The sequence below is a fragment of the Spinacia oleracea genome, chromosome 1, assembly GCF_020520425.1.
Source record: "Spinacia oleracea cultivar Varoflay chromosome 1, BTI_SOV_V1, whole genome shotgun sequence".
Lineage (NCBI taxonomy): Eukaryota > Viridiplantae > Streptophyta > Magnoliopsida > Caryophyllales > Amaranthaceae > Spinacia > Spinacia oleracea.
Window position 1 is genome coordinate 91,970,210 of NC_079487.1, and position 72,089 is coordinate 92,042,298.

Consider the following 72,089-nt stretch of genomic DNA (forward strand, 5'->3'; position numbering starts at 1 on the left):
GTGAGTTTTTGGGTTTCTCAATTTTTTTCCCATTTTCTTACAAAATGAATCGAATTCATATTTTATTTATTCTTTATGCTTAGTTTAAATTGGGGGTTCTCATATTTTGATCGTATTATCTGATCGGAAAATTGTGATTCCCTTTTTAGCTTTTTTTTTTGAACTACTGTTCTTGTTTTTTTGTTTGCAATTTTTATGGGGTTTGATTGATAACCATGGTGATAGCTTCTCGAATTAGGTACCCCATCCTCAATTGATAATTTAGGAAGATTTAACATGTTGGGAATAAGGATTGTCGTGGATTACAGACAACTTGCTGGATTCTCCTATTGTCAAAGTTATCACGTTCTCCAACTCAGCTAGCCACAACTGCTGCACCCAACGTCTTGGGCTTCTATACGACTATTCTCTTTAAACAAATGATTGTTCGCTTAAGCTCGTACCAAAAGCTTTTTGAGCTTTATCAAGTAAACTACCAAAAGCTTAATTTGCTTTTTACCGGCGAGTAATGGTGCTAATATAGGTAAGGGAAGAAGGCGTGAGGGGGTTGCCAAATTAGGTGATTTCCGGAGCTAATGGTTTCCGAAGGGAGGGGGAGACACGCTTCCGGAGGAAGGGGGAAGCCGAAGGGGGAGGGGAGGGGGAAAAGATGAAAATAGGGGGTTGTTTTTTTATAAGGGAAAAATCGAACTTTCACGTAATAAATGCGAACAATTTTAGCTAATGCGGGCGTCGAATAACAATATACTTTATCTATTTATGGAGTACAATTTATTTTGCAAAGTAGGAGTAAATTTATGGTAAAATATGATTTGTTTATTGTTAATTTTCTATAAGCTTGTCTATTGTAAAGCTTATTGAATGAGCACCTGATATGATGCACCTGAGCTGCAATAGATTGTTCCTCAACTTAAGATCATGTGCAGTCAGTTTGTCCTTTTGTTTGAGCTGGTTTTTATTGTACTTTCCTAGAAGTTTCCTATTTTCCAGGTTGTAGCATCCTAGGTATATTTTGGCTGCTATATAAGAGGCTTGTATTAGGTTGGAAGTCATACACAAAATTATGAGCTTGAGCTCCAAGAAATGATACGAAAGTTTATATTCAAAACACAAAAATGAAATAGAAAGCTACAATCTTTCTTAAATATTTATGTTTTAGTTCATTTTCTTCACATGGTATCAGAGCAAGTTAAGGCAACTTTATCTTGGTTTATTAGTTATGCTGAAACCTAGTTCAACAACAAAATTAAAACCATAAAAAGTGACAACGACACTGAAATTTTGCAGTCTTAATGTGGTAATATAATGAAAGAAAAGAGGATTTTTCATCAAACTAACATTGCAAGAATTCCTCAACAAAATGGGAGAGTGGAGAGAAAACACAGGTTTCTCTTAGAGACAGCCAAATCACTAAAGATTCATGAAGGGTTACCAAATTACTTGTGGGGAGAATGCATTCACTCTGCCACATACTTGATAAATCTCCTTCCAAGTAGTGTGTTAAACTGGAAGACTCCTTATGAGAAGTTAATGAAGAAGGAACCTATCTATGATCATTTGAGAATTGTAGAATGTTTATGCTATGCTAGTGGTAACAAGAAGAAAATGATAAGTTCTCTGAAAAGGGAATTCGGATTATCTTACTTGGCTATCCTAATGGCCAAAAAGGATACAAACTGCTTGATTTACAAACTAGAAATATATTCATGAGCAGAGATGTTGCATTTAAGGAGGATATTTTTCCCTTCCTTATAACACAAGATAATGATTTACAATATTTGCAAAATAGAATTGTCTTTGTTCCTGCAGATCCTGAAGAGCTAACAACTTTGCAGCATGTGGAAACACCTTTGCATAGAGAAGAGAATGAAGAAGTTCCTTTAATGGAACAACCTAAACCAGCTGAGCCTAATGATAACGATGAAAATGGCATTGCACATGAAGAAATTGTTCAAGCAACAGAAACAACAACAACATAACATGTTGTTGAAAGAAGATCACTAAGGGATAGAACTATCCCAATTAAACAAGTTCAAATAATACATTTATAAATTTCCAAATATGAGTCCTCGAGATGTAGACTAAGGAAATTGTTCTTACTCGATCAACTATGCAAGAAACATGGATCTCTATGATGCAAACTACATCGCTTCTCATTGCAACGTTATGAAGATTAATGAACTTGACAGTTATAAATAAGCAAAGGGAAACTCAGGTTGGCAAGATGCAATGGGCGATGAGTTAGATGCACAAATAGGAATAATACTTGGGATTTAGTTTAGTTACCTTCAAGACAAAAAGAGCAATAGATTGCAAATGGGTGTACAAGGTTAAATACAAGGCATCTGGTTCTGTTGAGAGATTGAAGGCAAGGGTGGTGGCTAGAGGTGATGGACAAATAAAAGGGATGGATTACAAACACACTTTTACCCCTGTAGCGACATAGTTATGTGATAATATTGATTGCACTAGCCACTGCCAAGAAATGAAAAACGAGGCATATTGACATCAACAATGCCCTTTTACATGTCTACCTTGAAGAGGATGTGTATATGAACTTATGAAGTCTCCTAAGGGTCATAAGAAATCAAAATAAGGGCAAGTATGAAAATTGAGAAAGTGCATATATGGCCTTAAACAAGCATCAAGGGCATGGAACATTGAACTGGGAATTATTTTTTACTGAAGCATGGATATTGGCAGTGTAAAAGAGATTACTCTTTGTTTTGCAAAATGAAAATGGGAAGAGGAGCATAGTGCTTGTCTATGTTGATGATTTATTCATCACAGGAGACCATGAAAAGGAAATGGAAGAATTGAAGGTTGCCCTTGAAAATGAATTCACTATCAAGGACCTTGGAGAGTTACGATACTTCGTTGGCATAGAAGTTGCCAGAAATTTAGTGGAACCTTGCTAAACCGAAGAAAATGCATTCTCGATCTAGTGAACAATATAGGGACGCAAGACTGTAAACCAGCAAAATGTCCTTTTCCTACGGGAATTAAATTGTCAAATGAAGAAGGAGAAGTACTACAAGACCCTGAGATTTATAGGAGACTAATTGGAAGGTTGTTGTACCTAAACTTGACCAGAGCTGACGTAGGCTACGCAGTACGACAGATGTGCCAATTTATGCATTTTCCTAAACAACCACACTTGCAGGCTGCATTACATGTGGCCAGATATTTGAAAGGGACTTTCCATTGGGGATTGCTTTATCCCCAACTGATCATGAGATGGATTTAAGCTGCTATTGTGATGCAGACTGGGGAACTTGTTCCTTCAGTAGAAGATCCTTGACAGGATATTTTACCTTTCTTGGTAATTATCTTGTTTCTTGGAAGACCAAGAAGAAAAAAACAGTCTACAAATCTTCAACAGAATCAGGATTCAGAAGCAAGTCTCAAACCACTAGTGAACCAAAATGGTTGGATGGTGTTATGTCTGACCTAAAGTTCATTTTCCCTAAGCATATCACCTTGTTATGTGACAACAAGTCTGCAGAATATATAGCTCAACACTCAGCTTTTCAGGAGAGAACAAAACATCTTGATGTAGATTGCTGCTATGTCAGAGAGAAATTGCAGGAAGGTTTTCTCACAACTCAACATGTAAGAACAACAATGCAGCTAGTAGACATCATGACAAAGGCTATAAGCTAACATCAACACAACTACTTATCCTTCAAGTTAGGATTGGTGTCTCATCCCCAGCTCAACTTGAGGAGGGGATGTAAAGCTTACTAAACGAGCACCTGATATTGCACCTGAGCTGCAGCGGATTGTTTCTCAACTTAGGATCATTTGCAGTCCGTTTGTCCTTTTGTTTGAGCTGATTTTATTGTGCTTTCCTAGAAGTTTCCTATTTCCTAGGGTTGTAGCATCCTAGAAAGATTGTGGATGCTATATAAGAGCCTTGTATTAGGTTAGCAGTTATGCACAAAAAATATGAGCTTAAGTTCCAAAAGATGAATACAAAAGTTTATTTTTAAAACACAAAAATGAAAGAGAAAATTGCAATCTTTATTGAATATTTATGTTTTAGTTCATTTTCTTCACATCTACTTTTTAAAAAATATATTGTACTTCAATCCGATTTTTAATACTCGCAACGTTTGTGTATTTTGCACTATTCACATATTCTATTTTGACTATTGTTGGTGATTTATACGTAAGATAAAACATAATCATGTAGGATCTTGTTAGACTCGTCTCAATTTGTATTTTCAAAATATTAACTTTTTATAATTTTTGCTTAAAGAGAATTAAATATATTAATAATCAAAGTTTTTCATGGACATACGTGAAAGTTACCAACATTGCAAGTATTAAAAATCGGAGTAAGTATGACATTTATAACATGTTTAGTGTGAACATAGTTCTTGTGGAAAAAGCAACATTTCCGAAATGATATGTTTTTCAAATTTAGAAGAGCATGCATGCATGTGCACTCCATGGAGTAGTATAGATTAAAGGGAAATAATAGTGCCAAAAAGAAATTATCCTTTCAGGAAAAAGAAGGAAAAAACAGTACTCAAAGAAATGGAGCAATGTAAAATAAAATAAATGGGTAACAAAGGAAGCATGATCTACCAATTACTCCGTACATTTATTCAACAAAGTGATACTGCTTAGGTCCTCCCAAAGTCTCAATCCTTAATATAAATTTTTTTTAAAAAAACTTGGATTAAGAGGCAGTAGCGGATTCAGAAATTCAAGATAGTGGGGTCACTATTTAAAAACTGATAAGATTTTCACTAAAATTATGTATTTTTTAAAAAAAAAATTGAAAAATTAACTATAAAAAAAGAAAAAAAAATCAAGTGGGGGCAAGGACCCCCTAAGAGGACCGTGACTCCGCCACTGTTAAGAGGGTAAAAAAAAAAAAAAAAGGACATGCATAGGAATGGGACAATGAGAACGTAAACCCTTAATCCATGATTAATTTAACAAAATATAATTGTTTAGGGTTTATGAGAAGAGAGTATGAGAGGATTCAACGAGAATAGTGATTTTTAGGGTTCGAATGAGGTGAGCCACTAGGGATTAGGGAATTACTCCGTATAAATCTATTCCTTGTTGTATTTAAAAAACAAAACCACATTTGATTAGATGACACATGTCATCACATTTAACTAGATTTAAAGCCCGTGCAATGCACGGGTTAATTTAAGTTTTTTGAGAGTTTTTTATTTATCTATTAAAAATTTAAATACTTTAAGCATCGGAAACATAATAGCGCGATGATCCGCACGAATTTAGTTTGCCAGAGAGTCGGATTAGATGTTTGTTTCTTTATTTATTTTTAGTTTTTATAGTTCTGTTTCTTCGTGTACCTTTTGTAATTGTAAAAAAAAGAAACAACTCTATCTATTTACTTTTTTATCTTAAATTATTATGAAGTGAATTTTATCTTTTAACCCTATTTATCTATTTAGTATTTAATTCACCACTTTAGTATTTTATTTTCTCAAAACTCTATCTATTTACTTTTTTATCTTAAAATATTATAGAGTGAATTTTATCTTTTTATCATATTTATCTATTTACTACTTTGTAAATAATTAATAATACCTATATTTATCTCGAATTTAATTGTATCTCATTATATATCATTTAACCATAAGTTTTCATGAGCAAAGTTTGCGAGCAAACTCAAATTGTTTATTTCTACTTTATTAAACATTTGGAAAGATTGACATAAATAGACTTAACTGTGGACCATTGTACAAAAATAAACTGAAGAATGAACACAAAACAAACCCAATACAAGTATACAACTGCTGACCTGCTGTTAACAAAAATCGGATTAATAAATCCAACTTGTGTTCGAATGATAATTTCATAAAGTAGTAATCTTTGTGGGATGTTTTGACTATTGCTTTATTTTCCCTCAAATTATACAGGGGACATCATTTAACCCATACACATTACCAAAAAAGAAAAGGATCATCGTATCTGCATTGTTTCGTACTTTCATTCGGGCATTTTAACAAACAGTTAGCGTGCAGTGCACTACCGTAATTCATACACGCGATATACAGTAAAAGGGATCATCGTGTTTCCATTGTTATACTTCATTGGAATGTTTAACAGAACGAAACCTTGATTACGTGTAGAATATACCTGTACAAAAAAATTTCATTAATGAGCAACAAATAAACTGTTAGGGAAAAAATCATGAAATCATACCCAATTATTAATCAAAAAAGTCCAAACAACAAAACTTGGCTAATAATAAAAACAAATAATTAATAAAGCAAAAAAAAAAAGCATTAAACGTATTTAAGGGGCAGGGGGGTTGGAGATTGGTATGTTTTTTTTTCTAAACTTCAAATCTACAAAAGATCTTGCGCGCACAAGGTGTACAATAAATTTATTGTACACCAAGATAACTTTAACCATTTTTTTTGTAACTTTAACTTAATTTTGATTAACTTTTATATTAGTAAAAAAAAAATTGATAGATAAATATTTTAAAGGGTTAAATTATTAATTTTATACATTATTAGTGATTTTGAAGAAATAAGTTTTACTAAAACGAAAAAATTTATCATTTAAAAATAGATAACTTTTACATATATATGCTTGACTTTTAAGCTTTTTCGATTAACTTTTACTCGGGTGTACAATATTTATTGTACACCCATTGTAAATAAGAATTTGTGTCAAATCTATATATACATACAAAAAGGTTAAAGAGAAGTAGCTAGGATAATTTTTATTGAAATCTATCTTTATCATATTTAATTATGGCGAGACTCTAATATTATTTATTTTTAAATAAACCCAAATTATTAGTTAATTATTAGCGATGACGTGAAAATCCTACGTGGACACTCTCGTTGCTCTCCAAAAAACTCCCCTTTATATATATATATATATATATATATATATATATATATATATATATATATATATATATATATATATATATATATATATATATATATATATATATATATATATATATATATATATATATATATATATATATATATATATATATATATATATATATATATATATATATATATATATATATATATATATATATATATATATATATATATATATATATACTAGACTTTAGCCCGTGCGATGCACGGTTTCTATTAAATTGTTCCGTTAAAATAAAACTCCTACATATATCAACTGCTATATTTTATATATTAGATTAAATTGATTTTTTTATTATTTTTAATTGAATTTCATTTTAGATTTTTTTAAAATTATTATAATGTTTGATTTTGGATGAAATTGTATATAAGAAATATTAATAATTATTTAATAAAAATATTTACGTGACACCTAATTATTTATCTACGTGGCATTCGATTTTTTAATTCAAAAATTTTTGAAGTCTTATTTTTCATTGGCTGAAACCATTAGATTTCCTACGTGGCGCTCTAATATTGGATTAATGTTTGATTTTGGATTGAATTTTATTTTAGATTAGTGTTTGATTTTGGATGAATTTTATTTTAGATTTATTTTTTAATGATTAGAGCGTTTGATTTTGGATGGAATTGTATATATTAGTAATTAATTAATTAATTTAAATATCTACGTGGCACCTAATTAATTATCTATGTGGCACTCGATTTTTTAATTCAAAAATAAATTATAAATCTTATTTTTCATTGGCCGAAACCATTAGTAATCCTAGGTGGCGCTCTAATAGTTCAGCAAATATGCTTCCTTTATATATGTATATTAGATTAGATAACACTTGTCATCCATTCTTTCCTCCATTAATTTGGTTTTTATTTTACTTTTTTTTTTTTTTGATATATTATACAACTCCAATCACCTCTTTCACTCCATCTTCCTCATACAACATCAATTCACCAATCTATTCATTTAACATCTTCTACTCCATCTTCCCGATTAGCACTCAATATTAAAACACTATTTGATTTTTGTATTCTTTCAACTTTTAAAAATTACCTCTATTTAAATCATATTTTCTCTCTAAAATCACAAGCTCAATAAAATCAGAACTGAAAAAAATAGACCAAATAATCATTATACAACCGTCCGTTCTTTGAACGGGCTCAAAAGCTAGTTATAAATTAAGGAGAGAGATCGAACATGTGACCTACCTTTGTATTACACATGTCCTCAATCTTTGTCATTATGCAAAGACGTAAGATATAGCGATTATTCCTACTAAATCAATTGCATCCGAAATAGAACATAAAAAAATAATGGATAAGTATGAAGAAAAACTAAATTTGTTCCCTTTATTTTACCCTTATTAAGTGGCTAAGAATCAGACAATTTCACAAATCTGTAGCTATTCTTAAAATATAACGAAAACAAAAAACTTTTTCACAAGGAAACTCGAAAGCCAATGTAAGGTTACAAAGTTCGATACCCGTTTTATTTTAAAAAAAAAACCTTAACCATTCTTGTGCTAGTTAGTAAAAGCATCACAACTTATATAAGGGTATTAATTAGGCAAATTGTTAGGGAGAAAATGATACCAAATGGTAAAAGGAAAGCTAGGATGAATAGGCTAGCCTTAAAAAGAAATAGCAAGTAGAAATGCGCATAAGCCCACTTAAAGAAATCGGTTAAATACCATATTTGAGAACAACTTGCTAAAGTTTCTGATTCCATTAATTATTTCCTAATTTGGGTTGATCTCTTGATATCAGGGATATATTGTAACCAAGTTTAGAAACTCCACTGAAATCACACTTTCCTCATCTACAAGTGGAGTATATTAAATAACCATATTTATACCTTTAAATAACTTTTAAATGGGGTTAATTGCTTTTTATGGAAGAGAATTTATGGCAAGACTTGTTACTAGTTTAATAGGTACTAGGCTACCAGTTAGGGTTGATAATAATTGGTACAGGGTCCTCCAATTTTTATACGGGGTAACAGTTTTGCATATATTTTTTTTTTTAATAGAGATGATAGAAATGGATATGCGTATCTTAGAGAGTATCTACTCTTACCATAATTTTTTTTCTAAAAATGAATTTCAAAGATTACCAAAGACGGAGTTGTATAATTTACAGGGGAGAGGGGTAATTAATCAGCACTAGAAAACGGATGTAAAAACCTAAATTAATAGCGATGCCGATGGCCTCGAGGACACTTCCTTAAAAACAAACACGCAATACATTGATTTACAGAGGTGACATTCATTCATGACAACTCTCTCTTTCATGTTGAAGGTTGCAGATTATGAGATTACAATCACAAATTTTTAACACAAAGATATCACATCATAAAAAAAGCATGTCAAAGCTTGAATGATTCAGAAATCCACACCACATAAGTTTCACATAACTAAGAAACAATATGCTAGTCCAATAGTCCAGCACTGTAGGTTGAATACTCCTTTTTCAGCTCTGAAAAATAGGCTGCACTTATTCCATTTATCTTCAACTCCTCCGCAGCAAGAATTATACACATCTAATGTTACAATGATTGATACATCAACAAAACCTAATGACTATGTATGTATGGGGAATGAAATTTGGTTAAACATTCTACCAGGTTCTGAAATTTGACTCCTCATTCATCTTTCAGAGGATTCTTTCTGCAGATATATATGAAGTGACAATCTGGATCTTTCAAGGCAAAGTCAGATGGAAGATCACCATTCTCAGACATAGGGATGGGTTCCAAGCTTGATTTAATGGAAGCGACAGCTGACCCTTCAAATCCGGGTCTTGCTGTAAAAACGAAGAATAAATAAATCAAACCATTTTCTGCAAGTACAGAACAAGAGCAATCAAACTCAAAATGTCATCATGCAAGTACAGAACAAGACACATCATGGACCTCCAACAAAGCAAATACTCTGTAGTTCTAAATAGACAAATTTCGTGACAGTCATCAGACCATAAAAGTCAGCTGACTACTGGGTGGCATGATGGAACACTCCGGTTGCTCCTTCTCCTATTAACCCAACACACACACCTGCACAGATTCACAATAACAGCAAAACAGAGTAACAACGGTATTTGCTCGTTTAAGGAAAGGGTTTATTTATTACTGAAAATAGTTGAGGATAGCTAAGTGAGAATTCAAGAGCTCACTATCTCTCCCAAAAGTAGCACAAACTGCTCAAATACAATGACATACCCTATTCCTAATATCCCTCCCCTTTATACACAAATCCCCAAAAAGATAGTCTTCCTAGTTTGTCTTCTTGCGCCTGCTGTATGTTAGCATGCCACGTGGCTCCTTCTGCCCGTTAGGACCATCTGCTGTTGTATCAGCTGGAGTTGTGGTGCGCACCCCTGGTAGGCTTGTTACATCACCCTCCTCCTCAAATACCACCTTGTCCTCAAGGTGGAAGCTGGGAAATCCTTCCTAAATGGCTGTTGCCTTTTCCCAAGTGGCCTCAAAGACTGGCAGATGCTTCCACTTAATCAGAACTTCCTGTATTACTTTCCTTCCTGCTGTCCTGCTGCGCACTTCTAATACCTCCTTGGGTTCTGCTACTAATTCTAGTTCAGCTGAAATCTGTGCAGGAATTGTTGCAGTGGTGACAGCCTCTCCAACTGCTCTCTTAAGCTGCAAGACATGGAATACGGGGTGGATCTTACAAGCTTCTGGTAACTCCAAGTCACCAACTTATAGGCAACGCTTCCCACTTTCTGAAGCACCTTGTATGGCCCATAGAAGCGAGCTGCAAGCTTCTCAAATGGCCTATGAGCAAGTGATTTTACGAGCTATACCAGCTCCCCTTCTTCGTATGACTACCAGCTCCCTTTCTTCATATGACTCCTCCCTCCTTTTACGATCTGTATTCATCTTCATCCGCTGTTGAGTGTTGAGCCTTAACTAAGTTCAATTGTAACTCAGCTAACATCTCATCCGCATGTCTTCTAAGCTATCAACCGGAGTTTGCCCCTCTCCAATTCTTAGCAGATGTGGTGGCTCTCTTCCATAGACCACCTGAAATAGGGACATTTTGGTGGACGTATGCACAGAGGTATTATAAGAGAATTCAGCCCAAGTTAACCACCGTGCCCAAGACTTTGGCTGCCCTCCTGCAAAACACTGCAAATAAGTCCCTAAATACTTATTAACAACTTCACTTTGGCCGTCCGTTTGGGGGTGATAAGCCGTGCTTTTCTTGGATGGTCCCCTGCAGGCGAAACAACTCTTTCCAAAACGTGCTCATAAAAATTTGGTCCCTGTCAGAAACAATTGTGGGTGGAAAGCCATGAAGACGGACAACCCCATCCACGAACACTTCTGCCACCTTCACTGCATTGTAAGGATGTTTCAACCCACGAAAATGGCCATACTTAGACAACCTGTCCGCCACCACCAATATGGAGTTTATGCCTTTAGACAAGGGTAAACCTTTGATGAAATCCATAGAGATGTCTTCCCATATCTTAGTGGGTATGGTTAAGGGTTGAAGTAGCCCAGCGGGGCACTGTTGTGAACTCAACCACTTCCCTCCGCATTCCGTGCCAGTACCAATCCTTTGCCATTCGAAGGTATGTTTTTGCCTCTCCATCATGTCCCCCCATGGGAGTTGTGATGCTCCCGCATCAAGGCAAGGACCATGGAAGACCCCTTGGGTATGACTAGCCTCCCCTTGTACATTAACTTGCCTTCTTCTAATGTAAAAGCACTCTCAACTCCTACTAGCAAGTCTGCCCTGATTTTCGCCGGTACCTTATCCGACTCAATTTCTTTGTGCAGCTCATTCCAGTCCACTTCTCTCGAACTCAACATGAGGCCCAACTCCACCTCTCCGCCAGATTTTCGTGACAATACAGCAACACGGTTGGCAGTCCCGGGCTTATACTGAACCTCAAAGTCATACGCCATTAGTTTGCTAACCCATTTCTGATAGCTTGTTGCAATTTCTCGTTGTTGTATTATGTGCCTCACAATTTTTTGTTGCTGTATTATGTGCCTCAGGCTTTGTTGATCACTTCGGACTATGAAATGTCTCCCCATTAAATAGTGCTTCCATTTGAGTATTGACAGGCACACCGCCATTAATTCTTTCTCATATATAGATTTGCATTGATCTCTTGGGTCCAAAAGTTTACTGTAATACGCCACTGGCCATCCCTCTTGCATCAGAACTGCACCCAACCCGTAACCTGATGCGCCTGTTTCAAGCACAAACATTTTTGAAAAATCAGGCATCACTAAACAGGGGCTGCCACCATAGCCTCCTTCAAAACATTAAAGGCCTCACTAGCCTCCGACCAACCAACATTATATTTTTTGAGTTGCTCGGTCAACGGTTGTGCAACTTGTGCGTATCGCAATATAAACTTACAATAGTAGCTTGTTAACCCCAGAAATCCACGAAGCTCACGTAGGTTCTTTGGTGTTTCCCACTCCAACATTGCCCTCACCTTATCCATATCCATGGCTACCCCCTCCTGGGAAATCACATGGCCCAAGTAGGTAACCTCCCTCCTTCCCAACTCACACTTCTTATGGTTGATATAAAGTTAGTTTCTGCTCAGCCAAAATGCCCAACACCACCGCCATGTGTTGCTTATGCTCTGCCTTTGTTGCACTATAAATCAAAAATCATCAAAAATACCAAAACAGCAAAAATGGCCGAAAAATATCATTCATCACGGACTAGAGCGTTGCAACGTTGTAGGTGCGTTCATTAATCCAAAGGGCATTACTAGGAACTCGTATTGTCCCTCATGAGTTCGAAAATTCGTCTTGTGAGTATCCTCGGGTTTCACCAATATTTGATGATAACCAGACTTTAAAATCCAACTTGGAGAAAATGACTAACCCGTGTAACTCATCCAATAACTCATCAATCACCGGGACTGGACACTTATCCGGCGTGGTTTCTTTGTTCAACGCTCGATAATCAATGCAAAATCGCCACGAGCCGTCCTTCACTAATAAAACTGGGCTCGAAAAGGGACTTACTGAGGGTCGAATTAATTTTGCCTGTAGCATCTCTTGCATCAGTTTTTCGATTTCATTTTTTGGAAAATGGGGGTAGCGATACGGTCGCACACTAACAGGATTGCACCCCTCTAGTAACACTATAGCATGCTCATGTTCCAGGGAGGGTGGTAACCCAATGGGCATATTAAACACCTGCTTGTAACGATGCAGCACCTCCTCCAAAAGGGGTTGTTCATTGTTGTCTTCCTGTTGCTCATCTCTTTCTGCTTCTAACTTGTTACACTCCACTACCCCTTGCCCGGTTTTCCGTAAGGTTTTCAACATGGCTTTTAGTGAGATCCTCGACCGAGCCAACGTAGCGTCCCCCTTTATCACACATTGATTACCCCCCCCCCCCCATTGGAACTTCATGACTTGCGTTTTCCAATTAGTAATCACTGCCCACCACTGAACTCCCAATATCACATCTGAACCCCCAAATTGCAATGGCAAAAAATCCTCGTTCACTTCAATTCCTCCCTCCAATTACAGTACCACTGCCCGGCAAACCCCTGCCCCTTGAACAGCTTCACCATTCCCTAAGGCCACACCAAACTGCTTTGTTCCCGTCATTGGTAGTCTCAAACGCTCTACCACCTTCAACGATATAAAATTATGGTTTGCCCCCGGGTAGATCATTACGGTCACCTCACTCTCATTGAGTCTTCCCCCCAACCTCTATCGTCTTGGGATGGGTAAGCCCGACAAATGAGTACAAGGACACCTCGGGTGTCGCCACCGCAACGCTCCCCTTGCCATAGTTTTCTTCTGCCTCCTCTTCCCTCTCGCCAGTGCCGCCTTCAACCAAGAGAACGCTCAATTCCTTGAGTTTGCACTCATGGTTGGCCTCCCACTTTACGTCACACCGGAAGCACAATCCCTTTGCTCTCTTCTCTTGAAGCTCACTCTCCGACAATCACCTAACCATAGTGTTGTTGTGGGGAGATGCTACCGAGGATTGGGTTGAGCCTACCCCGAAATCGCTAATTCGGGTTGTTGATTGTTCGGCCCAATTATTGTCAAGGAACCCCCTAAATTGGACTTGTTGGATCCGAATTTGTTAGCCCAGTCTCTTGAACCCGTTTTCTTTTCGGCCCGGTCTCGATCTTCAACCCGAATTGCCAGATCAATGGCTTGTTTGAGATTATAGGGTTGTACAACTTGGATCTCTTTTCTGATCTCATCTTTTAGCCCATTTATAAAATGACCCATAAGAGTTTCAGGGTACATCTTCCAACAGCGTCGCCCTCTCTATGAACTTGACGGTACTCTCCCATCGTGGTGGTTCAACCATCGTTGGTGTAGCGTTTCGACCTTCAACGACCAAAACTCCTTCAAGTATCGCCACCTCAAGATGGTCGTGGGTCGGGCCGGGTCGGCCAAGTCCATGGGCCTAATCAGACCCACATTATATCATGACGGGCCGAATCGGGACGAAAAGTTCAAAACAGGACCCAAGCCCGGCCTAAGCCCACGGCCTTTTGTGCCGGTCGGGCTGGCCCGTCGTGCCGGTTCGAGTTGTGCCTTGTCGTGCATTTTAAAAAAAATTAAGGCTCATGGCCTACGACTTCATACCCGTGTCGGGCCATGCTTTTTTCGTGCTCGTGTCGGGTCGGGCCGGCCCATAGCCATCTTTATCGCCACCCCTCTATCGGCCGGCGACAATTCTTCCATTGAAAGAAACGGAGAGCATCACCCTCCATCGCCACCACGGCCGAATCCATCTGCTCCTCCGCCGCATCCATTGTGAAAACTGAAATACCTCTCCGACCTTAAAATCCATCCATCAGAGTTGTCGCCCTCAAAAAACGGCATGTCAAGCTTATGGAACCGCCAGTTTCTACCGCTGCCACCTCCCGTAAAAGTCCGTTCCTCCTCATCCTCTGTCTCACGGTGTCGGTTATTCTGTTTTTCCCCCACTCTTCCATTATCCGCCACCAACGTTCTAATCTCATCGCGAAAGCGATCGACTCTACCCTCAAGTTGCTCCGCTCTTTCTTTAGCCTTTATCGCCTCATCTTCTGCGGTAGCCTTGATTTGGTCGGAAAGAGACCGTTGCAAGGTGGTCATCGCCTCCTTAACTGCATTAGAGACGATGCTCTCTAAGGTGGACTCCAATCGGTCCATCCTTACCTCCAACTCCTGATCTCTGTCCTCTTCCACGGTCTCCAAGTTGCGTTGTTGGCTCCGCGTCATGGTTCGCACCGCTGTGATACCACGTGGAACACTCCGGCTACCCCTCCTATTAACCCAACACACACACCTGCACAGATTCACAATAACAGCAAAACAGAGTAAAAATAATATTTGCTCACCTAAGGAAATGGTTTATTTAATACTGGAAATAGTTGAGGATAGCTAAGTGAGAATTCGAGAGTTCACTATCTCTCACAAAAGTAGCATAAACTGCTCAAATAAAATGACATACCCTATTCCCAATATTCCATCCCCTTTATACACAAATCCCCTAGTCTTCCTAGTTTGTCTTCTTGTGCCTGCTATATGTTAGCATGCCACGTGGCTCTTTCTGCCCGTCAGGACCATCATCTATAGTATCAGCTGCAGTTGTGGTGCGCGCCCCCGGTGGGCTTGTTACACATGAGTACCATTTTTCGGAAAGTTCCTTTTCTGAGAACCAAAACAGTGTTTTGAGATCAACTGAAGCAAGGAGAGCATGAATACAACTATATTACTGCATGAATACAAGTAGATTTTGCTAGCTAAACAACAACAGAGTTTATGCCAGCATCATTCACATTGTAGTGGTTCATACTCTTGGATATATCTCTGCACAGTTTTGACTTCTAATATTAGCTCCTAAGACCGCTAGTTGCATTAGTTATTAGGTTGGAGTCTACTCATGTGAATTTCATGGTGACAGATCTGCATTCTCTAGTAAACAATATACCAAAAGTTCTTATTTTCAGGGATGACCGTAATAACAATAATTAGGTGGATCAAGATCTTTTATTTTAAAGAGGTGTTCGTAGTCACAACTCACAAAGTCGACAATTGTCAAGTAGTTTCAGTTTTGATGCTCAACATTCCATTTGCCGTGTTTAAAAACATAATCGATATGGAATCACTTGTCAAATAAAATTGATAAAAGCATCTTGAGACAGTTTTACAGTACTGATAACATCTCAAAGGGACTGATCATTCTAATACAAAAGAAGCTGCACTACTTCTTATGTTATACCAAAAAAGAGGAGAGAATCAGGGGATAGCCCAGAGGATTTTCGATCACCTAGGGAAAGGACTTTGGTTCAATTCTCACCAGAGACCGTGGAGGGGTTATAAATTATAACACAAACTTGTTGGGGGTATAACATGGGATAGCTATCCACTTCGGTCCCACATTTCAGTATTTCACTAGCATAACAAATTCTCCCAAACTGTCCTCTATGTTATAGCGGCTTTTCCCCATTTTAGTATTTAGTTGTCCTCTATCTTAACAAAATCTACATTCAAGCAATCATTTTTCACTAGTCCCGCTATGATAAAGTGGAAAACACGCTATTGGTTAAATAAACCTCATTATCTAGTCCTTTATTCTTCATAAAAAGTCAACTGGACAATTTTGGTGGAGTTGAGGTAGTAGTCACATTTGTGAAGCTCACCCTTTGAGCATACAAAAGAAAATTTTAAACTTCATCATATAAAGGACAAGTGGGACACTAGCAAACTGTCCTTTGAGTGTGAGAAACAACAACCTCCACCATGTACATCCATAAAGAAGTGGCTGCATCAGACACATTGGGTAAACCATTTCAATTTATTAACTTCATCAGTGTATTGTATTGACTGCCCCTCTTATTTCTCATCTAACTTAAATTTCTAGAAGTTGCATTAAAGACATTGCAAAGAGAGTGAAAACATGGCCAAGGATGAAGTAAAATGAGAGACAGAAGAATCATTTCAAGATATCTGAACTACAGACAAATACATCTCAGTGATCCATGAAACATTACCTAAAAGAACCACCAATATAAAAAATACGAAGTTGAGATTACAAGGTAAAAACTTACGTATAATATACAGTTCGATTTTCCAATTATATACTGATCTGCTCAGATAAGGCATCCTCACATTTGGATCACCATAGGTAATCTGCATGGGGAAATTCAAAAAAGGATTATCTGTCTAGAAGCTGGTCCACTTTCAGCAAAAACTAAGTGCAATGGACAAAGATGACAGTGTATATAGTTACCAACATATATACTCCACCAGGCTTAAGTAGCCTGCAAAAAAATATAATCCTCTAATCAAGGAAAATAAGAAATGAAAGTTTGAAATGAAAAAAACAATTAAAAAAATCTGCATGACTAAAAATTGACAACTCAAAGTAACAAATCCCAAAACCTGCTGACTTCACCCAACATCTGAGAAGCACTTATTGAAGCTCCAGTTCCGCACTTCAAAAACAAGACATAAGCAAAATTAGAAAATGCCACAACTAAAAGGATATATAACCAGACACCTATCAACAGTCATAGCAAGGAAATTCTCACCATCAAAGAATCAAGAGTCCCTATGTTGCCGACGGGAGCCCATATTTAAGATAAAGGAATCAAAAAAAAAACCGTTGTTAACACTATGTCACTCAACCAGAGAACACAGCCGCGTAATCATACTTTCAAATATGAGAAAAATTACCTTTATCAATAACACTGCCAAATGAATCGTCTGGGAAAACACTCATATCTCTAACATCCATCTGCATATCTACAGGACAAGATAAGGAAACTATTCTGTAGATTTACAATTGTGAACCAAAAGAGACTAAAAAGGATATTGCAAGACGTTCACAGCACATAGCATTTGACAGAAGAAGAAAAAAATTAAAAAAATAGCCTGCAAGGATACATTTCAGTTGAGGTATATGTGCATGCTTCCTTCTCATCATGTCAATGGCAACTGTTGAAATGTCAATGTTCATAATCTCCTCATATTCATCCTTCACCATGTCCTCCGACATGACTAGAGAGAGAGGGGGAAAAAAAAAGCATCAGCAAATTTTGGGTCTCGGGGAGCAACACTTGATATTACATTACAACATTTAAAAGTAACTAGCCAATTTACATTAATAAATCAAATAACCGAGTAAAATTGCAAAGGGCAAGACTCAAAACGTCCTCTGAAGTCATCAAATAAGTCCAGCATACATCTCTTCTCCTCGTGAAAAGATTGAAGGGAATAAGAGTCAGCAATCTGGAATATGAATCCATAACTAACACAAGAAGTTAATGGATAAATAAACTTCCATTAGATTCCTACTCAATAACTTCAGTGTCTCATCTACCCAGAAATTCAAAACACGTGAAACACAAACTGTAAATACATAATTCGGTGAGGAAATTTCATACAAAATAAATGATAGAAAGAAGACCATTGAAGTAGCTATTGCCTATCGCCACATCTTAGCCTAGTAGCCTTCAAGTAGAGGCTAATATGAGGGAGAATTGACCTAAGTTTCTTAAATTTTAGACAATGGCCATAAATCTCCCAATGAGGAGAATTTGAGCCCAAACTAGTTGCCACCATTGAAGTATATTGGTGCAGTAAAGTTTAAACAACAGTTTTGGATTAAAACTACTCTAAACACGCAGGTTTCGAATAAAGCTTACTGGTTCAAATAATAACATAATTCAGTAGCTCAAACCTCAAAAGAGTTTGACTTCAATTCCCTAAACAACTTTGAGACCCATTTCATCCCACTAATTCAGATGTTACACCATTACAATAATTTTGATCCCACTTATGCAAAATAAACCCTAGACTATATAGAGGATAGTATTAACTAAATGAACCCTATCCATATCGATCCTAACGATGTTTGAGTTATTCATCAAAAATTTCCATTCCATAAAACCACTCCTTGAATCATTCATCAAAAAAATACCACCAATCCCCCTCACTCAAAAGTCGAAATAACATATGGACCTATGTCATAGCAGCATGCATCTTTTCCAACAAAATACTATGAAACAATACAACATTTATACCACAAAATCACCAACGAACCAAATTATATTGTAATACTTTCAGTTTAGAGTTTTTCTTTTGCATACAATCGTCATGATAAAACCCAAATCAGACAGCTTTATAAAAACAAAACCAAACCCTAAAACCAATCCAATCTAATAAAATAATAATAATAGCAAAAAATGATAAATTGGAAACCCAATTAGATAAAATAATTTTTTTTTAAAAAAGGAAAATAAATTACCGGCATTTCCACAACCAACCATAAGAATACGAGAAGAAGTGGGAACAAATTTGCGAACAAAGGGGCGAAGAGCAGAGTAACGCTGGTACCAATCAAAAGAGCCAGCTTCTTGAATGTAACGAGCGTCCCAGTACAGGGAATCGCCATAGTTGTATGTGTTGCAGCTCGAAACGTCTCTGAACATGGAGTTATTCATAGGATGGAGGATAGAGAAAATTGGGGAAGAGGGTTTGTTGCGGCTGCGGCTGCGGTGGTCAAACAATTTGGTGGCAGGGGATCTGATGGTAGACTACAAAGAGAATGTGTGGCCAAGTGGAGGGGTCTGCGCGTCTACTTTTGGGATTTGATTAATTGAGTGGAACGAACAACTAACGTGATGGTTGACAGCTTCACGCCGATCAACTCAATTATTTTGTAACTTCATTAAAATATTTTATTTTTTGGGGGGAAATTTTTGGACGTTTTATCATTAGCAAATTTGTCCAACAATACAAACTTAGAAGAGAACTCTTCCATCCACACACTCACTTCATCAGTATCTAGTGAAAATTTAGCCAAAGAGTGAGCAACTTGGTTATATTTTCGACTAGAAAATTGAACTGCAGCGATTTTGCTAAAATGTCATCCACCAGCACCTGTGCGCTTGTTCTTTCTACTCTTTCCTTTTGAAGCAGATTCACCAGTGCTAAGCAATCAGTCTCAACAGTTACAGACCAGAAGCCTGCATCAAAGGCATAGGTAATGCCAAATCTCACAACTTCTGCCTCCGCATATAGACCCTTCATAGATGAGCTAATTCTCCTTGTTGCAGCCATTAGAACGTCACCTACTAAGTCACGGACCACCATCCCCAAACTAGTAGCAGAATCAGTCGTGGCAGCATTCATATTCAACTTAAAACAGTTTGTTGGGGGGTGGGGGGGGTTGCCAGTGTGCAATTATAGGAGTCGTAGGTTTATATCCTTCAGCTCTCTCGTTGGCTGCTTCAAATTCGCCAAGCAGCCTCAGCGTTCTGTCACAGACCAACATGGATTCCCACCTTCTTTTCTCAAAGACCCAAGCATTCCTCACATTCTATATTTGCCATAAAAACATCATCACGAGCTCCCACGCTCTCTCAATCGTGCACTTTTTCATCTTGTCCTAGCACCAGTCAGCGAACTCATTGTTGTCACCTTCACCACCTTGCAATCGAGTAGGCGATAATCGCCAAATCAGGCTTCTCTCATTGCATGACAAAAATATATGCATCACACTTTCCTCCCCTTCGCCGCACCGGGGGCATACAGGTTGGATAGGTACCCCTCTTCGGGCTAGCTTGCTCATGGTAGACAAACCATTATTGATTGCACGCCAGACTAGATTTTTAACTTTATCAGGTACAACTGCTTTCCAAACCTTCTTGCATAGTTGACTTTGTGGCTCCCCCATGGATGTTTCCACACTACCAGACCTCCGTTGGGTCTCCGCATGGTAAGCACTCCGCAAACTAAATTCTTCGTTCTTCGTATGTTTCCATCTCCATAAGTCAGCGTGGTTACTTACTGCAAGGGGGATTTGTTTGATGGCATTAACTTCCGCGCCAGTCAAGTATTCACTAAGGTCTTGCACATCCCACCCCTCTCCATCACTCAGAATCCAACTTGAAACCGTAGTAGAGCCAACATTGTCATCAGGTGTCATAGAAAACATCCTGCCCCCATGGAGGCTCGGAATCTAAGTATCCTTCCAGAACCTAGCAGTTTGTCCATTCTCCACCACCCACCTTGTACCGCTTTCAAGCAGACCTCTCGCAGACATGATTGATTTCCAAGTGTAGCTGCCATTTTGCGGTGTTTTGCGTCCTAAAGACTCGTTCTAGGGAAGTATTTACCCTTAAGGACAATAGCTGCAAAAGAATTTGGGTTGGACAGGAGACACCAACACTGCTTGGCAAGGAGTGCAAGGTTGAATGCACTTAGGTCACGCAGCCCTAACCCACCTTTGTCCTTTGGTCGAGACATTTTCCCCCAACTAATAAGAGCCATCTTTCTCTCGCTCTCCTTTTAGTCCCACCAAAAATTCTTGCACGTAGAGGTGATACTTTAAATGATGCCCTCAGGAATTCTGAAATATTGCATTGCGTAGGTAGGTATTTCCTGTGCAATTTATTTCAAGAGTACCTCCCTACCTGCCCTTGATAAGCATCGTTCTTTCCATCCACTAACTTTCTTCCAGACTCGATCTTGTAAACCTTGGAAAACAACTTTCTTAGACCTTCCCAAGAAGGTGGGAAACCCAAGATATCTTTCGTGTTCTTCAACGACCGTGAAATTCAAAATCTCTTGAAGCATATTCTGCATATCCATGTTCAGAATTCCGACTGAAAGAAACCTCCGATTTTTCCAAGTTAATCTTTTGTCCAGAAGAAATCTCGTAGATAGTAAGGATGTCACCAATCGCCTCTGCCTCAATGTCATTGGCTCTGGTGAATAAAAGGGTACGTATCATCTGCCAAAAATAGGTGATAATTAGGACGAACATGTCTACCAATCTTAACACCATGTATCACATTCTGTTGTTCTGCATCACGAAGGAGCTCAGAAAAGCCCTTAGTACAAATCAAGAACATGAAGGGGGAGATTGGGTCACCTTGGCTGAGCCCCCTACTTGGTTTGAAGGAGGCCGTCGAAAATCCATTAAACAAGATTGAGTAAGAGACAGAAGAAATACACCTCATAATCAAGTCAACAAAACCCTCATCGGAGCCCAACTTGATCATCATACCATGGATATAGGACCATTCTACCCTATCATACGCTTTTCTCATATCTAGTTTCATCGCCATAAACCCCTTTACCCCTTTCTTCTTTTTCCTCATATAATGAAATAACTCATAGTCTACCAAAACATTATCCGTAATTAAGCGTTCGGGAACAAAATCACTTTGACACTCACTGATCACATCGGGAAGTACAACCCATAATCTGTTTGAGATTACCTTCGATACTAGTTTGTACTAAACATTACAAAGACCAATAGGGCGGTAATCTTTAGTAGATAAACATTGTTTCTTCTTTGGAATAAGGACAATATGTGTGTTATTAATCTTCTCTACCGAAGCCCCATTATTCAAAATATTAAGCACATAACAAGAGATATCATGTCCCACAATACTCCGATATTTTTTACAGCTAGAGCCTTAGTTGGGTGCATATGCTTTAGCGCGAGCCTTACTTCATCCTCGTGTATTGAGCCGTCAAAAGTGCATTCATCTCGCTTGTGACACGCTTCTCAACCTTCTCCGTAACTGGGTTTGCGTCACCACTATCATCCGAGCTAAAGAGTTGTTTAAAGTATTCCAGGAACACAATTTCAGCTTCCTCTTCTTTCGACATCCTGATACACTCATATTTTATATAGTTTTTACCCCCGTCCCGTATGCACTTTTCATCTCATTTAAGCTCTTCGGAGCCTATTTTAGTGCTAATGTGTGTTGTGTAGTGTCTGTTAGTTGCAGGGCTGTTTTGATGACAATTGGTCTTTGGAGGCCCGTTTCCTATCACTCTTGGATGACTACACGGATCCCGAGACATTGCGGGATGATCTAGCCAGCTTCAAAGGGGCCACGAGCGTCAAACTTGGCCCAAAGGAGTTGGGCCTAGGCCTCAAGTTCTAACTCAAGGCAAATACGTCAAATTGAGCTCAAAACCTGTGGCTCCGGTTTTCGCAAACCGGCAGATTTTGAGGAACGAAGAAAACTTCTCTTAGGTGCGAAACCGGCAAGTTTTGGGAAACCTGTGGCCCCGGTTTTCACTACCTGATGACTTTAATATACGTGACTGGGCCAAAAACCAGCCGGTTTCTGGAAACCGGGGTGCCCGGTTTTCGGTCCCATTACGTTTTCTTTTGCTTAGTTACTCCGTAGGATTAAGGGGAGGCTTCTATATATATATTTAGTGTTTTTTTAGTACGTCTCGGCTCGGAACTTCGGATGATTATTATTGCTTAGTTTAAAACTTAAATTTTTATTCTCCAAACACTCAACTTTAGATTAATTAAAGATTCAAAGTTTCAGTTATCGTTCGTTCTTCGTTATTAGGTATTTCTTTATTTCTGATTTTATTATTCAATTTCAATCATGCTTTTATTTAATATGTTTATTTGGTTTAATTTAAATATGTGTGAGTAGTTGATTTTCTAGGGTTTTGGGAATCCATGAACGAATGTGAAGGGATGATTAATTGTTGTTGATTGTTGGTTTAGCTGTTAATTCCTATTGATTGCCCTTATTTACTTTGCAATTAGATTTGCGCAGGTTTGATTGTATTAGTTTCGCAATATCAAATTAAGATTCGAGAGATGCAATTTGATGTTTAGGCTTGTGTCAATAGGTGGAATTAGGATTAATACGTAGCGAGAGCCAGTTAATTCTAAGTCTATGATTAGTATCGATTTGAGAGAGCATGCTAGTCTAACTAACTGTTTTATTGATTATTATTGATTGTTGTCATCCTGGAATATTGATCATTGGTGAACCTATGCCCTAGACCTTTTAATATCTGATTATACCCTATTTTATCATCGTCCTAGTTTCATTATACAAATCAACCCATATTCTTGTTTCCCAATAGTCTAGAATTGTCGATTAATAGTAGAAAGAACATTGTTTCCCTGTGGATACGATCTCTGCTTCCCTTGCTATATTTTTAGTTGGTAAACGTTAGGTTTATCTTTGATAGGAGTGCGATTTAGCCTGTCAAATTTTGGCGCCGTTGCCGGGATTTTATTTTCTGTTGTTGATTGCTTATCCTAGATTATTGTTTGTTACTACTCAAGGAACTCACGTTCCTTGAGACCGGATCTCACATTGTTTTGTAGTCTTTGTCTATGCCCAGGACCGTAGGTACTAGTAATCTTACTCCATTTGATCCTGAGCCCGAAAGAACCTTTCGTAGACGAAGAACTTTCATTGCACAGTGTGGGAATTACTCTAATTCTGATCATAATATTGGCGATCTTTTTCCTTCAGATACAGATTCAGTTTCAGAGATAGAGATAGGTGACGAAACTCCACTACCGCCACCTACCCCACGGCTTACAGACTATTCTAAGCCAAGTCTGTCCGTGCTACCAAAGGCAATCATGCCTTCTATTGCAGCTGAGACCTTCAAGATTGAGCCTGCATTGATTAACATGATTGAGAGACGCCAATACGCTGGGGAACCAGGTGAAGATCTGAATCTTCACATACAGTCCTTCATCCAATATTGTTCCACCATCAAGCAAAAGGGATTGACTCCGGAGCAGACTATGGAGATACTTTTCCCGTTCTCTTTGAGTGGGAAAGCTAAATTGTGGATTAATGGGTTGAATCGGGCGGCTTTGAAAATCACTAATTGGGAGTCCTTGGCTCTTTCTTTTTATGTTAAATATTTTCCACCTGAGAAAACGGCTCGCCTGAGGGGTCAGATATTAGGTATCTCACAACAAGCAGATGAGAGTTTGTTCGAGGTCTGGGAGAGATTCAAGGACTTGCAGAGAGAGTGCCCGCACCATGGTTTGGATGATTGGTTCTTGATTTAGCAGTTTTATAATGGTTTGGGTAACGAGTCTAGATGTTTGTTGGATTCAGCTGCCAGTGGGAGATTCATGCAACTTGAGGTGCCTAGAGCTATGGAGGTGATTGAGGAGATAACCATTCACAATGCCCAGTATGGGAATCCTAGAGGTCTATCTAATAGGGGTGGTAAGCATGATTTGAATTCTATTGAACAATTAACTGCCCAATTGACTGCTTTACACTATAAGATTGATAATATGCAAGCAGCCAATGCTCAATTTGCCCAACCTGTTAGTGTAGCTGCTATGAGTGCCCAACCTGCTACTGTTTGTGAAAGTTGTGGAATGTCTGGTCATTATGCACAGGAATGTAGTAGCTCTATTGAACAATGTAACGCATTTCAATCCTACAAACAAAACAACCCATTCTCCAACTCTTACAATGAGGGCTACAAAAACAACCCTCTACTATCCTACAGGAGCAACAATATCCAGAACCCTCACCAAGTCCAACATCCACCACAACAACCATACCAACCCCCACATCAACAATCCTACCAACCACGGAACAACTACAACCAACAGCCTAGTGGACCACCTGGGTTCCCTAGACAACACACATCACCTCCACCACCACAACCTCAAGCCACACAGCCTGACCCTATGCTAGTAGAGATGAGAAACATGATGCTATAAATGCAAAAATCTCTAAGTGAAAAGGATGCAAAGATCGATGCTCTTACTGCTCACAACAAGATCATTGATACACAGTTGGCACAGATGGCTACTACTATTGCAGGGAGGCCACCAGGCCAATTTCCTTCAAAGCCCGAAAATAGGGAAACTGCAAATGCAATTACATTAAGGAGCGGTAGGGATTATGATGGTCCTTCTATGCCGGGTGAGGTTGATTCTGGGGTGTCTGCTAGTGGTCTGGTTAGTGAGGAAGTCCCAGAGATAGTCATGGATGATAAGGAAGCTGAAAAGGTAGTCAATGAGAATGAGGCTACAAATGAGGTTAAGAAGGGGACAGATATTCAAGTACCACCCATTGCACTCCCCTTCCCGAACCGGCAACTCAAGAATAAGCTAGACAAGCAGTTTGGCAGATTCTTGGAAGTGGTCAAAAATTTGCAGGTAATGGTTCCTTTTACTGAATTGATTTTACAGGTTCCTGCATATGCTAAATTCATGAAAGATATTTTGACCAGGAAACGTGCTTTTTGTGAGGTAGAGACTATAGCTTTTACTGAAGAATGTAATGCTTATTTGCAAAACAAGTCTCCACCTAAACTTAAAGACCCCGGGAGTTTTTCCATCCCATGTAACATTAGCACTGTATTTATTGATAAAGCTTTATGTGATTTAGGTGCTAGTGTGTCTGTCATGCCTTTGTCTGTCTGTACTAAACTGAATATGGGTGAGCTTAAGGTTACTAATATCACTCTGCAAATGGCCGACCGTTCTGTCAAATACCCCTTAGGTGTTTTAGAGGACGTCCCTGTTAGAGTAGGTAAATTCTATATAGCTGTAGACTTTGTGGTACTAGACATGCAAGAGGATTCTCAAATTCTCATTATCTTAGGTAGACCTTTCCTTCACACGGCAGGGGCGGTCGTTGATGTTAAAAGTGGGAAATTGACTTTGTCTGTTGGGGATGATAAGGTGACTTTTAATCTGAATAGTGCCTTAAAAAGTCCCATGCTAGAGGAAGAACAATGCTATCGGATTGATGTGGTTGATTTTATTACGCGTGATAACGTCTCCCAAGTTCTCGAAAGAGATCCTTTGGAGGCAGTGCTTTGTTGTGAGTCTTCTGCAGGTGATAGCAGTTCTTGGAGTGCTGAAGTGGATGCTCTAGAGTTGGCTCTTGTTGGTGAAGGGTCCGAACCAGAGAGCACCAAATTGAAGAGGTTAGTTCGGTCGGTTTGTCCTGTTAAAGAGGTAAAGAAACCCGAACTTAAGCCTCTTCCTGCTAACCTTAAATATGCGTTTTTAGATGATGAACAACTGTGCCCTGTGATCGTTAGTACTGCACTTGATGCAGACCAGTTATCCCAACTTCTTATTGTGTTGAAAAAGCACAAAAGGGCCATTGGGTACAGTATTGATGATTTAAAGGGGATTAGCCCTGACTTTTGCATGCATAGGATACATCTAGATGAAAATCATAAACCATGCATTCAACCCCAACGTCGTTTGAACCCTATCATGCAAGATGTTGTAAAAGCTGAAGTTATGAAATTGCTTGATGCAGGTATTGTATATGCTGTGTCTGATTCTAAGTGGGTGAGTCCGGTTCAGGTAGTGCCTAAAAAAGGGGGGACAACTGTGGTTAGAAAGAGAAAAATGAGTTGATACCAACTAGGGTAGTCACAGGTTGGCGCATGTGCATTGATTATAGGCGCCTGAATGTTGCTACTAAAAATGACCACTTTCCCCTTCCCTTCATTGATCAAATGTTAGAAAGGCTAGCCTGTCACAAGTTTTTCTGTTATCTGGATGGTTATTCTGGTTTCTTTCAAATTACCATACATCCAGATGATCAGGAAAAGACCACCTTCACCTGTCCCTATGGTACCTTTGCATATCGTAGGATGCCCTTTGGTCTGTGTAATGCACCCGCTACTTTCCAACGTTGCATGATGAGCATCTTTTCTGAGTTTATTGAGTCTATCATGGAAGTGTTTATGGATGATTTTAGTGTCTATGGTACTTCTTTTGATTCTTGCTTGCTAAATCTGACTAAAGTTTTGAAAAGATGTGAAGAGTGTAACTTAGTCCTAAATTGGGAAAAGTGTCATTTCATGGTTACTGAAGGGGTGGTCTTGGGACATTTAATATCCGATAAGGGCATTCAAGTGGATCGAGCTAAGGTCCAAGTGATTGAACAATTGCCCCCTCCAGTTAATGTGAAGGGTGTTAGAAGTTTTCTTGGTCATGCGGGGTTTTATCGCCGCTTTATCAAGGATTTTTCTAAAATTGTTAAACCACTTACCCAACTCCTCCTCAAGGATGCCCCGTTTGTGTTGACTGATGCTTGTCTTGAGGCTTTTGACAGGATTAAACAGGCACTGATTTCGGCTCCTATCATTCGTTCTCCCGAATGGGATCTTCCGTTCGAGATAATGTGTGATGCAAGTGATTATGCAGTTGGGGCAGTTTTGGGTCAGAGAAAAGAAAAGGTTTTGCATGCCATCTATTATGCAAGTAAGACTTTAGATGAAGCTCAGGTTAATTATGCTACTATTGAGAAAGAGCTTCTAGCCATAGTCTATGCCTTGGACAAATTTCGTACTTACCTGATAGGGTCCAAGGTGATAGTCTACACTGACCATGCGACTCTTAAGTATCTGCTCTCCAAGAAGGAAGCCAAGCCTAGGCTCATCCGATGGATACTACTGCTACAGGAGTTTGATCTGGAGATTCGCGACAAGAAAGGGGCTGAGAATGTGGTTGCATATCACTTGTCTAGATTGAGGTATGATGATGGTAAGGGATCTACACCGATCGATGATTCATTCCCGGATGATCATTTACTTGCACTTGCCAGTCAGTCACCATGGTTCGCAGATTTTGCTAATTACATTGTAGGGGGTATTCTTCCGGCCGATCTTACATATCAACAGAAGAAGAAATTCCTACATGATGTTTGACCCTTATTTGTTTCGCGAGACTGCGGAAGGGTTGTACAAGCGTTGTGTTCCAGAATGGGAAGTCCAAGGTATTATCAGTAGGTGTCATTCTTCACCTTATGGTGGTCACCATGGACCGTCAAAGACTAATGCTAAGTTGTCACAATGTGGTTTTTACTGGCCTACTATGTTCAAGGATGCACGGGCTTTTATTATGGCTTGTGATGCATGCCAGAGGGCCGGCACTATTTTGAGGAGGTATGAGATGCCACAGAACGGGATCCTTGAGGTTGAAGTATTCGATGTGTGGGGAATTGACTACATGGGACCATTCCCATCTTCCAAGGGTAATCTGTATATCCTTGTTGCTGTAGATTATGTGTTGAAGTGGGTGGAAGCCGTTGCCTCACCTACTAATGATGCTAAGACGGTCATTTCTCTTTTCAAGAAAGTCATTTTTCCTAGATTTAGGGTTCCGCGTGCTTTGATTAGTGATGGAGGGTCACACTTCCATGAAAAGCATCTGGATGTGCTCCTACGCAAGTATGGGGTTTATCACCGCAATGGGCTAGCCTATCACCCTCAGACGAGTGGGAAAGTTGAGGTCTCTAACCGAGAGATCAAATCTATCCTTGAGAAAGTGGTGGCGAAGTCTAGGAAGGATTGGAGCGATAAGCTGGATGATACTCTATGGGCATACAGAACCGCCTTTAAGACACCTATTGGTACTTCCCCGTATCGGTTGGTGTATGGCAAGGCGTGTCACTTACCAGTAGAAATGGAGTACAAGGATTATTGGGCAATCAAACAGCTCAACATGGATGCCAAGTTAGCCGGTGAGAAGCGGTTACTTCAATTGGGTGAGCTCGATGAATTCCGACTACAAGCTTATGATAGTGCCCAGATTTATAAGGAAAAGACCAAGAAGTGGCATGACAATCACATTTTGCATAGAGAGTTCGCGGTGGGCGACAAGGTTCCACTATTTAACTCTAGGCTTAAGTTATTTCCTGGAAAACTCAAGTCTAGGTGGTCTAGGCCGTTCACCGTAACTATGGTAAGCAAGTTCGGGTCAGTTGAAGTAGGAAACAATAATGGCGAGCGATTCAAAGTCAACGGGCAACGTCTGAAGTTGTACCACGATGGGGCTACTGTAGGAGTGGTTGAGGTTCATCACCTCAACCCCTCCGCCCCATGAGCTGCATAGTCGAGGTAATGAGGTCGAGCGGGACCTAGGAATAAACCAGCGCTTTGCGGGAGGCAACCCGTATTTTATTGCTTACTTTGGTTTGATTTTTAGTCTATGTCCTTTAATTTTGTTTATCATCGCTTTTTCGTGTTCTTAGCTTAAGTTCTATAGCTTTAGAGAGGTGAGGAGAGCGGAATTTTACCACTTGGTCGTTTGAGTGTTGTGCAGATTTTAATACCAAGTATGAGCAATTTGGAGGATTATGGTCGTGTTAACAGGCAAGGAAAACCGGCCGGTTCGTGGGAACCTGCCGGTTTCGAGCTTAAACATTTATTCTTGCCTTAGAAATTTTTGGGGTGCAGGTGGTCGTAAGTGAAAATATTCAGCGAAAACCGGTCGGTTTTATCAAAACCTGCCGGTTCCGTAAGCACAACAAAAATCAGCGCCCAAGGTTCTTTTTTGAAGGAAAAGAAGGGAAAAAGAGAGAAAACCGGGGTGGAAGGTTCCTAGAAACCTGCCGATTTCGCAAGGAACAGAAGAAAGGAGCAAAAACCGAAAACCGGCCGGTTTGTGGAAACCTGGCCAACCGGTTTTCGGGATTATGAAGCAACCCAAGTATGATTTCAGCGAAAACCTGGGGGGCAGGTTTCGCGAAACCGGCCGGTTTCGAGCAAACCAGAACTTCCCTCTTTTCGCACAAACCGGTCGGTTTTTGGTAAAAGTTACGAATCAGAACAAAGAGCAGCAGCAGTTTTCGCGATTTCAATCTTGCATCTCATCTTCTTTCTCAATTATTTCTCCCAAAACTCCATTAAACCTCAAAACCCTAACTCTTCAAATCCTCATACCACCTTCATTACTCCACCAAATTACAAGTTTCTTACATCAAAATCATCCCCATCCTTTCCTCTTTCATCTATTGGTATCAATTTTTTAAATTACACCAAGATTTTTGAAAGAGGAATTTCACCCAAAAGCTTGAAAACTCATCAATGGCACCAACTAAAAGGGCAAGGGCAGAGTCAAGTACGAGTAGGGCACCTTCACCACCTCCCGAAGTGCATCTTGAGCAAGACACAACTTACCCGGATGTGGTGTTCGAGTCCTACGATCAACAACGCCGGTTTAAGCAACTCAAAGGTAAACCCATCCATCCCACTCGTTGGTTGCATAAGGAAAGTCTGAACAAGTTAGGGATTGATAAAGAATTGAAAAAACTATTTCAACATGCTGGTATAGGTAGAATGTATGACATTTGTGGTAGAAAAACCTATGCACGTCTCACTCTCGAATGCTTGAGTAGTTTCAATGTAGAAAAAGGGCGTGGTAGTGAAATTACGCATGTATCTTTCCGAATGTTCAATCAGAATTACCGCATGTCTATGAGAGATTTTGCCCGAGTGTATGGTATGAATGTAGGCGGACCTAAGGAACCCCCCGCTCCCTACAATGTTTTGGAATTGTGGACCACTTTAAAAGGGGAGGTAAAAGAGGATGTGCAACATCTCCATGCCACTTCCTTCCAACACCCCTTTCTTAGGGTAGGCCAGCGGTTCTTCGGGTTGACTTTCTTTGGGAGATTTGAGCCTAATAATGTCCGGAGTACTGAGTTGATGATTTTGGGAAGTTGAGTGTACAGGGGAGCTAATTCTTACAAGATCAATGTAGCCCACCACACGACCCTACATTTTTAGGCTCTCGGGAAGCAGTCATCCACCCGTCCCATTGTGTTGGGAGGCATGATCACACACCTAGCTATGAGTGTGGCAAATTTTGTTCAGCTAGAGACTGGGCATGTTGAGGGTGGTAATGCCATGACACTTCTCTATATGGAGAGGCAAGGGTGGATTAGGCCCTTAAACCATAGTCTAGTGCCTGGAGAGATTCAATGGATGTTTAATGGGAAGCCTCTTTTCACACTACCTAATACTGCTCTCATAGCTTTTATCCCCGGTCAGGCTAGCTATCTTTATGACATCCCCGCTGAGCAGCTTCCTGTTCAGCAACCTATACATGAGCAAGCCTATTTCAGAGATGCAGCACGGGCTGCAGGCCAGCCTGGTGAGCCCGGCCCCCTAGACCCAGAGATCATATATGCTAGATTCCGGCAACTCGAGGTTAACCAAGACGCTCTCACTTCCCATTTCAATTGATTTGAGAGTCAATTATGGGGCCGATTTGACCGGCTTGAGAGTCACTTCGAGAGCCAGTTCGATCATTTTGAGAGCCAACTGGCGAGTCGATTTGCCCATGATGGTGGGCAAGGGAGTTCTGGTGCGGGTCCGAGTGGTGGACAGGTGGGTGGCGATGATAATGGTGATGATGATGATGATGTTGGTGACGATTCTATACCCCTTTGAGCCAATGAGGACATTGTCCGATTTAGCTTGGGGGGGGTATTTGTTTCTTGTACATATTGGTATGTTTTCCCTTCTTCTTTTCTATTGTTGTGTGTGTGTGTGTGTTTGCTTGCTTCTTTAGGATAGTTTTTGCTTTGATAATTTTTGCTTTAAAAAAAAAATTAAAAATACAAAAATACGTGTTGATCAATGAGATTTAGACAATTAATTCCCTGTGCCCCTTTGGTTCGAAATTGTATTCTGATGATTCAAGCTGATAAGACAGGTGAGCATATTGGATTGACTGTTTGATGTATGAACTACAGTTGTATTGAATCTTGTCAAAGGTCAACTTTGTCCCACTTTTCATATGTATAATGCTGGATTGCGGTTAGCTGTGAGGTCTTGGGCCTTGATTTTTCAGAGTGCTTAATTCCTGGTGTTGCATTGATCTGAGTTTTTGGTTTCCGACTATTAGTATGCTTAACACACTTGCACTTTGCGCATGATGAAAGGCCATTCTTTAGGAAGCTTTCAGACGATCTTAGATACATCTGTTCCTGCTTTTTCTTTCCCATGTTTTGCCTTGACCATTTTCTTCATTTAACTCCGCAAAATAACCCTTATTAGCCCCGTTGGTTACTTATCCCGAGTCTAGCTTGGGGGAGCTATTATTTGTTAGTATCGGTTTATTTTGTTGAGATGGTTGGCTTTAAAGGCCTATGTTACTCAAGGTTGTGTTTCCGTGTACTCGGGAAGTTAGCAAAGAAAGAGGTGTATTCTTTAGTTGGCACCTAAAGTTTGTGGTTATGGGTATTATAGTTTGTACATATCTAGCTGTTTATTTTCGTCGTTATATACAAAAAAAAAAAAAAAAAAAAAGAGAAAAAGAAAGAAAAAAAGGAAAGAAAAAAAAAAGAACAAAAATATGTCATTTATTTTGTAGTATTAGAAAAGCAAGGAAAAGGGTAGAAGTTGGTTCATACTACGAAATCTATTGGTTACTTCCTCCCTTATGGTTATGTTTTGGTTATTGATGAGTTAGTTTTTTGAGATGATTTCTTTGGTATCATTGGTTGTTTTTGCTCCCCAAGTTAAACTTTATTACTCACATATCCAGAATATTCCTTACCCCTTGTTTATACCCGGCCAACGTTACAAGCCTATATAAAGACCTTTTTTATCATTGTGCAAATGTGTGTATAACAATAGGTTGAAAATAGTCGTTTATCAAGGGCCAAGGAGCATATGCGCATTTCGAGTCGACTCTGGTGTAGGTTGAGTGTTTAGGAGAACCTTCAAACACACTAGTGTTGTGAGTTGGGAGGGGCTACTACTCATTCGGTAGTATGCATGCTCATAATGGGAAGGTGAGAGAACGGGCCACAATTGGTTCGCTTAGCCCGCCACATAACGAGAAGAGTGATTCACTTGGTGAGGCCCGATCTTGATTTTATACGTATGACTTGTGAGCCTTTCTTGAACTTTGTACCGGTTTGATGTATAACTGTGGGGATTAGAGGTTTCGGTCATGATATTTGCTTGCCTTGATTTGACTCTTGTTTTATCACCCATCTTTTTGCATAGATTTTGGGGTGAGTTAATCGTTTATGTATCATTGATGCTCTTTTCTTAGGGACAAGCAAAGGTTTAGCTTGGGGGAGTTTGATACACTCATATTTTATATAGTTTTTACCCCTATCCCGTATACTTTTCATCTCATTTGAGCTCTTCGGAGCCTATTTTAGTGCTAATGTGTGTTGTGTAGTGTCTGTTAGTTGCAGGGCTGTTTTTGATGACAATTGGTCTTTGGAGGCCCGTTTCCTATCACTCTTGGATGACTACACGGATTCCGAGACATTGCGGGATGATCTAGCCAGCTTCAAAGGGGCCACGAGCGTCAAACTTGGCCCAAAGGAGTTGGGCCTAGGCCTCAAGTTCTAACTCAAGGCAAATACGTCAAATTGAGCTCAAAACCTGTGGCCCCGGTTTTCGCAAACCGGCAGGTTTTGAGGAACGAAGAAAACTTCTCTTAGGTGCGAAACTGGCAGGTTTTGGGAAACCTGTGGCCCCGGTTTTCGCTACCTGATGACTTTAATATACGTGACTGGGCCGAAAACCGGCCGGTTTCTGGAAACCGGGGTGCCCGGTTTTCGGTCCCATTACGTTTTCTTTTGCTTAGTTACTCCGTAGGATTAAGGGGAGGCTTATATATATATTTAGTGTTTTTTTAGTACGTCACGGCTCGGAACTTCGGATGATTATTATTGCTTAGTTTAAAACTTCAATTTTTATTCTCCAAACACTGAACTTTAGATTAATTAAAGATTCAAACTTTCAGTTATCGTTCGTTCTTCGTTATTAGGTATTTCTTTATTTCTGATTTTATTATTCAATTTCAATCATGCTTTTATTTAATATATTTATTTGGTTTAATTTAAATATGTGTGAGTAGTTGATTTTCTAGGGTTTTGGGAATCCATGAACGAATGTGAAGGGATGATTAATTGTTGTTGATTGTTGGTTTAGCTGTTAATTCCTATTGATTGCCCTTATTTACTTTGCAATTAGATTTGCGCAGGTTTGATTGTATTAGTTTCGCAATATCAAATTAAGATTCGAGAGATGCAATTTGATGTTTAGGCTTGTGTCAATAGGTGGAATTAGGATTAATACGTAGTGAGAGTCCGTTAATTCTAAGTCTATGATTAGTATCGATTCGAGAGAGCATGCTAGTCTAATTAACTGTTTTATTGATTATTATTGATTGTTGTCATCCTGGAATATTGATCATTGGTGAACCTATGCCCTAGACCTTTTAATATCTGATTATACCCTATTTTATCATCGTCCTAGTTTCATTATACAAATCAACCCATATTCTTGTTTCCCAATAGTCTAGAATTGCCGATTAATAGTAGAAAGAACATTGTTTCCCTGTGGATACGATCCCTGCTTCCCTTGCTATATTTTTAGTTGGTGAACGTTAGGTTTATCTTTGATAGGAGTGCGATTTAGCCTGTCACCTCCACGTACCCCCATCATCAAATACTCCATTTATTGTGTTTTTCCAACGTCTTTACGGTGAAAAAACGCAGTATTATTGTCCCCATCCTTCAACCAACACCGTCTGCTTCTTTGTAGCCAATAGGTTTCCTCTCTGCACTTAAGTTCATCAATAGCCGCATCAAGCCCGCGAATTTCTGCTATACATTCTTCCGTAGGTTCCATGGCCATAAGGGCATCAATTCTCTCCCTTTTGAGCTTTTATTTCGCCAGTGAGGTTGTTAGTGCGAGAAGCACTCCAACTCCGTAACTTACTAGCACAAACCGCAATTTTTCCACAAGCATTATCAAAACAAGTTAGCTGCCAGCTATCCGCTACAATATTGCCACATTCATCATCCCTAAGCCATTATTTTTTAAAACGGAACCCCCTTCTCCGCTTCCTTTTCCTCCCTCCCACTTGGATGTCTCTCTGAATAGTAATCTTGATAGGAACGTGATCCGACCTCGTTTGGGAAGGTGATCCACCTTTGAACACGGAAAGCAATGTACCCATGTGTTCGAGGCTAAAAACATGTCAAGTCATTCCTGTGTGTTCTCATCGTTTGCCGATTATTACTCCAAGTATATTTGTACCCCTCAAACGGTATGTTACGAAACTTGCATCAGTCTCATGCCTCTCGAATTCCGTCAATCTCTCTCTGGCTTTTCCTGTTTCCACCCTTCTTCTCCTCAAGAGCAAGAATGTTATAAAAATCCCCAAAATAAATCCATGGAAGTGAATTTACCGTACTGAGATTCTTAAGCAATTGCCATTGTAGACGCCTACATTTGTCCCTAGGCCCGAAGCGGTGAGTTTGATGATGAAACTATAACCCGCTCGCCAACAAAGCATTCTGATTAGCTGAAGAACGACCCTCGACTGACTGAAGAGACTATCCGGAGTAGAACATGTTAAATATAGTAACTTCCATAAACAGAAAGAATCCTAAAATAGCCTGGACACATATTAAGTCGCATTCGCATCCCGATACGGCTTAATATGTGGTTGCATCGATGATAGAATATGATTGTCCGCATTACAGCACACCTGTACGCGCTGAAGGAAATGTGTCCTTCACCCGAGGTGCATTAAGTCTAATACCAAGGTTTAGATTAATTACGAACAATTAATTCAGTGAGATCAAGTGATCGGAACAGCTAGGTGGAGCAATGCTTCCGATCAGTGAGTTCTAATCTATATTAGGCTCACAACTTACTCTTGACTGAACCTATAAGGTCACACCAATGGCATGTAACAGATCACCGGATTAAATGAATCGGAAATTCCTTTAATAACTTTTCGGGAATTAGTTCGGAAAAACATAATATACGATATGACATTAGATCGGAATCGTATATCGTATCACGAATATTCATAGGCTGGGCGAAACGAATAATCGTATCGTACGACGGTGATTCGTCGTGTACGATACGATAAATAATAGACGTAAGGAGTTCGTCGCGAATACGAGCCGTAACGGAGCTGCTAGCCCGTCGAGCCAAGCACGCATTCGCGCAAGGCCCAACGAGCCAGCAAGCTCGCGTGAAGCAAGAAAGCCTGCCCGCAGCACAGCATGTGCGCGCAGTTGGGTAGCAGCCCGCGGCCCACTGCTGCGTTGCTTGGCTGCCGCGTATGGGCTTCGATGAGTGTGTCCTTGTGTGGCCGGTTAGGGCCTTGTGCCTTGGCCGGTTACATAATATAACCTTAGGGTTATATTCCAAACTCCCTGGGTGTTTTTCCAATCTGAGAAAACCTAATTCTACTATTACGTAGTTTCAGTTTTGCTCTCTACACAAAACTGTTCTTCCTAACAGCAAACACTCTTGATCATTGTCTAAGCTACGATTATCAAAACGGATCTGAACGTGTCGGTGAACCAAATAGAGGAACGACTATTGGAGTTCTTTGTTCATTTTGTGAATCATAAACTCGGGAAACACGCTTCGAATGTAAGTTTGCTTAATCTGTGCTTTATACATGTTTCTTGGCTTTGGGGATTGTTCCGCACATGTTATATGTATTTAACTGTATTCCCCTACACGCGCCACAATGTTCTAGTGCTTGCCTTCAGGCTCTAGAATAACATAGCTAGCTCGAACAATAACAATTCTAAAACTTATACTTACTGGGCACAATACATGTAAATGTTAACCCAAGTTACTTAAAGTGTTTACGAGTGCCTGGAATACGCTCGTTAGCCCGTTTAGCAAATAATACGTCCTTACAAAGTCAAATTATGTCTTATAAATTATTATTTGGATCATTCATATCACACGATTTTATAGGCCTCGGAATAAGCTTTCCATAGACTTATCATAAGCCCAAATCCGATTCAAAACGAATAATTTATAAGGCTTTTACTTGGGCTTCGCTGAAACGGACCGACCTCCACTTTTTGGGCCATATCTCGACATTTACGAAGCCCATTGATGCCAGACCAGCGGTGTTGGAAAGGCGGATTCCGTAGCTTTCCAACTAAATATTATTTGCAAAAATCCGAGTTTGTATGAAGAATTAATGGTTGTTAAAGATCGAGTTTTTAGGAAATCCGCAGATCTGCCCGCGCTGGAATTTTCTAGCGTTGGCATAGCGTGCGCTGGAAAATTCCAGCGCTCTTAATTTGAGTGCCACTTTTTTCCAGCGCTGCAAATTGATTCTGGCAAAAACTAAAACTCTTCAAATCCTATCTTATGTAGCGCTATAATATTCTAGCGCTACAGTTTTGAGCGTTGGAAATTTCCAGCGCTTACAAATTGAGCGCTACTTTTTTCTGGCGTTCGCTTTTCAAATATCTATAATATTTCGACTACCTACACTATAAATACAGCCCTTCTGCACCCCATTTTCAATCATCAATTCAGTCTCACTCGTCCGATATTCTGAATTCTCTCTTCCCTCTCTGGTATACTAAAATTCTGTTGACGTCCCCCCCCCCCCCCCCCCCCGTATTCGTAACAGTTATGCCGTATTAGCTCTTGTTAAGCAGAACTCTGTCCATACAAGTATTCAAACCATCCCAATTACTACCGAGGTTCTAGCCAATTCATAAGCCAAAACCAAGGAATCTAAAGAGCAAACTCTGCTGGAATTAAAGGAATGATAAAAGTCTAAAAGTTAGTATAAAAGTTGTTCTAAAAGCTAAAAGGAGGCTCTGCTAAGGCGAGTGGTAAGTGTTCCTGAGAACCGCAGTAAAGCCTACACTTTGCTGTAATCTGAATCTATATTTTATTGCTTTGAATTATCAGGGGGAACCTTGGTTCCATATCAGGGGAAGCCAATGCTTCATATCAGGGGGAAGCCATTGCTTCTTATCAGGGGGAGCCTGGATTCAATATCAGGGGAACTTGACCAGTTCTTACACTTTCATTTATGATGTTTACATTTCTTTTAATGGAACATTAATCAGGAAAATCTCGTTCAATCAGGATAGTTCAATAAAACAATTAAATCTCGTTATTTCATAAAACAATTTCTTTCAGGAATAATAATTCATTAAATCAATACTTTTCCTAAAGCTGCATTATCATAAAACAATTCAATCAAATCATACTTGTAATCCCGCAAATCATAAAACAACATTATAAATCATCAATAGCAAATTTCCTATCACAATAGCAAATTGGTTAGGTACTCTAATATATGTGGACTCATTGTGTGTGGATGATGATTTTGAAACAAAACTCATGACACAAATCTAATGCAATTAGCAAAGCAAAGAAAAACAACATCTACATTGTAAGAAACATTCAGAAAGTGGGTTTTTATAGCCAAGCAAGACCAACAGCTACTTTTCAAACGAAAAAACTAGTCGTTGGAACATCAGAATAACTATTTTTAAGTTTGGGGCATTTGGTGAAATAAGTTTAATAATAGGGGTATTTGGTGAATTATGAAACTAGGCTAACGACGGATGACCGTTAAAAGTAAGGGTATTTTGGGCATTAAGTCCATTGTCAGGGGTATTTGGGGAATTATTGGAACTTGATGGGCATTTGGTGAATTACTTCAAAACTCGGGGGTATTTCATGAAATATCCGTTTGCTAAATGGGGGATGGACTTACTAGGTCCTTACACAACGGCCCCATGAGGAGTGCGCTATGTGATAGTAGCTGTTGATTACTTCACTGAATGGGTAGAAGCTGAAGCCCTGAAAAACACCAAGGCACAGGATGTGAGAGCCTTCATTTGGAAAAACATCATCACTCGATTCGGTGTTCCTCAATCTATCGTCTTCGATAATGGGCCACAATTCAAGACGCCCAAGTTAGAAAACTGGTTAGTTGATCATGGCATCACGGCATGTTTCGCGTCAGTAGGCCGTGCTCAAGCAAATGGACAGGTGGAGGCATTCAACAAAATCATTTTCGAAGGGATGAAAAAGAAGCTTGATGAGGCTAAAGTTTTGTGGGCCGACGAGTTACCCAACGTCCTATGGTCCATACGGACCACAGCAAAATCCACATGAGAGACACCATTTTTATTAGCATATGGAACTGAAGTCGTCCTGTCAATAGAAATGTGTGAACCAACTCTGCGCGTCATGTTATTTGATGAAAATGCCAATTGGGAGATGATGAAGGCGGCTTTGGATTTCCTACCAGAAACCAGAAGGAACGCGGCTTTAAGACAACAGCTTTACAAACTTCGAATGACCAGAGAGTACAACAAAAAAGTCTCTAGACGAATCCTAAAAGTTGGAGATTATGTACTAAGGAAGATGGAAGCCGTTGAACGTGCTAATGAGCAAGGGAAACTCACTCCCACCTGGGAAGGTCCATATGAGATCTACGAGGAAGTTCTCGATGGAACCTACCGGATCCAAGACATGCAGGGGCGTCCAATTCTACGTACTTGGAATGCAGATAACTAAAAGAAATATTTTTTTTCTAAGTTTGAAGTATATGTTTTCTTGATTAATTTACTATCATCTTGTAAGAATGAAGACGTCTTCACAAAAGACGCATCATGTAGCACGGCTTGTTAAGTTTTAGTGAAAAATCTCCCTGTAAGCCGAACTTGTAGCAGAATCTTTATTTATGTCACATGCATAACTCAATGACCCAAAAGCGGTCAAACATTAACATTCTCCTAAGAATAAAAGACTAGTCGTTTAAAGGCCTAAGAAGTGGCCCAGATTAGCACCGTCACTAGGCTGATCACCTAGAACACAAGGGACACACATTCCAAAAAGCTATATAAAATAGCTAAAGACCTTAGCAAAAAGCACCAAGGCAAGTATTGCCGTCCCTGTTTAAGGGGGAAGGCTATATTAAGTTGAACTAACCAACACCATAAAAAGTAAACAGGAACATCAAAATTAGATAAGGCAAAAGACAAAACGTACATTCTAGGACGCATGTTCATTCCAATTAGTCAGTTATAATTACAAATTATACACAAAGAAGCCTTAAGGAAGGCTTCACAAAAACAAAATCACAAAAATAAATACAAGGCCCCTAAATGCTTCATTCATCATCATCATCAGGAACAAATTCAGGAGGAGGACGTCCTTCCTTCAAGGCCTTCTCCACCTCCACGTGATGATCCATGATCCTCTCAAACCAGCTGAAGGGACGCATGCAGGCAAACTCTGAATTCCAGGCCAGCTCAATGCCTCCTCGGATCGACCTTTCGCCCAGCACGGCGGACTGGCTACGCACCTCCTTGGACCTGACAACTTCCCTATGAGCCTCCTCTAGCTGTGACTCCAATTGATTGAACATGGTGTCAAGCCGTGACAGCTCGTCCTCCTTTTGCTTGCACTTCTTAGAGAGATCTTTAATCTCTTGGAAGTTTTTATCAATCTGTTGAAGGCGTTTCGTGTTCTCAGCACAAAGGGAAGCCAAGGAGGAGGCCAACGCGTCAACTGTTTCCTGCCTGGTGAGACGAAGCTCCTCCAAACCGGCAAAATGTTGATCACCACATTGACGAGCAAGGGTGCGAGCTCTAGCCTCTTCTAACACCAGGGAAGTACGCCACTTCTTCAGAGAATCCAGCTGTATAAACATCTACAAAGTGGAAGAAGTGAAATTCCGAAACATGAAGAAGATAAAGATTATCTCACTAAAAGAAAACGAAACTTACATCTAACATGGAGGATTTCATAGCGGCAAGCCGGGTTTCAGCCGCCTCAGGAAGAGTCTCAGCATACTCTAAAGGAATGGCACTGCACATGAGGTTCATTACCTTAACCCGGTCCCGAGATGAGAAGCGGCCTGATGAAGGGATCTGATCCAACTTAGCATTTATAACTTTCTGAGGATCAGGTATCTCTACTGGAAAAACAACACAACAGCCTTAGAATCCCTGGGAGAGACTATAGAACTGCCAGACGAAGAACGGAAAGTGGTAACGATGTTGGAATAAAACTTACCACCCGAGTTCCTAGCTCTCTCCACCGTCTTTGGAGGAATGTTCCGACGGACGTCTTCAGGAATTCCTCCAAGAGGATCAGCCTTCTGAGGACTGGAAGGGCCAAACTCCATAGGCGTTGGAGTATCCTTTGGAAGCACCCTTTGGCTCTTCGGAGACGCCTTCACCGTCGAAGACGTCCCCCTAGAACCCCGGGCCGGCTTAAAGTAGGGTTTTCATGTCCCTCCAGCTTTGCGTTTGGAAGACGGCGTCGTGGTGGTGGCAGTCTTCCTCGATCCCTGGCAAGACAGGACGACTGCAATCATATACACTGATGGAACTATATATTAGAGGGAAGCCTTAAAACAAGTTACCTTCTTATCCTTCGTTGGAGGATCAAGCAGCGGGTCGGCCTGCTCAACAGCGTTCTGGCGTTGCAAAGCCTTGAGGGTGCTTGCCTCAAGCACCTCAGCAAGCCAAGTCGGCATATCCACTCGGCCCTTGGCCGCATCATCCAGCTTCTCCATAGCCTCGTCCGAAAAAGAGTGAAGACGTCAGAAAAGCATAAGAAGAAAAAACAACAGAGACTCAGGTTACGAAATATTACCCCTCGGAATATACGGACACAAGCCCACAGCCGAGAGAAAAGTAGCGTCGCCCAACTGATCCAGATGGGGCAACCATCCCTCTGGTATCCAAGCCGTCTTCATCCCCACGATAAGCGGCTTGGCCTTGAAAAGAGAAGAGATCTGTTTCCACAGGTTGGCGGAAACAAGGGGAAAGGAACCACTTCTTCCAACAAAGTTGGGTTGAAGCGTCCACCGCCTCATCCGTTCACACATCACCATGTCAGTAGTCTTGATGACTACCCACTTCTTTCGCCAATGATGCCATTTGGACGCCTTACCCACCACAGTCCAGTATGCTCCCTTGTAACTAAGAGCCAGCCAGCCCTCGGCGGCTTGAGGGACTTTAGACAGCGATGCTATTCGCAGAAACGCTGGAAAAGAGGGAGTGATGCCTTCGAGCTCGCACCTGGCGATGTATCCAAACATACCGGCCCAAGAGTTGGGGGACATCTGGTTCAACCCTATGTTAAAGCCGTCCAACAACTCCACCACAAACGGGTGTGGAGGAAACCTCATGCCCAGCTTCAAGACGGCCATGTACACGGCAAACTCTCCTTTCACCAGGCCAAAACTGGTACAGTCCATTCCCCCAGGCATGCAAAACTTATATTTGGGGCCTAGGTTTAAAGACGCGCCATAGTCAGCCCCTTGCTCAGTCAGATAATCCAGCCACGTCTGAAGAGGGAAGATCTCACAGGGGTGAAGGTGGCCTTCTTCACTTTTAGACGGTCTCGTTGTTGCACCCTCTGCACGTCCTGATACGGGGGCGTCCTCCTCCATGGGAGAAGAAGTTTCCCCTTGAAGCACGAATCTTCACTTATTCGCACCATGATGTCCTGCACAGGCTGAAGAATTGGCTCAGGGCGGGGGCATAACCCTTGAAGTGAAGGCGTCAAACAATAGGTCGCCGTCCTCAAATTCGACTGGGCCGACGTACCATTGGCAGGGAAGGAAAATAAAATAAACAAACCAACAAACAAACAATTTTCCACAGAAGAAAGATTACCTGTTGGATCAAAGAAGGAACTTCCAAGAAAATTGAATTCCCAAAAATGAAGAACTCCGAGAACAAAGGGTTGAAGGCGACGGTGGTTCTACAACGCTCGCTGGTGGTTGAATGACGCCGGAAATCGCCCTCCCTCTGCTGCTCTCAAGAGATAGATTTCTAGAAATGAGGGGAAAATTCACTTGAAATGGCCACTTATTTATAGAGGGGTAAGAAATGATTAACACTGCCGCGTGTCACTACGGCACAAGAGAACCCAAGAGCAGTAAAAACTAACGTCAATTTTCACTCCTCATGAGGGGCAAATGATGTGGGCTTGGTGTACCTCCACATTGAGCCCTAAGACAAGGGTGATCTGACTGAAGCCCATCTACAAATGGCATATGGGTCTAGGGCTCATATGCTGGCCCAAACCTCATCACTCAAGCCTTGGAAGACCGCTCTCTTTGTAACACCCTAATAATTCCTTGCTTTTTATAAAACATTTTCCAACTTAAAACACAGGAATTACCAAGATATTACCGCCACCGTGATAACGGCTAAGGCTATTTACCAGAATTACGCAGCGAAATTAACTAACTTTCAAAACATATTAAATAAATAGTTAATGATAATTAAAACAAGTTGGAACCGTTGAGGCCCAAACTAAACAAAACCGTTTGAAAATCCATTAACTGAAAATAGTAGTATTAGTCGAAATGATAGTCATGACTTAAATAAAAATAAAGAGTAAATAGAGTTTATAAAATACGGAAGAATAAACTCTCAACTCGAATCCCATGATAACTTCTCCCGCGAGTTATCTCTACAAACCTGCTTATTTAAAAATCTACTCCCCAACAACGCAAATGCAATTGATGGATCATCATAGGGTCATTAAGGCAAATGCCATGACCAGAAGACATGAAGCACGAAGTCAGCAAAAGCTGAGTACGAACAAGCTAGAATAACATTCTATCTTAACATGCTTCACTCGACAATTAAATAATCCACATGCAAAAGCCATATAATAAACAAGTAAACATGGAGACAAGACTCGACACGGGACACGACTCTTGACTCACAGTTTAATAAAAAGTAGCTTCGAACGGGTAACGTAAAGTATCCTCAAAAGGAAAGAGAGGGTGATGGGAGCCAACCATACACCAAAAATAAGTCGGGCTACTACCGACAGTCGGGCCATACCGACAGGAATTCCAATGCACAACGGCATAAAAGAGAATGAAACAACGTCTTGTATCATTCTAGGAGTACAAGTTTTCCGGCAAGACTCCCCCCATTATTAATACTCCAGGTATATATGTTCCAAGAGTTTTGAAGCTCTTTGGGTTACACTTTACGTTAATTAGTATATTATGTTCAAGGCGACTCAAGACACAACATACAAACAATAGAACAATTAAACAATTCAACAATGAAACTTCATTATTTTAATTCTTTAGGACTTGTGATAAAACATAGACTCAAGTGAAATTACTCCCATTGTTCCTTCTCAAAAACACTGTTTGAGATAACCCGACATTGCCTATTAACAAGCGGGGTGTGCCCTTAGCACGAATTGTCCTTAATTCAATTCACATAGACTCTCTAGCATATTCTACCCCTTGGTAGAATATATATTGCTCACTGGCAATATTCGACTGGCTCAATAATTATGTTAGACATCCTGTACTATAGCATAATAATAATAACAACTTGCATGCGCACTACTCATACATGCAAACCAACTTGAACAACATGCTTGACATAATTCAACGATTATAAAAGTCCATAACATGATAGTTCAACAGAATCTATAAAGCATAATTCAATTCATAACATGCTCGTTCACATAGATTCAACAATAATAACGACATGCTCGTTCTCAACATTAAACATGAATTCATAATAACATATTCATTCCCAATCATCAAACATGAATTCATAGCATCATATAAGTTCACATGATTCGCATTCAATACACTTCACAAATTCCTCAAGGGATGGGTGGTCACCCTAGTCTTGTACGTACCTGGAATACCTAAGTACGGGGGCCACTGTGCGAATCACGACTCACTAGAAATCAACTCCTATAAAACAAATAAGAGAACTAAATTATTATCCATGTTTACTAAATTTCCAGCAACTATTTAAGAAATTAAAACCCTTAGTTTAATTAGAATTCAATCATTAATTGGTAATTTAATAGTCTCAAATAGTCAACTCAAGTCCTAGCATAAAAACATTGACTTTTTAGCTTTAAAACCCTTAAAAACCAACCTTTTAAAGCTTATAAACATTCTGAAAATTTTGATTGATTCCCATAATTTAAATTGTCATTAAATTATGTAAATCAATTGCTTAATTAATTTGAAACCAAAACCCTAGCAATAGTTTAATCCGAAAACATGTTTTGACTTCAAAAATCCACAGTTTATAACATATATAATCTGAAAATCATAATTTAAATCATCAAAACCAATCTCTTTAATTAAAACACAATACTAACCCAATACGGTGTTCATAACTGTTTTAATTAATCTAAACAATCCAATAACTAAATTTAATCACAATAATTAAAACAATTCAAAACTGAAAATTAATATTTTTGAAAACATATTTTTATTAAATCATTGATCGACATACACACACACACCGATTAATTAAATCGTGTGTGTGTGCCGATCAACACACACGACCGCAATCAACAACAACAACACAGCAGCGCACGCAACACACCAGCAAGGCGCGCGCGCGCGAGGGACAGGGCAGGGGAGCAAGGCATAGCGCACACACGAGCACGAGGCTCAGCGCACGACGGGACGCGGGGCTGCGGGCTGCGGGACACGGCACACGCGCACAATAGCAACTATGGGGCGAGGCGCGAGGAGATGGGCAGCAAGGGCGCGAGCACGCAGGCACTTGGTGTGCTACGCTGCGGCTGCGAGGCTGGGCACGCACGGCACGACGCGAGGGCTGGGCACCACACACACGGCACACTCGTGCCTTGGGCTGCAAGGAAGCCGGACGAAAAAGAGAGAGATGAGAGATGTGGGGTGTGCCGCAAGAAAGAGGGAGAGGAGAGGGAGTGTGAAGTTTGTGAGGGTTTAATGAGAGGGTCTATTTATAGTTTTTCTCTCCCATGTGGGCTAGGTTATGGTAGTTTGAGTTGGGCTTATGACCGGGCTCAATTCATTAAATCCCTTGCAAGCTTTGTTGGGTTTAATTAAAACAAAACGATCGACTTTAAGTTTATTAAATTCGTTTTTGAAATACGACCCAACAATTCCCGACAAAATAAATTCCTTGAATTTATTTAATAAAATACGTTTTTCGAAATAATTAATATTTAAATTAATTAAAAAATAAAAAGCGCATTTAATTCTCATTAAATGAAATTACTTTGTATAAATACAACGAAATGCTTTATAAATATAATAAAATATATTTATAATAATAGAAAAATACGAGGTATTACACTCTTGATAAAAGCCCAAGCGGTCCATGACCAGGCCCAAGTCCAAAGAGTCCATCAAGCTCTACTGCACACTCCCACTTCTGGACACGTGTTCCAATCCCCAGAAGATATCACATCACACAGCTAGGGTTATAGGATCAATTCCCAAGGAACCCTAGCCCTATAAATAGTTCAGATCCCTAGGTAAAAGGGGGCATTCAATACATTCCCATCTACCTTAAACTATCTTTGCTCTGCCTTCTCTCGACAAATTACTTCTCTAGGGAATATTCCTACGAGAATATTCTTGTTTTGCAGGTTGCAGGAAGATCGTGCCAGCGCATACTTGATACCTCCGAGGAACACGTGACACGTCATCACCACAAAAGATCCCACAACAAATAGGATCGAGGAGCAAAGAACATAAAAGGGGCAAACATGTTAGCTTAGACTAGGCTCCCATTTTACTTTGTGATATCTTGTTTGAAAATAATTTCCCACCAAAAATAGTAATATTTAATGCAAAATTTTAATTCAGAAGATATATATATATATATATATATATATATATATATATATATATATATATATATATATATATATATATATATATATATATATCTCAAATAATTTATAAAAGTGATTTATTATAACAATCTCGTACTCTAAGCTCAGGAGAACTTCCATCGGAGACGGCTTCCATGTATAACAATTAGATTACCAGTACAATCATGTTAGCATAAACATAATCCATATCATAAATTGAAAATTTCATAAGCATAACATTCATAATCATTTGATCTAACACACGAGCATGGTTGACCATAACATAATCATTCATAGAAAACATAGTTATTCATACATCATATCGTTCATGGGCGAGTAATTAGAGATATTTCGCTTTCATTTTCTATTGGCCTCTTTGTTGCAGGAATCCTGTCGTTGACTTTCCTTATTCCATTCGTTTCGATTTTGATCTCCGATCTTTTCTTCTGCGTCAAACAACTTCGTTGACTACGTTTGTTGCAGGGATTCGAGTCCATTCACGTGACAGGAAATACATCGTAGACATACGGCTTCGCTACTTATCCTTAGTATTTTAAGTCGACAAACCTCGGATTTTACGGATAATGCTAAGCCATAAAGCATGCCTTTATCAGAAACAATCTAGCTCCCAGAAAACTTAGTTTAGACCACCTGGTTTGCAGACAGGTCATTTTGTCGATTTTCTATTCTCAATTCCATTGCATTCCTCAATCACTCACAATTCTCTTCGAATTTTATAACATTAATTGATACCATCAACCTGATAGACAGACTAACTTGTTTCGTTAGGATCCTCAAAGCTTTTATATGCAAACTCAATTTCATCTTTTCGATCGCCATAAATCATGTTTTCCACATAACATTTTGCAAACCCTTAAATTCTCTCGCTTAGCTTTCTTTATGGATATAATCAAGCATCCTTTCACATAAATACATAAAAACAATCCTTACAAATGATGCGGAAAAGTAAACTAAGAATCGATTTCAATCATAACTTCAATGCTTTAAACCTCGATTTAATTGTTGATTCGCCACTTACGAAATACAAACTCATGCTCTTTCGATACTCTATCATTCAACCTTTTTGATAACTAATTTTTGATAACTCCTTTTGATAAAATCCTCAAGATCTTATTCATGTGTCAACTCAAACGGGTCTTTTACCATAACTCATGTGGTTCATAACATTCATGTATAACTTCTTAGCTTCCTTAATAGAGGCATATCAATCATCTTTCAGATACTAGACTTTTGTACTTATAAACACCCAAAATATTCATCATGGATAACACGGGAAGGTAACCCTAGAATCAATTTCATTCACAATTTGCACACTTTAAACTTCGAAAAATCTCAACTTAATTAGTGATCAGCCACTCATGAAATACAATCTTATGCTCGTTTGGTACTCTTAACATTTATACTATCCTTAAAGATTTCATAACCATAAAAAATCCTCAAAACAGTTCAAATCTACAAAATCTTTGAGTTCGAACCGTGCTTAACTTAACTTCTTCCAAGAAACAGTAATGCTTAAACTTGCCTAGTCTGTCTAGGGTAGGAAAACTCATAACATGCATGACATGTGACGATAAACATGAAATCAAGGGAAAATTCATCTCCAAAGCGAGTGAGAGCTTAAATTAAAATAATATCATCGTTGGCGTCTCCTTCGTCTTTCATCATGTAAGCTCTTACATATGTCATGATGGGTTATGATTAACCCTAGAAGTTGTAGTTTCGTTCATGATCGATCGAGGTCGCTCCTCCAGTATTTGTGGGAGGTGGTTTAGGATAGTCTCTGACGAAATGATATTCCTTCTTTATCGATTACACGAATTCGTTTTCTATTCGTCGGGATATTGCAAAGTCTCGAATAGTTAATCCATTTGATTGATCCAGTTTTCAAATTCCATTGAATCGGGCTTGCCGTCATAGGTTGGTGGATTCGAGGGTGAAAATTTCTTGAATAGTAACGCATTTTCGTTCGCATTATTGATTTTCTTTTTTCGAGAATCTTTGACCAATTTAGTTGACATCGTACTTGCAATTCCTAATTGTTCCATCATCACCTTATGGTCTTCAATAGATTGGTCGTCATAGGGGTCATCATGGGCGACATCCTTGTGGACGACGTCATTGTGAATGTTGCGCTTGATGTGAGCTTCGTTCGTGGAATCGTTAGTAACCTCGATAATCGATATTTTGCATAACATATTCAATCAGGAAAACATAAATAACAGGAAATTAATCCCTTTTCAGCCCGTTCCTACACTCACACTCATTTCATTTTAATTTAACATGATTTTAACATATTCTTTTTAACTTATTCCTTAAACACTCTTTGCTTAAAGCCTAATAAATTCTATTTCGTGCAAAACCCGCAAGGTTAAGCACTTATGGTACAAAACCTTTGCTCTTGATACCAAACTGTAACGCCCCGACCTCTAATTCATGGAATTAAGCATACTTAGCAGCGAAAACATCCTAATGCGGTTGGGATATTACTTCCGTAACTCCCTTTTGGGAATTACAAGGCAACTATCCTATTAATTACCATTAATTCTCCAGATTAACATAATAATCCTTTTTCTCCATAAAGTACATAACTTAATAAAGAGTCATACTTAAACTTGTTACAACTTAACATTAACTTAGGTGAACATTGTTATAGTGAAATCCTCACCACTACTCGTTTCCGTGGTCCCCAGCAGTACCTAAAACAGAAAACAAAACGGTGAGCCGAAGACTTAGTAACGAGTTACCCTAGCATCGTACGTAACATCATTTCAATTCATTTTATTTAATAAACAGGGAGAATAGAATATGGTAATTTTTTTTAATAAAACATCATTTCAAAAGCATCATTTCAGAAATATAATTTCAGGGACATCATTTCTTTAACCTTTTTCCTTTTAACAATATTATTCTGGTCGTCAGGACTTTACAGTAAAACATGGTAGGACGTCTCCTACGAACAGGGGAAGCCAGTGCTTCATAACAGGGGGAGCCTGAGCTCCATAACAAGGGAAGCCAGTGCTTCTTATCAAGGGAAGCCAGTGCTTCTTATCAGGGGGAATCTTGGTTCCATATCAGGGGAAGCCAATGCTTCTTATCAGGGGACCCTTGGTTTCATATCAGGGGAAGCCAGTGCTTCATATCAGGGGAAGTCAGTGCTTCTTATCAAGGGGAGCCTAGGCTCCATATCAGGGGAACTTGACTAGTTCTTACACTTTCATTTATCATGTTTACATTTCTTTTAATGGAACATTAATCAGGAAAATCTCCTTCAATCAGGATAGTTCAATAAAACCATTAAATCTCGTTATTTCATAAAATCATTTCTTTCAGGAATAATAATTCATTAAATCAATACTTTTCATAAAGTTGCATTATCATAAAACAATTCAATCAAATCATACTTGTAATCCCGCAAATCATAAAACAACATTATAAATCATCAATCGTAACATCATTCGTATATAAATACATTTCGAAGGGATTGCGGGTACTAGCAATAACTGTTACCTCAATTCCACGTTTTGCTAAGCCTTTCGTTGGTTCGTTCTTCCTGAGCTTCGAGTCCGAATTCTTTCGAAATACTAAATTATTGAATTAGTATCAAAACTATAAATAATCTAAAATCAATATTTTATAAATATTAAGTTTATAAATAATGAATTTATAAATAACACATTTTAATAAAAAATATAATTTCATAATTTAATGAAAATATTATTAATCGACATTTTAATCAAAAAATATATATTTTTCATCAATCGATTTACTTGAAGATAATATTTAATTTCCGTTTTTGATAAACAATGATAGTAACTTTATTTTAGTAAAACCGATAATTAAGTATATTTTCCTACCTGAAAAATAATAAGCAATTTATAAATAATTATATCAACAATTCAATCAAATCATACTTGTAATCCCGCAAATCATAAAACAACATTATAAATGATCAATCGTAACATCATTCGTATATAAATACATTTTGAAGGGATTGCGGGTACTAGCAATAACCGTTACCTCAATTCCACGTTTTGCTAAGCCTTTCGTTGGTTCGTTCTTCCTGAGCTTCGAGTCCGAATTCTTTCGAAATATTAAATTATTGAATTAGTATTAAAACGATAAAAAATCTAAAATCAATATTTTATAAATATTAAGCTTATAAATATTGAATTTATAAATAACACATTTTAATAAAAAATATAATTTCATAATTTAATGAAAATATTATTAATCGACATTTTAATCAAAATATATATATTTTTCATCAATCGATTTACATGAAGATAATATTTAAATTCCGTTTTTGATAAACAATGATAGTAACTTTATTTTAGTAAAACCGATAATTAAGTATATTTTCCTACCTGAAAAATAATAAGCAATTTATTACTAAATAATTATATCATAAAAAATGTATTAAAACATGAAATTAATAATTTAGAAAATCTGAAATAACAATTTAGTTGTTAACTTACCCAAAGGCCTAAGTGAAAAATGGCCCAATCTTTAAATGGGGTTTGAGGGAAGGAAATAAAAGTTTTAAAACCAAAAATTGGTTTTTGGTTTCTGGGAAGGGAAACACGACAGGGGAAGAAAGAGAGGAGGGAGCTGGGTTCGGGTCCTGGGTGGCGCAGCAGCACTGGAGCCGCGCTAGGAGGCGCCGGTGATGGTGGTTATGCAGCGATGACATAAGGAGGAAAGGGGAGGGAGGAGCTGGGCGCGGGTGAGGGAGGAAGGCAAGGGAGATGCGAGTGAGGAGGATAGAAAGGCGAGGGGCGTGGGGGTGGTGGTCGGCTGAAGGTGGCCGAAACCTGGGCAGTACGGCGGCACAAAAATCGCTGGTAAGGCGATGGTGGGGGTGGTTTTCATGGCAGCTGAATCAACGAAGGAGATGGGAAAGGGACGAGCAGAGGAGAGGAAACATGGGAGTTTGAGGGGCGGTTTTCGGGTCTGTTCTGGAAGGAGATGGAGGCGGCGATGGGTTTGGGAGTTGGTGCAGGTGGCTGGGAATGATGGTGGCAGTAGGTGGTGGTGGTGATAAACGGTGGTGGCACTGGTTGGTTTCAGTGGCTGATGGTGGTGGTTCGAACAAAGCAGGAAACAAGGGAGGGGTGGTTTTCAGTTTTGGTTAACTGATTTTTGGGTTCAGAAAAATGGGAAAGAAAATGGTTGTTTATAATAACAAGTAGAGTGAAGATGAAGCTGAAAATACTTGGGGATGAAGCAAGTGAATGTTGACTGAATTGAGGGTGGAGAGGAATGAAGGAATTCCTTCATTCTTGTTCTTGTTTGTACGTGAAGAGCAAGGGAGTGGAAAGAAACATGTTAATTTGTTCCTTAGGGGCATTTTGGTCATTTTACATAGTTATGCAAACATTTCTAAAATTTGGTTGCTATATTTAGGAATTGATAGAAATAGAAATGTTTAATTAAAACCAAGGTTTGAAATAATTCTTTATAAAATATCGTTAACGAAAAATAAAATTTAATTTTCGAATATAATAAGAACGCTTCGAAATTTTAAAAAAAAATCCGAAATAATTAAGTTTTAAAAAGGTAGTTAAGCTCGTAAATTTGAAATTAAATTATAAAATATGAACAACAAATCGTGTAACAATATTAAAAATTCAAGCGAAACAAAACTTTGTTAATTAAAATAAAGTTCGAAATTAGGATTTAAAACGAATTTAAGTTAAATAAAAATAATTAAGCATAATTAATCGAGTTTTGAAAATTCGAGGTATTACAATTTGCTTTTTGCCCATGCATTTAGATATGTCTTAATATTAGATAGTTTCGATTTTATCCTAAAGAATCTTGTGCCCTGAATATTAACATTCCATTTATTTCTAACAATTTTTCCGGCCCCTCTTCAAGGGTCCATAAATTCTAGAAACTGAACAACTTTTTTGAAGGTTCTTACACAGAGTTCGTTTCAAAAAACATCAGAGCATGATCAGAACTTGAAAAAGTGCCATATCGCATTGTAGATAGTGGAAATTTGTCATTGAAAACGTTGCTCACAATAGTCCTATCTAACCGTAGGTATAGCCCCGGGTGTGAGTTTGAAATCTGATGAATTAAAAAGTGATACCGCAAGTGCACGACGTCTGTTGTTAGTAGATACTTAGCAAATACGGGTCGATCCCACAAGGAGACAAGTTCTATTAGTTTTTTTTCCCAATTATACGAACTATTTCAATAAACGAAAGTTGAATTTAGTTTACTAACTAACGAAACTAAAGCAATAATATAAATGCGTAATTTATCAATGAATTAAAAGTCTAGGGCATCTGTTCGGTTCACCATGCTTATACCAATCCAAGAACACAAATCAATTCGGAAATGAATAAACTAAGCCGAGTAATTAAAGTACATGCTAATCCTACGATCGGGTCTTAACACTTTCAATTCAACATATGCAGTACGATCGCTAACATAATCAGAATTGCCAATTGCACTAAGCCTCTAAAAATACGATCTTTTGATTCTAATTCCTATTAGCTAGATATTCAATCCATGAAAATGGCCAATAACATTAATCAACAATTAAAACAAATCAATTGAAATTACTCAAGCAATAATCTATAAACTTACAAACTTCAATGCATAACAATCATGGTATAAACATGGCTTCCCTTACTTAGCCCTAGAATAAAACTACCCGCTCATGACTAAATTAACAAACATGAAATATGAAATATGAAATAACAATGAAATTCATAATGAACAATAATAAGAATCAATAATTCAAGCAAGAAGAGTTAAGAAAATACCTCTATATTGATCAATCGAATGGAATGTACTAGGGCTCAATAATATGAAGAGAGAAAAATAAAACTAAGCTTTCAAAAGAATTCTAAGGAAATAATAACATCCCCCCGAATAAATTAATTCTCTTGAGTATTTATATGCTCCCTATTTTCTAAAATTAAATAAATAAATAAATAAATAAGAAAATAAAAATAAAAGTCGTCAATGATTGGTCGATGGAGCGATGACGTGGCAATGAAACCCGAGCACGACCGAACCGCCTAGGCTACGCTTACGACACAAGAATTGGCGAGGCATGGGCAGCGAGGGATCTCGCGCACCATCCCTCGCTGGCCCGACAAAGTGTAGCAATGTAGAGCAAGGAGCGAGGCGAGGTAGCGAGGGAGCTAGCGAGCCATCCCTCGTTGGCCAAGTGAAATCCGACAAAGCATAGCAATGAAGCAACGAGGCAGCGAGGGATCTCGCGCACCATCCCTCGATGGCCTGGTGAAGCATATAGCAAGACAAAGCAAGGAGCAAGGCAGCGAGGGATCTCGCGCACCATCCCTCGCTGCCCTGTGTGTGCGCAACAAGCAATGATGAGGTAATGGGGCAGCGATGGAGCTAGCACAATGCAAAGCAGCGAGGGAGCTAGCGAGCCATCCCTCACTGCCCTAGTGAGGCGTAGCAATGCACGATGAAACAAAACGAGGGATGCAACGGGCCAACAAGGGATGCAGCGACCTCATGCACAAGAGATACATCGAGCTAATCGTCCGGATTGACATAATCATTCCCGGAAAGCTTACTTCCCCGATCAAACACTCCGTCTCCGACTCAAACCATCCGGTGATCATTCGATCCACCTCTACACACTCCGAAAGCACCCAAATGATTGTAAAATCACCTGAAATATCAAAGAAAACACAAACGAAGCGTAATAGAGTACAATACGACGACTTATGCAATTATGACTCTAAATGCAACTAAAATGAGACAAATGCCTAGAAATGCAACCTAAATGAGCCTAGAATACCCTATATAAATATGATTCATCAATTTCCATGAGAAGGACTATTGAAGGCAGCTAATGTCCATAGCATTATTATGAGTGAGGAATCTCGGTAATATCTGACACTGGTTTGTAGACACATGATTCCCCCCTCCCCCCCCCCCCCCCCCCCCCCCCCATTTTATCATTAGGGGTTAGCAATTCGTTGAAATCACCTAGAAGAATCCAAGGAATGCTAATATTTTCGTAAAAGGTGGTAATTGATTCTCAACATGAATCTTTGTCCGTGATTTTTGAGCCGGAAAATAAGCACCGCAGATTAATAAGTGCTCATTAGCGGGTTTGTAAAGAATACTAAGGTGAGCACATCTGTCAGTGAGAGTATGATTTTGAACTTGAATACTGTCGTTGTTCCAGCATACCCAAATTCCACCACTATGATTGACCGGATCTAATTAACGTTTTTTGAAAGCGAAAACCCTTTGTGATAGTTTTGCTCGTAGTATTAGAGGTCATAGTCACTAGCACAAATAAGATAACTGGTTTAAAAGCTGTGACACAGTGAGTAATGTCACCTAGGACTTGTAGCTTTTTACCTCCTTGTATATTCCAAGTTAGAATTTTCATAATTCGACATTAATCAGATAAAAAACAGGCCATTAGCAAACGGGCCTTTTAGCCCAGAAGGTTAAAAAAATGTCAAATTAAAACTACATTATCGGAGGAAAGGAGTAATTATACCATTAAGAATCACGTAGGAATAAAACGGGCACTAATCAGGCAATCACCACCCGGCAACCATTACGGGTTTAGACTTCCTCCGGTCTTCATTGCTAATTCGCTATTCGTTCAATGACATCACGTCGTCCCCTTCGTTGTTCATAAAGCACAATAAATCTGCACAAATAAAAAATAAAATAAAAAAAACTGAAAAAAAAAACGAACTCTGAATTAGAGAAAGACACTAATAACAGTTCACGAACACCAACATTTTCTCTCCTCCCCCCGATCTAAATCTCTTCCCTCAATTTCTCACTCCTCAATTTCCCCCCAATTCAATTCCATCCTTAAACCCTAACCCTACCCAAATTCCATCACTCCTTCAACCTTCTCCACGTGATTCCTTCTCTTTCATCTTAATCGATCGACAATGGCGTCAATTAAGAGCGTCAACAGATCGGCAACGGTGGCGATGTCGCCGGATTCGGAGTATTTCGCCGCGGGAACAATGGCGGGTGCTGTCGATCTGGCCTTTAGCTCCTCCTCTCACCTCGAGATTTTCAAACTCGATTTCACTTCAGATGATCAAGATATTCCCGCCGTTGCTGAATCTCCCAGCTCCGAGAGGTTCAATCGCCTTTCTTGGGGCAAGAATGGATCTAATTCTGAAGAGTATTCCATGGGTCTAATTGCTGGTGGCCTCGTCGATGGCAATATCGGTCTTTGGAATCCTCTTCCTTTGATTAGGTATATAAATGATTATATCTTTGTGTGATCGTTATCCGTGTCTCTTAATTTGGTGCAAATTGCCGTTTTTTTATATTTTTTTATGGATAACTAGATTGATTTAGCTAGCACAATGTGATTGAGATGTTTGCCAATTTGTTTGTACTGTAGAAAAATATTATCCGAATTTGGATTGAATTGTGATTTAGAGGTGCTGGATTTTAGGCGTTTGGTAATGTGTCATGCAAGATGAAAGATTGGAGTTAGGGATTTGAATTAAAATGTGATTTGGAGGCGGTGAGATGTAAATCATGTCTGGTTATTTGAGGTTTGTTGCTATGTAGACATGTAGTTGTGGCATGTGGGAGTGTGCATTGACATTTGAGGTTCGATGTTATGAAGGCGTTCCAGGCGTGACTAGTTTGATGTATATTTTGATTAGTTTGATGTATATGCATATTGAGACTGACCACCTCCACCAACGACAAATCTGGTACCATTCAGCTTTTCTTCCCTTTGCAAACAAAAGCCACAATAGCTCTCCTCTTCACATACTCTGTTTAATCTCCGATATTTAGGCCCAGGGTTCCAGTTTCTACCATAATTTTTACCCTTTGTTGAAGGTTAACGATCCAGGTTGCGTACCTCAACATTTGGATGCATAAACCGGATTTTGAATGTGTGAACTCAGATGAGATGGGCTGGTTGTGGGGAAAGAATCAGGTAGACAGTGTGGTCCTTGTATAATGCTGTCACAAAGCTGTGTTGGTCAAGTGGGATATTCTCAGTGTATCAAAAAGCGCAAGGCGCAATAAAGCTATAAGAGTCCTATAGCCTAAGCGTATCGCATGTGCGAGGTGCGCGCCTCATCATAGTGAAGCGCACTTTTAAAAATTAAAGGTTTCTTTACTATTATGCATATATAAACATCAGGTTTTCTTCCCAATTACTCTTTGTTTTAACAAAAATATAGCATATAGCAGTGTTTATCATGCACTATCCACCCTAGGAGGCGCTAGGCCAGTTGATCATTTATCTATGTCTTCTTTTCTTCTAGATTCTTGGCCCACTTTCTTTTGTTAAAGATTTATATGGTGCGGTCCAAAGCACAGTAAATAACATAAAAAAGAAGTTTCCAACATGAAATAAAAACAGAAAGTATTTTAATGAAGTGCACAAAGGCACACTTCATGCGCTTTGATGCGCTTCTTCCAAAACGCTTCGCCTATGACTAGCTAAGCGCTTTACTCTAATGCTTAGGGCATCAGAGCTTAAGTGCACTTTTTCATACACTGGATGTAATATCTTTGTAGTCTACTATCAATATAAGTGTCTTTTAGCGTTGTTCTACCAGCGAACTTGTTAAAAGCTGCATGCCCTTGATTTTAGCATTTGATACGGTGATGTTTCCCTTAACTTGATTTTAGGCTGTAACACTATTTGTTATCTATTGATTTTGTAGCACTTTGATTGCTTATAGCATGGTTACTTATTCATCTGTCCTTTCTTTTCTGTTCCCTTTGGAATTTTTATAACCTTTTAGCTCTGAAGCAAGTGGTAATGCAGTTGTTGGACAGTTGACACAGCATACAGGGCCTGTAAGTCTTATAATCTGGTTCCTCATACACCATCTATTCATCTGATTGCTTTTGTCTCATCATCACTGATATGTTTCCGTTAATTATTCTAGGTTCGTGGTTTGGAATTCAATGCGCTTCAGCCAAACTTGCTTGCTTCTGGAGCTGATGATGGAGAGATTTGCATATGGGATTTGACATCACCAAACGAGCCTCGTCACCCCCCTCCTCTTCAGGTTGGCATTATTTGGTTTTTCCAATTAGTTCAAGGAATTCAAGGCTTCTATGCAATAGCACCTTGTGTGAGGCACAGGAGTTCAGTTGGTGGAACATAAAATACCGATAAAGTTTTGTATATGCCGTGTTAAGTTCACATTACCAAAACACAAATTTTCTCCGTTCCAATATTATTGCACCATATAGGTTTTGTACAGGAATTATGTAGCGGGTAAAAGGAAGAGAGAGAAAGGAAAGAAATACAAACTTGCCCATGTGATTACACGCATTTAATAAATGAACAAGTGTTAAGACATAAGGGTATATTGGGTATTGTAATGTGAAAGCAACTATTTTATTCGTAAATGGAAATGGTGCAATATTTGTCAAACTTCCTTAAAAGGTAAATGGTGCAATAATATTGGAAAAGAGGAAGTACATAGTATAAAAAATAGCTTTGTATCATGTGCAGTCTTTCGTATAATCGCTTGTATGGTTGTACCTATTTTTAAAATATTGGATAAGCCATTAAGCAGTTTATGCGTGTCTTCTATTCTCGGCATATGTGAATATCTTTAGTATGTTGGAAGTTGATAGAAATTTCTTTTAAAAAACCCTCATCCAAGCCTTTTCTTTTTCCTTCTGACATGTCTTCTCTGCCCCTGCCCCGACAGTCAAACTGTTTCTCCTGTTGATAACTACTTCGTTACAAAGTCAGTATGTTCTTGGAAGATATCATGTCTATCTAATTAATAATATATCACCAACTCACTGCAACACTTCATCTGAAATTAAACATTATGTGTTTTTCATGGTTCAAATTCCAAAGTGTCAAAGCATCTGTTAGACAAATCAAATTTCTTCAGTAAGAGGGAAAGGAAACCAGGACATAGAGGGATACTACGGAAGGCGAAATAATGTGTAACGGATGCAAATTTATATGCTATTGCTTCATATATTACATCATTACATAGTCATGACACGTGTTGTGAATAATGGTACAGGGTACTGGTTCAGCTCCCCAAAATGAAATTTCTTACTTGTCTTGGAATAAAAAGGTTCCAGTTATCTTGGCTTCTACTTCATACAATGGGCAAACTGGTAAGTAAGAATTTCATAGATTGTTTTCTTGGGACTCAAGCCTTTGGGTGTTGTTTACTTTCTACAACTGATCTTCTGAATGTTGCACATCTTTATAGTTATTTGGGATTTGAGGAGGCAGAAGGCGGTTATCAGGTCAGTAGGACGTGCTTAAATATTGTTGTAATTGCCTGTCCTTAGATAGATATCTTTGATGGTTGTAAGAGTGATAAACTGTGTGAGTGATAAACTGTAAGATATCTTTGATGTTTGTAAGAGTGATAAACTGTGTGCTGTTTCAAAATGACAGTTTTTATCCAGATTCAAACAAAAGAGGCTCTGTTTTACAGTGGCATCCTGAAACAACAACTCAACTGGTTGTTGCATCAGATGATGATAGTTCACCTTCTCTTAAGGTAATGCCCTTCTGTATTGTAATGCATATATTTGTAATTGATTATTTTTTGCGTGTTTTATGATAAAATGCGGTTGCTGCAGTTTTGGGATATGAGGAATACGATGTCACCCGTGAGAGAGTTTACAGGGCACACAAAAGGTAACTGGTTTGTACTTCTGTGTCTCTAATGCTCCCCAACTCTTATTCCATCAAACTGCATTAGGGTCAGGAGGAGTGTAATGTTTGGAGAGGATGTTACTGACACCGTTTCGTCTACGTATCCCATCTAATTAAAGCTTATGGTCCTTTTTGCCAATGCTACTTTTAGAGATATGCTGGGCATAAATTCTCTTATTGATTTTCTTTTTTGTTTTTGCTGAGAACTATTAAAGTCGTTCTTTTCCTGATTCCTAGTTCCTATACTAGAAGTTCCTTGCAGCTTCTAGAAATGTTTATCTGTTAAAAGTTCTACATCTACGCTGTCGATTTACAATTCTCGTGAATTAGGTGTAATTTCAATGGCATGGTGCCCCAGCGACAGCTCCTACTTGCTGACATGTGCCAAGGATAACCGTACGATTTGTTGGGATACTGTTACTGGAAAGGTATGACTTCCTTATGTCGGACATGAACAATTTTCATGTATAGCCGGAAGGTTCCAACTGACGGCAGTTTCTCGTGCTGTGGTATTCATCTGGCCTGAACTATTGCAGATAGTCACCGAATTGCCTGCTAGCACTAACTGGAACTTTGATGTACACTGGTATCCAAAGATACCAGGGGTCATATCAGCGTCTTCGTTTGATGGAAAAATCGGGCTGTACAATGTTGAGGTATATTCTTTCGGTGCTTATAGTTGTGTGTGTGTGATTCTTCCTGTTTCAGAGTATTTGAATTCTTTTTAGCGGAAGAGTAAGACTGTAAGAGTAGTATATGATCTGAATGTAGAAGTGATAACTCACTTGTATATAGAAAAAAGTTATAGATTTGTACTCCGTTTGTTTCAAGATATAAGGTGCTTTAGCCTTTTATTTTTAGGTTTCAAAATACTATTACAATATTGATGCAATATTAACGTCACTTTATGATATTAGGGTAATGTTATAGTTATTGCACACAAATTAAGGAGACCTCCGTTCCAAATTCGGTGAATGTAGCAATTAATATAGAATGACCGAAATATTATCAATACCTTGTTATTTGTCAAATTACGTTACCGATGTTATTTTAACTAAATTTAACCAAGTTCCTAATATTTGAAAAAGTGACTAAGTGCCTTTGGTTTTTTTTTCTTCTTCTTCTTTCCAACGGAGGGAATATTTCTGACTCAGTAGCAGATTAAAGATTAAAAGAAAAAACATTCCTGACTTAAGAACCTTATAAGTTGGGAAAACTGAATGGGAACAGTGCCTCATGCGAATTTATCGGTTTTCTGCTACTTTGGCCAGTCTTAATCTGAAGCAGATACTGCAGATTAGACATGAGGATGCTGTTGGCAGCACCAAGTTGCTTGATGAGTTGGGTGCCAAATTGTCCAAATTTATTATGATGTTCATATCTCATCTTGGCATGGGCTGCTTGGCCCAAAGCTTCTTGAACCAATTTACTTGAGTGCCATTGTGCTTCATTTGTTTGTGTTACTTTCTTTTGTGTTTTAGTCTACTCTATTTATGATTCCTTCTACCTTCAAAGCATTCTCCAGTTGGCTTTATCAAATTGCAACTACCTATATTGCCTCCTTGCTGAATGCTGATTGACCTGCATCTAATTGATTCTTCCTCTACGCCGTCGCAGGCTTGCAATCGTTATGGGCTTTCAGAAACAGATGGTGCCGGTACGACCTCTTGAATAAACTAACTGTCTTTTTATTTTTTCTTGCAATGCTATTAGATCGGCCACTATGTCCTTATTTTTTATGCTCTCTAGGATTTTTTTTATCCACTTTATAGCCTTCGATAGTTACATTTTATATCTCATAAATTTATGCAGCACCTTTGAGAGCTCCAAAATGGTATAAAAGACCAGTGGGTGTTTCTTTTGGTTTCGGAGGAAAGCTTGTTTCATTCCATTCAAAAGCCGCCCCTGCTGGTGCTGTAGGAGGAGCTTCAGAGGTACTGGCTTGTGCTTTGCCTTTATGCCCTATTCCTATGAATGCAGTTGATAACTTCATCTATATTATTTAGGTTTATGTCCATAGCGTGGTAACAGAGGATAGTTTGGTGAGTCGTTCAGCTGAGTTTGAAGCTGCCATCAAAAATGGAGAAAGATCTTCTTTGAGAGTTTTATGTGAAAAGAAATCACAAGAGTCTGAGTATGGAGTTTATCTCTTTTTGTCCTTTTAAGGCCGTGGTTTTGCTGAAATTAGCGTAATCTTATTGTAAATGTTCTTACATATTTGCAGGTCTGAAGATGATAGAGAAACCTGGGGCTTCTTGAAAGTTATGTTTGAAGATGACGGAACAGCAAGATCTAAGCTTCTTGCACATCTAGGTTTCAGTGTGCCAGAGAATGTGAAAGAGACTGTTCAAGATGATTTATCTCAGCAAGTTGATTCCCTTGTGCTTGAGGACAATGGTGCAGATAAGGAGGGCTCTGTTGTTGAAAAGGAAGCTGCTCCTTTCTCTTTCGACACTGGGGAAGACTTCTTTAATAATCTTCCTAGTCCTAAAGCCGAGACACCAGTTTCAAGTGCTAGCAACAACTTTGTTGTAGAAGCTGTACCAAGTGAGGAGCCGAGACAAACCGAATCTGATGGACTTGAAGGGAGTACTGATCCAGCATTTGATGATGCAGTTCAGCGTGCCTTGGTAGTTGGAGATTACAAGGAGGCAGTTTCTCTATGTGTCTCTGCAAATAAGATGGCTGATGCTCTTGTAATTGCTCATGTCGGGGGTGCTTCTTTGTGGGAAAGTACTCGTGATCGGTACCTGAAGACGAGTCAGCTGCCTTATCTCAAGGTTTGTAATTTACTACATCCAATTTCCTGGTTATAATTTTTGGACCTGGTTGACGATTCATGTTAGCCGACCCCAAATCATTTTGGGACTAAGGCTTTGTTGTTGTTTTTGATGATGATGGATACGAAACATATAATACTTCTTTAATCTTTGGTTTATACTTTTATGTCATCAACTTAAATTCTGAATGTATGATATTGGGGTTTCTTTTGGCAGGTTGTTTCTGCAATGGTGAATCATGACCTCATGAGCCATGTGAACACTAGACCCCTAAAATCATGGAAGGAGACATTGGCTCTTGTTTGCACTGTAAGCTATCCAAACATCCACATGGCCTTGGTTTTTTCATTTACAACTGCATTGGAAATTCATGAATTTTGACAACATAAGCTGATGGAAAATGCTAATAAAGCCTTTGCCTTAGCCTGGTTTTTAAAGGAATATAACTATTGTCTCCATGGCTTGTTTTTTCTTCCTAGCAACGTAGTTATTTTGGATGAATAAAGTTGACTTAGTCTGGGATTCATAGGAATTGAATCATTATGTATTTCATATTTCATAACTTATGTAATATGAAAATGTTCGCTCTTGGCAGTTTGCCCAAGGAGAGGAGTGGACTCTGCTTTGTGATGCTCTTGCATCGAAACTCGTGGCTGCTGGGAACACATTGGCTGCAACTCTTTGTTACATCTGTGCTGGGAATATCGACAAAACTGTGGAGATATGGTCATATTGTTTGTCAGCAGAGTCCGAGGGAAAGCCGTATGTTGATCGCCTACAGGTTAGTTTTTTGTGTTTCACTTGCAAATGGAAAGGGTTTTCCATGAAAATTTAGTGACTAATGATTTCTTTTTCTTCTTTTTTTTTTGTCTTTTTTGATTTTGCAGGATTTGATGGAGAAGACAATTGTTTTTGCCTTAGCCTCTGGGCAGAAGCGGTTTAGTTCTTTCTTGGGTAAGCTGGTTGAAAAATATGCTGAAATTTTGGCCAGTCAAGGGCAATTGTCTACAGCAATGGAATTCTTAAAGCTTTTGGGGGAAGATATATCTCCTGAGCTTGTCATCTTGAGAGACTGCATTGCATTATCTTCACAACCAGGTATTTTGTCCTTTATTTTTGGTCGAATTTCTCATTGTTATGCCAGCAGTTGCAGTTGCACAGACATCTTGAGCGCTTTCATCTGTTTCTGGGTGATGTGCTGTTGAAGGGAATTTATTTCTCTCTCCGGAAATAGTTATATTGATGATTTGATGTTTATCTGGAAGATACATGCATTATAGAATGACCCTATATTCCACGGGCCTTCCTGTTGCAAATGATAAAGAAGTGATTGCTAGACATAACTGATATTTTAATGTTCTTAAATTGACGTGAAAGTGGGGTTGAATTTAACAGTTCAGGCTCCATAGTGGTACAACCTGCCAAATGAGTCTGCTTAGAGATGGCAGTAAGTCGTGGGCCTGGCCCTTGTGAATCTTGTGATGATCGGCACATAAGTTGACCATGGGGTGTGCTGTATGTTGGCCAGATTCCTAAGTACGACGGTGTCACGCCACAAGCTGTGGACCAGAATAACACGGGCACATAAGTTGACCATGGGGCATGCTGTATGTTGGCCAGATTGCTAAGTAGGACGGTGTCACGCCACAAGCTTTGGACCAGAATAACACGGGCACATAAGTTAACCATGGGGTGTGCTGTATGTTTGCCAGCTTCCCAAGTGGGACGGTGTCACGCCACAAGCTGTGGACCAGAATAACATGTTCCATTACATGCCTAGATGATTAGGTCTGCTTGATTTCTACATGGTTTTCTATTGAAGCATGAACGTTCTGGCAACGCTTTCTTGGCTGTTGTTTACCTAGGACCGAGCAATAGACCTTAAGGAGAATGGAAGATGGTGGATTGGACATGTAATGTATCTCGATGGCAATTTAGTGATTTCTTTAGGAGTGCCTAGCAGGCCCAAGGAATACAGGTTCATATAAAAGGGGAAGAGCTGGAGACAAAAACAAACTTAATAGGATAAAGATACAGAAAATAGAAACGAAGATGGTCAGGCCGAAGACAGCACAAAAATAACTTAATGGCTGAAACTTTCAATAAGGAAATATACTGTGCTTACACTGCTTAGTTTCATTTTTCATTTATTCTGCGTTGCTGCACTCAATTGATGTCAAATCTTCTCATGTATTTTCACCACTAAGGAGAAAATTGTAGAAGTTGCATCTGAGTAATGAGTGTCTACCGTTTATGCTGCATGTTACTGTTTGTTCGTTTATATCAAAACTCCGCACCATTTTTCTGATACACGTAATTCTTTTTATAGAGAATGAAGTAGAAAAGACTCTGGCTTATGAGAATTCACAAGTGTCTTCTGATTCTGTGTATGGTGCTAATCCTGGCAGTTATGCTCAACAGTATTACCAGGTAATTTCTTATCATTTCTCTAAGTTTTGTACAGAGTATATCATTTTTATGGTACAGACCAGCATTTGCTAGTTATAACCAAACCAGCAGTTCATTTTTCTCTTGTTTATTTTTAACCCTATCTTCTGTGACAGGATACTGCGACAGCTCATAACCAGCCAGGTGCTGGTCCTGTCCATTATGGCGGGAATTATCAGCAGTCCTATGCATATGCATCCCCCACACCTTACCAGTCAACGACTCCTGCACCTTACCAGTCAACGACTCCTGCACCTTACCAGTCAACTCCCACACATTATCAGTCAACAACTCCCACACATTATCAGCCAACAACACAACCCCAGTTATTTGTTCCGTCTCAATCACAACAGGTTCCCCAGGTAATTTTTAATCCTGATATTGATGGAGCTTATTGTTTGAGATTTATAAAACTACCCGATGCTTGTGTTGTGTGTTCATAAAAGTTCATTGTCAGCTCCTTGTAATACTGATCTGTGAGTGTATTGAAGAAAACTAGTACAGAATTAATCAAAAGTTTTTCTGGGTCTTCGTAAGTATCTCCCGGGGGGCGGGGGGGCGGGGGCGGTAGGCTGTGGTAGGAAATACATGGGAGTATCAAACATTTCAGAGAGTTGGAAACAATCTTCTGTTACACTATTTGGTGATTCTGGTCTGGCTGCGTAGATGGTGGAATTAGATCCATAAATGATCTGCGTTTTCTTAAAATCTGTTAGACTTGGAGCTGTTCATGATTTTGATTTATTTTGTTTTCATTTTAGCCAAACTTTCCTCCACCTGTCAGTGCTCAACCTGCTGTTAGGCCATTTGTCCCAACTCCTGCCCCAGTCTTGAGAAATGCGGAGCAATATCAGCAGCAGGCTCCAACATTGGGTTCTCATCTTTATCCAGTCAGTGCATCCCCACCTTTTTCTTATTCATGCGAAGGGTTTGAACTATCAATCTTATTGTAACATTTTAAGCTTGATGCAGGGATCAACTAACAATAGTTATCAATCTGGGCCACCAGGACCTGGTTCATTTGGCACTATACCATCTCAAGCAGGGATTATCCCTGGTCAAAGGATGCCCCAAGTTGTGGCACCTACCCCAAATCCACGGGGGTTTATGCCGGTGCATAGTCCTAGCGGTGCTTCTCACAGACCTGGGATGGTTTCAACACAACCATCAAGTCCTACTCAGTCTGCACCAGCACAGACTGCTGTTGAACCTCCAGCTCCCCCGCCAACAGTCCAGACTGTTGATACTTCAAATGTGCCTGGTAATTAACGTTCCTCTGTAGTAACTAGCTCTTGATGTGCATAGGTGTGACCTTATCATTAGGGCTGAGCACGGATCGGATATCCGATCCGAAATCACATTACGGATCGGATATCCGTATCTGAAAAACCTAAAATATGATATCCGTATCTGATCCGAAATTTTCGGATATTTGATATCCGATATCCGAAAATTTTCGGATCAGATATTGACGGATATCCGATATCCAACAAAGCTGTTGAGAAATGCTTTACTAGTTTTCTTCCTTTTCAAAGAGTACCAATTCAACATTAAAATTCTGATGATTAATTCAAAATTTACAATCGATGCTTGAGAAAATGTGCAAGTAATACAACTAAAACCCTTAACAAATGAAACCCACAAAAAATCGATTCATTTACAACAAGATGTCAGCAACAACAAATTAAATAACAAAAAAAACGTAGATCTATATATGTTGTTGCTACTCTGCTAGTGCTTGGAATCTTAATTTCATTTTTTTTCCCAAAATGTGATCTTATCTTGATCAATCTTTAGATCGCCAATCATTAATTATGAGAAGGGAAAGTAAGAAAATAAAACTTAAAAGATAGTAACCTGTTAATGCTGGAAATTGATACTTTGTGAATAACTGTTGAATATGAAGGAGAAAGGTGGTTAGCAGGTTAGGTTTTGGGTAGGGTGGAGTGAAGTTGGGCGGCTGAGGTCTAGGGAGGTGAGGAAAATAGTAGATGGGCAGTGGGTATTAGAACAATGGGCTTTGAGAATATTTATTCGCCCAAAACATCTTATTTCGGATAATTTTTCGGATATCGGATATCCGAAAATTCTAATTTTGATATCTGAATTACTATCCGATATCCGCTTTTTCGGATCGGATATCTGATCCGAAAGTTAATTTCGGATCAGATATCCAAAAAATCGGATCAAATACGGATCGGATTTTCGGATAATCGGATTTTCAGATAATTTTGCTCAGCCCTACTTATCATGTAGTTTTTCATAACCTTGCTTGTTTCTGTCTTTTGCTACTTTGTTTTGTTGCTTGTTTTGTTTTTGGAAAAAATGGTTTCAGTTAGACACCTATTTACTCGTGTGCGCCTATGCTCATAACTTGCTTGTATGAGTTAGGCTAGAAGGTTAAGTCATAGCCGGGTGAAGATTAAGGTGTTTCTCAATTTCATTAGTAGTTTATACGATTGTAGTGTTGAAAATTTTCTCTGTTCGAGTACTTGAAAGTAACATATTTATTATATTTTTTGGCAGTTTTCAGAGTAATTTATTGATAAAGCTTTTACAAGACCTTTTGTTCTTGCTGAACTGAAGAAAAAGTTTCAGAAGTTTAGGCATTTCATAGAGTCGCACTCGCCTTGTTCTTTAAGACCCGTTGAGTATGTTTGTAATGCGTAGTAGTTGCTTTAATACTGAGTAGTTTATTGATAAAGCTTTTACAAGACCTTTTTCTTGTTGAACTTCGGAAAAAGTTTCAGAAGTTTAGGTATTTCATAGAGTCGCACTCGTCTTGTTCTTTAAGATCTGTTGATTATTTTATTAAAGTTGCTTAAATACCGTGGAAACGACTTAAAGAGTATTACTGCATATGCTTTCTAAAGCTTGTATTTAGCTGTGCATGAGACCTATTTTTGCAGATGATGGAAGTTAAGTTTTTCCAGTATTATTCCGCATGGAAATTTCTAAATTTGTGATTTTTCAAGAATTTAAGTGCTATCATTTGATGACATTGGTTTTAGTGATCAGTGACATGCTGTCTTTTTTATAATAAGTGCACTGTTGGAGATGAGATAGGGCTGAAAAACTTGATGTACTTCAAAATGTTTGAGTTATATACTTATATGTAGCTATCATTCTGCTCGACAAGTTAGTCCCAACCATAGTTCTAGATATTCTGCGAAATTACCTGAATTTGATTTTGCTCTTTCAGCACACCAGAGGCCTGTTATTGCTACATTGACAAGGCTATTCAATGAGACATCAGAAGCACTTGGCGGTGCTCGTGCAAACCTTGCCAAGAAGAGGGAAATAGAAGATAATTCAAAGAAGTTGGGTGCTTTGTTTGCAAAGCTCAACTCTGGAGACATATCTAAGAATGCTGCTGACAAGCTTGTTCAACTGTGCCAGGCTTTAGATAATGGTGATTTTAGCACTGCTTTACAAACCCAGGTATTCTCTCGCATCACTTACTTGGTGTCTGATAAAAGCTGGCGAATATTACAACTCATCGTTATGCTTTCATTTTTTTTTTTTTTTGGTTCAGGTACTCCTTACTACAAGTGAATGGGACGAGTGTAGCTACTGGCTAGGGAACCTAAAGAGAATGATTAAGACGAGGCAGAATGTCAGATTATGAGTTAAAACAGCAGAAATTCGTCTTCGTTTTTGATATTTTACATCGTGGGACTGCTTTTTCCCTCCATGTATACAAGAAATTGTTTTTCATAGGTTGGGATATAAGACCCTTTTTTTTCGTTTTTCATTTTTATAGGTCTTAAACTGAGCCCCTTCGACTGTCTTTTCAGTGGTGTATGTTTTTTTTTTGCTTGAGGCAGATAGAAAGGTTGATATCAGGATATCATCAATACACTTCTTTAGATTGAATTACTCTCTATAAACTTTTTTAGTATTATAGACTTCAGTTTTATTTTTATCAAAATAATATACTAATTATTGATTCTCTTTTTCTTTTCTAGTTATGACATGAAATTGACGGAGAACCCTCTGTTAAAGAGGTGCACTGTTGTTTCAGTTCAGGTATTTGGTTGCTTAATGGCCTTGATCTGTTTGCTTTGGGAAAATATCGATTTTTATGTTTTATTTTTTATATTTTGTGAGGTTGCTCCAATCCTTCACGAGCTATACATTCGCTAATGACAAGGGCAATATTTAGTAATGTAATCCTTGGCTTGATTGTTGATTCTACCATACTGTGGTGGCAAAGAGAGGAAGTCATGAAAGTTTCAACTGTTGAACAAAAGTAAGGACTTAGAAATTTACATGGCCAATTCTGTACTCAAAAGATGGCAAAGATTAACTCTTCCCACAAGATCAATGCAACTCTAACTAAACTATAAATATTCTAATGTGATTTTTTTAGTAATTAATTACCATATTAAAAAGTTCCAACTTTTGTAATCACCACCTTATAAGTAATTTTTTTTTTTTAAATTACCATCTTAAATTTATAATTTGCAAAATCACCACTTCTTACGGAATATGCCAAGTTTACCGTAAGTGGGGTCTACTCCAACGACTCCTTTTAGTTTTTCCTCCTTTTACCCTCCATTAAATCAAGATTTACTCCATTGTTCATACCTTGCTTCAAATCTTGGCAAAAATAAAATAAGAAATTCGATCATTTTATCTTCAAATTTTCAAGAACTTTGATTTAAGGCAATAAAATTCCTCAATTTTCCCCAATTTGCGTTATAGGTAGATCATTCAAGCATGTAATTTCCCCAAATTCTGTAATTAGGGTTCTGCTTTAGTTGTATTTGGGTTTTTGAATTTGGGGAGTTCTTTAATTTGGGGTTTTAAACTACAAAATCGAGAATAGGATTATACTTATCTCTTCCCACAAGATCAATGCAACTCTAACTAAACTATAAATATTCTAATGTGATTTTTTTAGTAATTAATTACCATATTAAAAAGTTTCAACTTTTATAATCACCACCTTATACGTATTTTTTTTAAAAAAATTACCATCTTAAATTTATAATTTGCAAAATCACCACTTCGTACGGAATATTCCAAGTTTACCGTTAGTGGGGTCCCCTCCAACGACTCTTTTAGTTTTTCCTTCTTTTATCCTCCATTAAATCAAGATTTACTCCATTGTTCATACCTTGCTTCAAATCTTCGCAAAAATAAAATAAGAACTACGATCATTTTATCTTCAATTTTTCAAGAACTTTGATTTAAGGCAATAAAATTCCTCAATTTTCCCAATTTGCATTATAGGTAGATCATTCAAGCATGTAAGTTCTCCAAATTCTGTAATTAGGGTTCTGCTTTAGTTGTATTTGAGGTTTTTTTTTTGAATTTGGGGAGTTCTTTAATTTGGGGTTTTAAACTACAAAATCGAGATTAGGATTATACCTAATTAGCTTAATTGTCAATTTACATACCAATTAATTAGCATAAAAATGATTGTTTCTAGCCCCCCCTCCCCCCCCCCCCCCCCCCCCCCAACCCCACAACTACGTGAAGTAATTGATTGCTCCCCACAAGAATAGGCTTGCACTTGTACTAGATTATTCTTGTACTTGATTGAACCTTTCTGTGCAAGAGATTTTGACAGAGATGGAGGAGAGAGAAAATTAAAGGTCAATGTGTGGGTGAGATTTCAAAGTACAATGAAGAAGATCATTAAAGAAGAAGAAGAATGAAGGTGATAGGGCATTAAAGAATGAGAGGATGAGTCAACGGATAAAAACAGAGGGAAAAGGAGGAAAACTTAACATAACTCGTTGAGGTGGGCCCCATTAACGATAAACTTAACAGTTTCCGTTAAGAGGTGGTGGTTTTCAAAACATTTATAAATTTAAGGTGGTAGTTTTGAAAAAAAAACTTATAAGGTAGTAATTACAAAAGTTAGAACTTTTTTAAGGTGGTAATTATAAAAAATTCCATATAATGTGTGAAGTTGCTATATAACTTTCTTACATTCAAATGTGGGAATAAATTCCAAATAAAAACGACAAAATTTAGAAACAATCGAAGAAACTAGGCAATAACTAGACGTGGTAAAACCACACCCCTAATATTCTCATCTAAAATAAGAGTCAAACAAGGAGATCAGAAGTTAGAATGATGAACGTAAGTTGGAAAGTCAATTTGACGCTCGATTGCCTTCCCGATAAACATGGTTCACCGTGATCTTCCAATCCATTTGACTCGTCATAGAAAGCACTATTTGTTGTGAGAGAAAAGGTATCGGGTAACACCCAATGTATGACATTTTACTAAACCAAACTACTCGTATGATACTCGAAGTTCCAAAGAGCTTGACGAGAGCTCCCCCTGACCCATGTGATTTACCCTACCCCTATTATTTCTGTGCATGTTTAACATATTTTTTCTTTGTAGGTGAGTTATGCGGCGACCTCCTCTGTAGTGGCTGATCCAATCTCGTTCAAACAGGTGCTCCAACCTACCCAAATTTCCGCATCTGACTATTTCAACCTACCCCTCACCTAAACCACTATGGATGCCTTAGATCCCCCACCAGAGTTTAGTCCAGCAACCCAAATCTTCATCCTCGAAGCTAAGGAAAGATGTGTCCTCTACTATTTGGGCTTCCTGGAAATCGGCGTTGATTTCTCATTTCCCTTCCTTGAGAATATATTCTCAAGATTTTTGTGAACGTTGGTAAATGGGAACTGTTTATGCTAGGGAAGGGCTTCTTCCTTATCCGGTTCAAAGGAGAAAAGGATTTTCGTTCTATAATGGCGGGTGGTCCATGGTCAATCTTGGGCTTCCCTCTATTTTTTAGACTACGGAACCGAGATTTAAACCATTAGAAGTTGAGATTGACTCGGCTACATTTTGGATCACTCTCCCTGAATTACCAATTGATCTCTATGATAATCGAATTCTCCAATAATTTGGTTATGCTTTCATGTCGTGGCGAAGGTTATACTCCAAAAATTAAGTTATTGATATTCAAACTTTGGAGAAAGAAAGGGTAAGACATGCTCGTATACTAATCCAGATTAATACCGGCCTCCTTTCCTCTGCCGGAATTTGTGTGGATTGGTAATACCAAGCAGGAAATTTGGAAGTCGTATAAGTCTTATGGCCATTGATCACAAAATTGTCCGAAAAAGGAATCACAAAAGGAGAAATTCATCTACTCAGATGGAACTAGTAAGGAATAATTTTAGAGGAAGGGGAATGGAATCTGTTCACCGGAAAGAAAAAACAAGGCAAAAGTTGTCAATATTACTGGTGGAAAGACTCGTACATGGGTTCTAAAGAAAAAAAGCATTCGGATGATGGACGACAAATTACCTTAAATAGCAATC

At 38.9% G+C, this 72,089-nt stretch overlaps 3 protein-coding genes and 1 non-coding gene across 7 annotated transcripts; 1 reads left to right on the plus strand and 3 right to left on the minus strand.

Annotated features, from left to right (window-relative positions):
• Positions 1-9,119: 9,119 nt before the first annotated feature.
• On the minus strand, positions 9,120-19,599 carry LOC110805556 (uncharacterized). Of its 4 annotated transcripts, none has more exons than XM_056836231.1 (9): positions 19,157-19,598; positions 17,794-17,907; positions 17,584-17,673; positions 17,439-17,458; positions 17,290-17,342; positions 17,138-17,168; positions 16,956-17,037; positions 15,356-15,555; positions 9,559-9,698 (listed from the first exon to the last, which is right to left on the minus strand). In XM_056836231.1, the coding sequence occupies exons 1-8, from the start codon at positions 19,350-19,352 to the stop codon at positions 15,404-15,406; spliced, it is 738 nt and encodes a 245-aa protein (XP_056692209.1). In that variant the 5' UTR covers positions 19,353-19,598; the 3' UTR covers positions 9,559-9,698; positions 15,356-15,403. The 4 variants fall into 4 exon arrangements, with proteins under 4 accessions (XP_056692200.1, XP_021866861.1, XP_056692209.1 ...); XM_056836227.1 differs by lacking the exon at positions 9,559-9,698 and adding an exon at positions 15,051-15,190 and having other exon boundaries at positions 19,157-19,599; XM_056836222.1 differs by lacking the exon at positions 15,356-15,555 and having other exon boundaries at positions 9,120-9,698; positions 19,157-19,576.
• A 700-nt stretch (positions 19,600-20,299) lies between these two features.
• On the minus strand, positions 20,300-20,839 carry LOC110805546 (uncharacterized). The gene has a single exon (XM_022011159.1). It carries the CDS (start codon positions 20,837-20,839, stop codon positions 20,300-20,302), a length of 540 nt encoding a protein of 179 aa, XP_021866851.1.
• Positions 20,840-24,592: 3,753 nt separating this feature from the next.
• LOC130466509 (small nucleolar RNA R71) lies at positions 24,593-24,699 on the minus strand. The gene has a single exon (XR_008926732.1). It is a non-coding gene; the product is annotated as a small nucleolar RNA R71 (small nucleolar RNA).
• A 30,811-nt stretch (positions 24,700-55,510) lies between these two features.
• On the plus strand, positions 55,511-68,739 carry LOC110805550 (protein transport protein SEC31 homolog B). Its single transcript, XM_022011164.2, has 22 exons — positions 55,511-56,131; positions 57,654-57,708; positions 57,801-57,923; positions 58,908-59,004; positions 59,103-59,139; positions 59,294-59,399; positions 59,482-59,539; positions 59,888-59,985; positions 60,094-60,213; positions 61,175-61,214; positions 61,370-61,491; positions 61,564-61,691; positions 61,782-62,337; positions 62,554-62,646; positions 62,933-63,118; positions 63,225-63,435; positions 64,667-64,767; positions 64,902-65,147; positions 65,547-65,675; positions 65,758-66,046; positions 67,988-68,226; positions 68,321-68,739. The coding sequence occupies exons 1-22, from the start codon at positions 55,815-55,817 to the stop codon at positions 68,411-68,413; spliced, it is 3,444 nt and encodes a 1,147-aa protein (XP_021866856.1). The 5' UTR covers positions 55,511-55,814; the 3' UTR covers positions 68,414-68,739.
• Positions 68,740-72,089: the final 3,350 nt, after the last annotated feature.

What these genes read in the sequence shown, in the direction of transcription:
- LOC110805546 (XM_022011159.1), bottom strand. Translation starts at nt 20,839, where the DNA reads ATGACACCTGATGACAATGTTGGCTCTACTACGGTTTCAAGTTGGATT.
- LOC110805550 (XM_022011164.2), top strand. Translation starts at nt 55,815, where the DNA reads ATGGCGTCAATTAAGAGCGTCAACAGATCGGCAACGGTGGCGATGTCG. An exon ending in GTTTACAGGGCACACAAAAG is followed by an intron (nt 59,540 to 59,887) that starts GTAACTGGTTTG and finishes CTCGTGAATTAG; the next exon opens with GTGTAATTTCAATGGCATGG. An exon ending in TGATACTTCAAATGTGCCTG is followed by an intron (nt 66,047 to 67,987) that starts GTAATTAACGTT and finishes TTGCTCTTTCAG; the next exon opens with CACACCAGAGGCCTGTTATT.
- LOC110805556 (XM_056836222.1), bottom strand. Translation starts at nt 19,352, where the DNA reads ATGAATAACTCCATGTTCAGAGACGTTTCGAGCTGCAACACATACAAC. An exon ending in GGTTGGTTGTGGAAATGCCG is followed by an intron (nt 17,908 to 19,156) that starts GTAATTTATTTT and finishes CTCTCTCTCTAG; the next exon opens with TCATGTCGGAGGACATGGTG. An exon ending in ATGTTGGGTGAAGTCAGCAG is followed by an intron (nt 17,169 to 17,289) that starts GTTTTGGGATTT and finishes ATTTTTTTGCAG; the next exon opens with GCTACTTAAGCCTGGTGGAG.